The sequence below is a fragment of the Pipistrellus hanaki genome (genome assembly GCF_964339955.1).
Source record: "Pipistrellus hanaki genome assembly, chromosome: 4".
In the NCBI taxonomy this organism is placed as follows: Eukaryota; Metazoa; Chordata; class Mammalia; order Chiroptera; family Vespertilionidae; genus Pipistrellus; species Pipistrellus hanaki.
In genome coordinates this window covers 24,755,115-24,826,854 of record NC_140506.1, presented here as the reverse complement: position 1 = coordinate 24,826,854, position 71,740 = coordinate 24,755,115, and the positions used below count along the sequence as shown (strand labels likewise).

The 71,740-nt window shown below is 45.5% G+C and overlaps 1 protein-coding gene and 1 long non-coding RNA gene across 4 annotated transcripts; one reads left to right on the top strand and one right to left on the bottom strand.

The window, feature by feature from the left end:
• Nucleotides 1–38,309: 38,309 nt before the first annotated feature.
• On the bottom strand, nt 38,310–43,227 carry IRX2 (iroquois homeobox 2). Its single transcript, XM_084880783.1, has 5 exons — nt 42,675–43,227; nt 40,875–41,277; nt 39,845–40,576; nt 39,000–39,079; nt 38,310–38,380 (listed from the first exon to the last, which is right to left on the bottom strand). Exons 1-4 carry the CDS (start codon nt 42,918–42,920, stop codon nt 39,027–39,029), a joined length of 1,434 nt encoding a protein of 477 aa, XP_084736909.1. The 5' UTR covers nt 42,921–43,227; the 3' UTR covers nt 38,310–38,380; nt 39,000–39,026.
• A 200-nt stretch (nt 43,228–43,427) lies between these two features.
• Nucleotides 43,428–47,156, top strand: LOC311620993. 3 transcript variants are annotated; one of them, XR_014794784.1, is made up of 4 exons: nt 43,428–44,027; nt 44,195–44,505; nt 44,619–44,840; nt 46,442–47,156. It is a non-coding gene; the product is annotated as an uncharacterized lncRNA (long non-coding RNA). The 3 variants fall into 3 exon arrangements; XR_014794785.1 differs by having other exon boundaries at nt 44,195–44,840; XR_014794783.1 differs by lacking the exons at nt 44,195–44,505; nt 44,619–44,840.
• Nucleotides 47,157–71,740: the final 24,584 nt, after the last annotated feature.

Here is a 71,740-nt window from a genome sequence, read left to right as displayed (position 1 = left end):
TGGTGAGGGGCTGCCCTGGGGGCAGAGCCAAGGGCTTGGCCTGGGTCATCCGGGGTCTAGCGAGAGCAGCTTCTGCTCAGCTCCCAGGTGGAGCCAAGGTTTACGCACCTGACGCTAACTGTCTGCAGCTGGCACTGCTGCAGCTCAGCCTGCTTCTCATATGGTCTTTGTGTCAATCGCCCCTAGGGGAATTCTAGCCCTCGTGCACTAATGCTGCATTCATCCAGCGCCCCTGACATCATTATGGCGAACAGAGAGATTCCGTTTTTATTAATTCCCACTTTAAATGAGAGGAAACCGAAACACAGAAAGACTGAGGTCAAAACCCCAGCACTCTTGAGATATCTGGAATGAAGCTGGGCCAGTTTTCCTCACGAAGAAAGCTTTATTCTGGTGGGGACGATAATTTTTCAGAGCAGCGGCTCCTGATCTAAAATTCATCCATTATCTCAAAGGATTTTCAGATAGTCTCAAATTCCCAAGACAGAATGCAAAATAAAGCCCAAAGGAAAAAAATGAAGAAAATATGCACACAATAAATTTTTTTTTTCAAAATCCCTTTGACATGGGGTTTTAAATAGGTGACTTGAATTTTTGCCCTAGCCATAGAAACTATGTTGATTGGTTTATTATGAAATGCTTAACAAATGGACAAGATAAACATACCAGAAGAAAAACAAGAGAGCTGCTGAGGTCACAGCATTCTGATACCTCAGTAAGTCACCATTTCAGGCAACCTCACAAACTGTTCCTCCAAAAGATGCATTCACCTAGAATCTCAAAAGGTGACTGCTTAGTCTATTTCAGCTGCCATAACAAATTGCCACCAACTGGTGAGCCTAGAAGCAGCAGAAATGTATGGCTCGCAGCTCTGGAGGCTGGCTGTTCAAGAAGCTGCCAAGGTGGCTGGGTGTGACAGAGGCCTTCTTGCAGGGTCAGACAGCTTCTTTCCTGCTGTCCTCACCTGGCAGGAGGGGAGAGGGAGTTCCCTAGGGTCTCTCCCATATGGGCACTAACCCATCCTGGCAGCTCCACCCTCATGATCTAGTCACCTCCCAGAGGCCCACCTCCTTACACAATCACCTTGGGCTTTAGGATTTCAATGGGTGAATTTGAGAGGGCAGTTACCTGATTCACAATAAGGGACTTTGTAGATGTAAACATGGTAGGGATCTCCATATGAAACCTTCCTGAATTAGAGTGGGCCCTACATCTAGAGGTGGGTGTCCTTGTAAGACATGGAAAAGGAGAAGGCACAGAGGAGAAGGCGACGTGAGGGCCGAGGGCGAGATTGCAGTGATGTCTCACTGTTTCCATCTGCAAGGGCTGCTGGGTGGAGGAGAAAGACATCATGCCTGGCACTCTAGGCAGTGAGTCTATCTGTGCAGGAAGAGGCTGGGCCCTTGTGCCTCCCTGGGATACCTGGCAGAGGCCACTGAGCCACCAGGATTGGGTCATTGAGGGTGCAGAGAGTAGGGACAAAGGCGGGAGCTCCTTGCTGTCTCCTTCCACACTGTGGCTCCAAGCTGTCCTGGGTTTGAGCTGACCCCCTCTTTCTCACCCCCATGAGGGAATTAGGAAAAACTCGGGAGCAAACGTCTCAGAAAAATAGAGCAGAGACAGGAAAAGCCATGGGTGGGAATTCGAGGCCTTCGAGGAGACTGAGCAAGACACTGAAAGGGGCGTGGTCAGATTCAGAGTTGCCTCCGTGGGGGAAGGCCATCCCCAGGACAGCCGGTGCTGAGTGCCCTCTGCCCACCACACCTGTGGCCCATCTGGGGTCTGAGGTCGGGTCTGTAGGGCAGCTGGGGTTCTCACCCAAACGGGAGCTTCTCCTTCAACTTGGGACAGAAATTTGTTTTCAGAGTCGCCCCTGCACAAGCCTGTTCCTCATTGACCCATGTGTTTCGTGTCTATTCATGTCCTGACACACACGACATCTCACCCAAGAGGAAGACAGGGGACTGATTGGGAAGCGGCAGCACAGGTTGCACAGTGAGCAAGGGCCTAGCGCTGCGACCACACATACAGAGACCTCAGCACCCTCCAAAAAGCGTGCAGCCAGCTCACCAAGAGGGTGCTCCTGTGCACTTCATGTTATAGGTCAGGAGCCTGTCACCCCCACAGAGAAACCCATGGTTGATGCCTAACCAGGGTTCCACATAAAGCCAAGGAGCCCCCAACCCATCCCCAGAGAGCCCCTTGGGAAGGCGTTCTGGTCTGCTCCCCATCCTGGCCCAGGCCTGCGCTAACTCAGATCAAGCCTTCCAAGACTGCTGGTATTCTTGCTTCCCCTTATCTCCCAACCACGTGGTCCCCTCAGCTCCACACATCCAGGTACAAAGTCAGAATCAATGGGACACACGAGCCTGCCATACCTGCATTTTAGCTGGAATAAAACCCTTCTTAGTAATGACTTGATGCATCTGGCCCTACAGAGGTGGAAGCCGATCCAGCGAGAGCCCAGCAGCGAGTGGGCAGGTTGAAAACCCACAGCTCTAAATTGGACCCATTTCCAGCTCTCACATTCAGTGCTCCTTATCTCTCCCGCCTTTCCCCCTTCATCCTCACCCCATCTGAGTACTCTCCTGGGCTGTGATGGTTTTCAATCAGCACGAGCTGGGAACCGTGCCTGTGACAGCACTGGAGGGGAGTTTGTCCTCCCCTCTGTAGTTAAACCTGCCTCCTACGCCAGCCCTGCCCAGTGCCAAGAGGCAGTCCTCCTCCTGACTTTTCTTCAGGAGCTCATTCTGCCCTCCCTGTGCAGAGAGGTGCCTGGTAGGGACACTGCCATATTCACACTACAAAGCCTCTGCAATACCTGCTGAGGCAAGAAATGGGATTCCTTTTCCATTCCCCCTCCACCAGTAAGGCTTCCTGCCTCTTCATGCCTGGCAGACCCAAACAATCCTTTCTCCTGTCCACAGCACTGCCCCTGGATGTACACTAGCCCCTGGAATAGCACTATTTTCTCATTAGCCCACCAGCTCCTTGAGAGAAAGAACACAGGTTGTCTGTGTTTGACTCTAGGCAGTAGCTCCTAACTCTGTCATTCATTCTCTCATTCATTCATTCACTCATTCACGCATCCATTCACTCATCCATTCATTTATTCACTCACTCTTTCATTCACTTGGTCATTCATTCATTCACTTGGATGGGCTTCAGTGCACCAGCTCCTGCCCTGACATGAGAAGGAGCAGTGAGGAGATAGGTGAGGCACTGTCTCTGGATCTCAGCCATGTTGGGAAAGCTGACACCTAGGTATGTGCAGCGATGAAATTCATGCACACGTTAATGGAAAATGCCAGCTCCAACAATAAGATGACTAGATCTTAACAACATACCTTTGAGAGAAAGATAATCAGGTTTTACATACACTTTGACCTCATGGGCATTAAACAAGGAATACAAGAGTCTTTTCCATTGGCAACATGCATAAGCAGTGTGTGCCTACCATACGATTACACACATGCACACATTCCATCCTTTTATACCTCTAAACTGTTCACCCACCTTCCCAAATGATCACAACCACATCAGCTAACGTTTTCTGAGGGCCTTCTCCACCAGGCCGTGTCCCAAGAAATGATCCTCTGCACCTTCTCTTTCTGTGGCTACCTGAGGTGGCCCCAAGTACCTGACAACTGCCCTGTCTCCTCAGGACCTGGACCAGGGCAGCCTGGCTCATAGGAAGAGAATCCAGCTCCTTTGACCAGCACCCTCCCTGGTCTCCTCTTGTCTCTGAGACTCAAGGAGGCAGGCTGGAATCACAGCCCAAAGAGCAGGACTGAGTTGGCCACACTGCTGGATGCCCTCCTAACTTTGTGTTTTGTCCACCCTATAAATCACTGTGCTATAGGAGTTTATGTGTGACACATACAGGACCCTGGGAAGGCAGAATGGCATCATCTTCACAGTCTCCCTGGAACCTGACCTCAGAAAGAAGAAGCCCCAATGCAAGAGGAGGCCCAGCCCCCCCGGCCCTTGCAGCTGGGGGTCTTTCCAGACAAGACAGGCCGGAGCCACAGCAGAGACCACACTTGGCACGTGGCCCCCAGCGCCGTTCTGCCCCATTGCCTCGTGGTGAAACGAAAATAATAATAATTCCTAAGACTTTCAGATTCTGGCCCCAAAGTACTTTTCCAGGAATGTACTCTGAAAGAATGCCATAGAAAATATGGTCCCTGTGACACTAGACTTCAGACATCCTTGTGATTTAGGGGCTGAGATCGCTGAGGGGCTTCTGGAAGAATTTTTTTGTTGTTGTTCCTGACATTTCAGAAGAAAAAACACACCTTTGAGCTGAGCCCGTTCCGTCAGCATTCAAAATTTCACGTGAGCGTTGCTTGGCCGGCGCTTGTTACAAGTATAAAGGAAGTATTGGCTGTGAGCGACTGTCTGGCTCTCTGCAGTTGCTCCCCTCCTAAGGGGAAGTTGGATCTCAAGGTGGTGTCTAAAGTACAAAGTATTGTAAGATTTCTGTAAAGCACAGAAGAAAATATTCCAGCACAATCCATGGGTGTAAGTGAATCACAAAGCACTTCTTTGGGGTATATGAGATGGCTCCAGAATGCGTGTACAGACTCTAGGTAGAGTGTAGATTCACCAAACATGCCCCCATGCATGGAGCAGTTACTGTGTGCCAGGTACATGCTAGGCTCCAGGGAAGGAAAGAGGAAAGTGGAAGCTGTGCCCTGCAGCCACTTGTCCATTCAGTGGAGACCCCTACAGTTGCCTGTACAGGGACCATGTGGAGTCAGCGCCCAGAGGGCCACACCTTCATCCTGACACCAGCTGGCACTCAGTGACACTTGAATTCTCAGATGAGAAGAGTTTTGCTTTGTCTGAGGGAGGAATTAAAGCTGCTCTTTTCTCACAGATTGACCACAAAGCTACAAAATGTAGGAGGAAGAACTGGCACCTCAGCCTCCCTGAGCACAGCAGCATTTCTGAAAATTCAATTCAAAACCCCTCATCAGCTGGCAGGGTTTCCCACGGCTGCTGATCTAAATTCTCATTTCTACCCACACATCCTTTGCAGCACAATGTTGAAGAGAATGATATCTTTAGCACTGCCCTCATCCTTCCTTGGGAGACAACCTCAAACAATGAAGAAAAATACTTAATTCTCTCAAGAAAATATCCCCTGTGTTGTGGACTGTAGCCACACCTCCTCTTCCCCATATCCTGCCACACAGGGAGCAATGGGGTCCCAGTCAGTGGGCACGTCCCTGGGAAGCTAGCTCTCGGCCGGCTGACGCCTCATTGAAGACCTGCCACAGCCGCATGACAGTGATACTGTATCTTATAGGTAAGGAGACAGGACGATGGGCTAGGTTAATACTTTGCCTTTTTAATCTATTAATCTTCCACCTTTGGGACATGATTTTAAATCCACTCCAGAGCAAAGTGACTGAAAATCATTCTGGTCTGACAGCTTTAAAAGATCACAAGTGAAATATGTTAAGAAGGTCTCAACCCGCTGGTGCCGTACACCAATGGCTTCTGGAAGTTTCCCTTGCCCTGGCAATGGTTCTACACCCTCCCATTGGGAGTCTGAAGCAGACAGTCATACACCAACACAAGAAAATGTTCCTTTTAAACAGGGTTAACAGGAGGCGTGCCTATTTTGTCAGAATAATCTGGGTTCTGTGCGCTCATCACTGTGAGTGTAAAGATGCTCAGAGTTCCTGGGAACATTTGCTTCCTCCTTCCCCTGCTGATTTCTGGTGTCACATGATGCAGTTGGCAGAGGTTGGGGGAGGGGGGTGCAGGTCTTCCTTTGTAGACAGTCATGCTGTGTGACAACATGTAAAAGATTTTTAAAGCTTAAATTTTGATGACACGGAAGCAAATGTGTCTTCATTGTTTAAAATACTTTTTTATTGTTTTTTCCTAGAGAGAATGGGAGGAGAGAGAGAGAGAAATGCCAATGTGAGAGTGAAACATCAATCAGCTGCTTCCTGGATTTTGGCTGATTTACCAGGGATCAAACTGAAACCCATGCATGTGCCCTGACTGGAATCAAACAAGCAACCTTTCAGTGTATGAGACAATGCCAAAACCACTGAGCAACACAGGCTAGGGCTGTGTCTGCATATATATATATATATATATATATATATATATATATATATATATATATATATATTTCAGAGAGGAAGAGAGAGATAGAAACATCAATGATGAGAGAGAATCATGGATCAGCTACATACTTCATATATCACCCCCCTCCCCCCAACTAGGGATTGAGCCCACAACCCAGGCATATGCCCTGACCTAGAATCATACCGTGACTTCCTGGTTCATAGGTCAATGCTCAACCACTGAGCCACGCCAGATGGGCAGCATCTGCATTTTTAAAACAAAAGACTGGGTTCTGCTTCCCTGTTCATCCTTATGTTCAACATTCCAGATGTCCCCATGGCCATGGATGATGTCCCTGAACAAGTTCTACAGCCTGCTCCTCTACCAGGTAGTCCCCACACCACAGACATCTCCAGCCAGCCCTTAGCCAGCACAGGGGTAGGGGTGGAGATCCGTGAATAAATATTCCAGCTTGCTCACCTGCTGTGGACCCCCTGAGGTATGTCTCCAGGAGAACAATCTTCTATACCTGGTCAGGCCTCCTGGGTCACACCCCAGACAAACTCCCGACCCTAAACCCTTCCCTCAAGCTGCTTTGGGGAAGCCCAGTATAAGAGATTTTAAAGCATGGAGGAGATATAGCAGAACTTTTATTAAAATGCCTCTTAGGAAAAAAAAAAATCCAAAAGGGTTAGTACTGACAGTGTAGATGGAGAGTAGGTTGATGTGGGGTCTTCCTTTGAGGAATTCAGGGGATGCCCAGGGGGCGAGGGGTCAGAGCAAAGATACAGAAAATGCCCATTTTGTGACATTTCAAAAATTATAATGATGATAATGAGAAATGCAATTACTGCAGTAGTCAAGATTACCAAAACGTGACATTATTAATAATAAGAAGGAAGAAGTTTGGATTAGACCCAAATTTAGGACACCCAGCCCTTCTGCACTCTTTGATTCTGGAGTTTATGTGGATTTGCACACCTGAGTGACACACCTTTTCTTCCAACCCATTGCCCTGCGTGTTGAGAACAATTGCTGTTTTCCCTTCTCTCTGGATGTATTCCTAATTAGTTTTCTTTTTTTTAATTAGAAGACACTCTCTCAACCTTCGCATCTTCCCCCAACTTAATGAGCTCCTCCAGATGTTGAATGAGAAACAAAAAACCGCAGGGAGAAAAAGAAAACAAACAAACAAAAACAGCTGGACATTAAATACAGTGAGAATTACCAACAGCTTATTTTGGAAACCAGGCCACATTCTCACATATTCTAAGTAACCACTGGTGTGACATTCTCCCCCTAGAAGTGATCCCCAAGTGGTGTGGGCACGTGGCGAAGATGCGCTCCTCAGTCCTGTGGCAGCTGTCCCCAGCGTGTGTGAGACCTGCCTGCGAGGCTCTGCTGATGACGTCGCCCAGATTGCTCACTTTCCATCACAAACACTGACCTCCTCCACCCGGCATAAAGGACTTTGCCATATTTTTTTTTTCTTAGAAAACCAACTCTTTTGGGTGACAAGGGGTGGGGGGTAGCATGTGTGGTCACTACTACTGACCGGCTTGCATTGTTGTGGAAGTCTGTAGTGAAGAGCCCCTGCAGGACAGGGCACACTGCAGCCACTGCAGCTTCCCCCAGGTGCTCAATGAACGATGAGTGACTCTGTGAGCCCGGGACCCGCCCCCTTCCTCGCTGTCAGATGGAGACCAGCTGGGATCCACAGTGGAAGCCCAGCACCTCTAAGGCCGTTGTCATTGGTCACACAGAGCTTTCTTTATCAGGGGATCCACTCGTGCAAGAAGACGAGGAATGATCTGGTGGTCACTGTTAGTATGGCCTCCTCAGAGCCTGAGACACTGCAGTGCGTGGGATGGTACAATAGGTGGACACAGGATGGCTAAGAAGCTAGGCCAGAGGCAAACTCCATTATTCGTGAAATAAAACCAAAGATATGCTTCCATAGTTTTCATAAGTGTATAATAAACATGTATAAGTAATTATGTAGTAAATAAGTAAATATATATCAATACATATTCAAGTTTGGCTAAGTTCATAGCTATGAATGAACTCATCCATTTAAAAAAAAATTGGAAAAAAAATGTAAAATCACCTATGTGATTTGACTAGCTCTTAAGTTTAATCATATGGCACACATAAGCTAATTACTAAAATTCTTTGGTATACGACACAATATGTTATATTTTTGCCAATGTGACAAAAAAAAATAGGTATAGTTTTGATTTATTAACACCAGAAAGCTATTGTTCCATTGATTGTTGTCATTTTTTATTTAACTATCTAAGGGAAAAGAGGTCAGTGCCTCTAAACAGTCAGGCACTGTATGTTTTAAAATTCTAGAGACACACCTGTTGCAAGTCATTGGCTTAGATCTTCCACTTCAGTGTCTCTTCTATATATGTACATGTTTCATAAAATTAAACATGATGGTTTGCATGATTTCATGAACCATTGCTTTTACTTACTATTATTAAAAAATTATATATTAGGCTTTTGGCCAATTATTTTTTACTTAAAAATGTCTTTGATGTTTCCTATCTTTAGCTATCTGATTTATTTTTAGTTTATCTACTCTGGGAATCTGCAGGACATATTTATCCTGCCTTTAGTTCTTCACATGACTACTTTAAGTTTAGAAATTTCTCAGTTCAGATTTTTATTATTAAAGTCAAAATCATTTTATCTCTTCACAAAAGATAAAATTTTATTTTTAGAAACAAAGGAACCTTATTTACAGCCATGAGAGGGTCCCACAGGAGTACACGAAATACACATAAAGTGTACAGACAAGTGAACCTTTGAAGTCTATTCCTTGCCATGTTCCTGGGTGACAGTGCCCTCATTGCCCTACCGGCATTATCATTACTGTGACTTTGCCCCCAAACCCAGCTGCATTACCTTGTGGGCCAGACTGTTGCAGGCTGCTTCATAGCAAGCATGAATGATGGGTTTCCCTTCCTGGCTCTGGGCCTTCTCATCCTCAAGGCAGACAAGATAAAGTTCACAGCTTCTTTTGGGGTAACACCTTGAAGAAATAACATTTTAGTCCATGTTTACCATCTCCCAATATCCCAGCTTTTCCTGATGAAACTTGAGAGCCAAGACACACACCACCCTCCTTTGAGGAACCAGGTCCTCCATCTTGCTCCTGTTGGCCACCACCTCTCCTGCAGCATTTTGCATTTACTCAGTGTTCCTTTCCAATGCCCTCTGCTGAGTCTTGGCCTGTGCTCCCCAATCTTGTTTGCTTCAACACCTACTCTTCCTTGACATAGTTATATCAAAAAGTTCTGTTTTTCAAAAAAAAAGTGACATGCTGTGTGAACCATGTGATCCAGGTGGCATGCCTGTGTTAACAGGAAGTTTTTGGCTATAGTAACAAAGGCCCTACACCAAGCAAGTCAAATTCTCAGCCCGAGGGCCGCATTCAGCCCACAACAAATATTTTTGCGGCCCAGCCAATATAACTGTTGGTAAGAAATGTTTTAATAAAAATTTCATAACTTGACTTTTATAATATCCTGTTATATATAATTATTAATAATGAACTAAAATGTTTACTAATGGCTGATTACTATAATCATGTTGCATTCATTTTTCTTATGTGCCTTACACACACAGGCACACTATTTCTCTCCACTAATACTAGCAACGAATATTTTAGTAGCCAACTGCTACTTGGACTGACTTGTTTGTTGTACACAATAGGAAATATTTCTCTTTCAGAGAACAAGAAAAATAGGTTTATTTGTGTTATGCTTATTAATTTGTGCAGTTATTCAGTGTCTGGTAAGTTAATGTTCAAGAAAAAAATATTAATTTTATTAAAATGTTCTAATATTTTATATTATCGGTTTCTAATTTATTTCAGCCCTTTGTATTCAGCATGTCTCTATCAAAATAAACCTATGAAAATTGAAAGAGTTTTGTTTTTTTGGCAGCCCACATAAACTTATACCGTGTTTATTTCACCCGTGTTAGCCTTTGAGTTTGACATGCTTGCCCTACACCAACAGGCTGGAACAAAGGGGACCAACTAGCTGTGCACTGAGGTCTGATCTTCCTCTTGTGCTAAGACATGGAGCATTAGCGTTGTCCCAGGCTGGAAGCCCTCATGGTCACAATGGAGTGGCCAGTGCCCCGCAGCACTGCAGGTTTCCTCCGTAATCCTGCCCTCTGTGCCACAATCAGAATGTTTTCTCAGCAGCCTCCACAGATCTCGCCTATGATCTCTCTGTCTGAATTGGGTAAACTCTCATACCTCCTAGGGGTCAGGCAGGGAATGGAGTCAGTCCTACAAAAAATAAACATGATTATATTTTTGACCATGTAAATCATTTTCTTCTTGCAAAAAAAAAAATAAAAAACCCTTGTTCTATGCAGAGTTCTCCCTCCCTCTCCATCCCCTCTCCCATCCCCACTCATCTCCTGAGTGACTGTTTCATCATCTGTATTTCATATTATTTTGCTAGAGAGTGCCCAATCCCCTCCACAGGGTAATAGTTCTTTTGCTACAAATGGCATTAAATATATACCCATGTTTTAAAAAGAAATTTGCATGTTTTTTCAATAAAGTGTCTCTTCTTGATGTTTGCACATTTTTCCATTGACTGGTTAACTTTTTTGTTCCTTGATTGCTTAAAGCATATTATCAATTAGGGTTTTTATTAGTACCATGCTCAAATGAGGGTTTTGAGCCCTTACAGGAGGGTAAGAGCTGTTACTACTTTCCTCAGTGTGCCATTGCTTTTCATCGTACTGTTCTGGGGTAGGAGAAGGAGGGCAAACATTTATATACTGTTGACTTTATTAAATTTTCTTCATTAAATATTTATTTGAGTCCTAGTTGGAAGGTTTTCACTACGCAGGTTTAAAAAACGTCCATGTGTTCTTCTAATAGGCTTGTGGTCTCATTTTAATTTTTATAATTCTCTGACCATTTGTACTTTATTCTCTTGTCTGGAGTGAAATGTGGGTCCAATGTTGCCATTTTTAAAATTTCTATTTAGTTCCCTTGATGTTATTTATTTTTGCCTTGATAATATGAGATTCCACCTTTATCAGAAACTAAAGTCCTTTGTTTCCTTGATCTGTTTCCTCCTCTGTCCCCCTGGCCTATTTGTCCAGCCATACTCTAGAACCATATCTGGTAGGCCTGGCAATCCCCTTCCTCATCTTTTATAGAGATTTTCTAGAAATTCTTGCACAATTACTTGTCCATAAAACTTTAGAATTAATTGCACAGCTGTGACAAATACTGGCATGTGTATTGGATTGGTGCTAATTCATATGCTAACTCACATGGAATTGAGTCTTCCTATCCAAGACCAAGGGACACCTTCCCATTTGTTCAAGTCTACTTCATAGGCTTTTGAAAGTTTCTCACATAGATTTTGCAATTGCTTATCAAGTTTATGCATAAGAATTTCACGTTCTTAGTTGTCATTTTAACTGAGTCTTTCTCTTTTCTTATGTCTAAGTGGTTGTTACAATTCCATAGAAAGACTATTGATTTGTGTGTGTGTCACTTTTATATCCTCCTAAATATTCCCAAGGCAATTTTTAATTTTTTCAATAGCTTACTCATATCTCAAGGTCATGTTAATGAATGGAGCTCTCTTTGGAGGCAGTAGACACACAAGATCCAGGCACCAAATACCAAAATAATCTCTACAACTTACACTTTAGACTATTAGTGAGCCAATCCCCCAGAAATGAAGGAGACTCCTCCTTCTGAAAAGTAGACTTTACCAGCTGTTGTTCTGAACAACAAAACAAAGGAAAGAAAATATCATACCAAAAAATAGAAGCACTGGCCTCTCCCACTGTGTGTGTGGAAAATAGTTACAGAAGACCTGTGCATGGAAGGCAGTGCATTAGCATATTTAAAATATGCTTTTTCCAATGTGGCAACTCAGCCAGGGGCCTTCTTTCCTCCACAGGCACTAAAAGACCGATGACAGGACTCACTTGGCAATTGCTCACGGACCCTATTCAAGAGCATGATATTAAAGTTGAGAGTCTACCTCTGCCCTCGGTGTTATTTGCAGATTTAAAATAACAAAGTGCTAAGGATATATATTATAACAAGTTACTCCCTACCATAAATGCATCAAGGCAGCTGGAACTGACTATATTTAAGGTATTAAAATTGAAGTTGATGGTGACCCCACATTATTCATTACATCAAATGGAGATGGCTTTAAATTTATATTAAATTCAATTTAAATGCCATCAAAACCATGGTTGACAAAGTCCTGACAGATGAATATTTTAGTATGATTCAATAGCAGTAAACTTTATTTTCTTACCTTGAGGCAAGGTGATGCCGTTTTATATGCAGTAGGGTGAACTGGGTTTGTAGTAACATGGCTTATGATTTCCATAAAATAAAATTTTATCTTTAAAATGATTTTAAAGGGTTTAAGTCATGAACTCTGAAAACATCTCTTCAGGGTGTTTCTTGCTTTGCTCATTACTTTATACTATGAAATCCATTAACTCCCTAAGACCACTTTTCAAAATATCTTCTGGTTTAGCATTAACAATTAGTCATTTTAAAGGTTTTATGTTTGATGTTGACATTCAATAATATTTCACTTTGACTTTTCCACTTACAGCTCTTGGTCATAGGAGGAAAATTGCTTGCCCAGAAATTCACTTGTCCTTCGTTTTGAATGCTTAGGTATTTAGTGAATAAATGAAATGATTAATTAATTGATTAGTTCGCTAGTCTTTGTAACTGTTTCTAAGAAACAGTCTCCTGTCTGCCCACTAGAATTGTTTTTGGCATAATAGTTTTCAGGCCATAACCATTCTCCCTAAAGTGATTATTAGTGAGATACATTGATTCTATATTAATAGAGAGAAATAGCTGAACATCTCTATACTCATGGAAGCATGGAGACTTCAGGGAACGATTTTCTCTTACTATTTGGTTCCTAGAACTGAGAGTTCTGACTTCCCAGTCTGTAGCCTTTACTGGAGATTTACAGAGGCTCCCTGGGTGGGATCACATCCTATAAAATATCCTTACTGTACTGGAATTGTCTGTAGACAAGTGCATTTTTAATTTCTCCCTAAACCGTAACAGAGGCAGTGCAGTTTTAGAGTCAGAATAGATGAAATTAAAAGTCTAGAAGCCATTGCTCAGCTGTGACTTTCAAAACAGCCTTTAAAAAGCAAACAAACAAAACAAAACAAAACAAAAATTACCTACTGGATTTGGGAGCCAGAAGGTCAACTGCAAAATCCAAGTATTTGAGAAAGAAAAGGATTTCTTGAACTTCAAAAATTCCCATGAAACACCAAGAATCCAAGTCCGGTGGGCAGAGGACAGAAAGGACATCCCAGAGAGGTAGACACAATACAAATCTTTGCCATCAACAGAGGGAAGAAAGGTCTGGAGTTAGGGTACTGCTCAGCCCCTGCCCCAGCCACCAGAGATCTCCCCAACCCTGCAGACAGGAGTACTGGCTCTGCAGTTGCATGGACCCAGAGTGCCCTGGAGGGAGCTGAGACTCCTGGCCACCCAGCTCACCAGTGCTGGGATGGTCTCCTGAAGTCAGAAATCCTGTGTGCTCAGAACTCAACCAAACAGAGCAGCAACCTGGGCCAATAGGGGCCGAGTCTTGGGTTGGGTACAGGAGCCAAGGTGTGAAGTCACACATGCCAGCTGCAGAGGCTGCCAGGGCAGAAGCAGAGAGGAAGGAGAGAAAAGAAGAGGCAGACACTGAGAGTCTCTTATGCCCTAGAAGAGTATGGAGTCTGGGTCAACCTGGTAATGACTGAATACAGCTCAAGCTAAGAAGTTACCCTCCCACCCACCCATGCACATGTGGCCACCAGCAACAGAACCAGCTTCTAAGGAAGTTGATCTGATACAGAGAATGGAGCTCCTTATCTATGTGTTAGGACAGTGACTGCCAATTTTAACTCCAACACTAAAATCTGAAAAGAAGTTGCCCCCTTGTTTTTTTGTCTCATTTCTGTCATGAACGAAATGAGACAAAAAAAAGCCCTGGCTGCTGGAATGTCAGGGTGCGGTTGGGAGACCAAAGAAACAGAGGGTAATTAGGTACCTTCAGACCCAACATTCCTTTGCATTTGAATGATGGTGCCCAGTGGGCCATCTTCACATGGCACACTGGTGTTGGTGTGCACACATCCCTGTGCCCAAATGTCCTGGTGTCATCTTTGAGGTAAATATTTCTCCTCTGGGAGCCTCATCATGAACTTCAACTAAAGCTATTTCAGAAACAGCAGGGAAGAAGATGCAGAACTAAGTGTATTCCTTTGCACAAAAGTATTTCCTGAACAACCCGGGCAAAGGAAATGTGGGAAGGTGACATACACAGCTGCAAACCATGTTTCAATAACCATATGTTGAATGTGCGGTGTCTTCTGCCTGTTCTCCTCAATGCTCTTTCGACATTGACATGGGACTCAGATTTCACAGACTCCATAGAAAGAAGGAAGTAAGGGCTGAGGATGAAATCTGATGACATCAGCCACAATCCTCTTGCAAGCTGTGATTGGCCTGTAAATGTGCCAGACCAAGCAGTGACTCCAAGTGCATTCCTAGGGTATAGCTAGCGCCCACTTGGCCCACCACTGCCTCTCTCCCAGGGTCGCAGGTATGGCATCCCTGGTAATGAAAGCTTGACCATTTTATGGAGATACTATGCAGACTAGCTTTCATTTTACTCCTTGTCCTCCAAACTCCTTAGAAATGCCTTCTGCCAATAAATAACCATGATCATTGTTGCAATTAACGTCATCCATGATTTCATCTCCAGAACAGGAGGGATGGGTCCTGTGGCCTAAGGCAGGTTTTTGGTTCTGGAGTTCCACACTGTTTTCAAGGCTAATCTGATGGGCTGCTCAGTTGAAAGAGCAGCTGTTGATCCAACATAGTTTTTCGTGGTGACCATTTCAAGTGCTTCATTTTGATTGTCCCATTATTTTTATAAATGCTTGGAAATTTTACTTCAAAAATATTTTAAAATTAATCCAAAATGGGCCATTTTTTAAATTATAGTAGGGGAGAAAGAATCCATGTGGAAAGATGTTCAATTTCTGCACAAGATCAGTCACTGCTGGGTGGAAAATAAAGATTTGTGACCCCTACAAAGCAGGTTTCACCTCCTTTCAGCTCTATAGTACCCAACTTGGACTCAGAAGTAAAAATAACTTCATGATGTGATGGTTTGCCTACAGTATTGCATTTTGCTGGCTTTTCACATGATTAATTTAAAAATTATTATGTGATCATGCATATTTACACATTATTTGTCAATTCAAAACTATATTTTTAAAGGAATGTTTATTTTTTTCTATGTCAGAATCCAAATATACACATTTATGAAATTAATTACCAAGTCCATTTGATATTTTTGAATTATCCTAGTACCCAAAGGCTATAGAGAGACACTGGTACCCTTAATGATTTTGGGTATAATATCCCTGCACACGCATTTAAAAATAGAAGCCATTACATTTTCTATCTTTTGCCAAATTGCAAATAAGTGAGCAGAGTGAAGGATAACTGTGATGAGTCAGTGCTGACTCAGCGCCTAGAATATCCTCAACCCAAACAAGCGTCAGAGTTATCCTGCGGCCATCACCCCAAGTCATGCACAGTGCAGGGGAGCACCCTCTCCTCCGATCTGGCACCAGCACCCCTCCCCTGGTGGGCACAGAAGTCTCAGACCTCACTCAGGGAGGCAGGCACTAGGGTCAGGCTCATCCATACTTCTTGAGTATCTTTGAGAAAAGCCAGCAATGCCCAGCTCCTAAAGATGCCTGGATGTTCGTTAAAACAAACAAAACCTCAGTTTTCTGTCGGTTTCCTACCATGTCTCCCTGCCCAGGCCGGAAGGAGGCAGCCTTTGGGTGACCCAGCACTGGGAAGAATTGCTTTACACATTCACACTCTCACACAGAGTGAGAGACAGGGCATCTTTCTCCAGGCAGAATCTCAGGGAAACTGAAGGCTCCATAGCCAGGAATAAAATTTCATGAATTACTCTGATATCAAAAACTCCTAACTCAGAAAGTCACATGCTCGTACTGGTCTGTATTATTTGGGGGGGAAAGATAAAGGCTTATTATTATGTCATTAATCACATTATTAATTATATCATTAATCACATCAATCAGATTCGTCTGTTAGTGAGACTCCTGTGGTCACAGTAGTCGCAGAACCCTGGCATTGCCTTTGGGAATGTGACTATGAGTCATCTGTGACTGCATCTGTGGCTTTGGAATTGCGGGAAGTGGGCGTTGGGGACAAGTGAGGGAAGTAGCAGGTAAGATGGGCTGGACATAGGTTGGCCCTGCCTTTCTGGACACTGAATTGCTGCCCCAACCCATACACATGCTCTATCGGTCCTACCAGTGGGGCTGATCCCATTGCAGGCATGAAACATGCGATTGGTCTATGTTCAGGGGCTGGTCTGGGACAGGGAAGGTGGCACAGGTCAGGTGATCAGCACAACCCCTGCTCTCAATGGCCACAGTGATGGTCCAGAGATGAGCGTCTCCACTAGCAGCCCAGTTAGTGGCCACAGCTGGGATGGTTGTTTCATCCTTCCTTTAGTCCACCTCTCCCTAAAATATCAAGGACACTGCTTCCATGTGCAGACAAACAGGGAGCCAAGGTCTCCTGCATGTTTTGTGGTCATGCGTAGTGACCATTGATAGTCTGAACACGAGGAAAGAGTAAATGGAATTTACCTGTGGGAAATAAAATGGGTTTCTGTAGGCAATGAGTCCTATCATTCTGGGATGGTCCCTGCCCTGGGGGATAGGCCTCTCTTACACTCTGGTCTCCCCTGGGCTCACAGACACCCCATGACACCACACTCCAGTGCATGTGAACTGCCATGCACTGGTTTAGACAATCGGGCACATCCTATTCATCCCTCCTGTAATGGTAGCCAGAGAATATGTGTCAAGATAAAGTCCCATTGCAAAGTGAGCATCAGAGACACACTTTTTGAAGGAAAGCATTTTTCATATTCTAGAATGAAAGAGAAGATTATACAGTATCTCACTGGGCATGGGAGTGAGCCATCCACTACACATTACTTGGCATGCTGGTCTCCAACCATCCCGGGACTTCAAGTCCAATGGATTTTAAGAGTAGATATGTACTTGACAAAACAAAGACTTAGCTGGAAACCATTTGCACATCTCCAGAAATTTAGTGTGTGTGATATGCATTAAAGCGTGTCAAAGTTAAGCCTGTACGTCACAGACTGGCTCCTGGATTCAGGGACTGGTTTCAGAATGAAATGATAAAAGTGGAATTACATCGCAGAGCTGCAGTGAGACCACAAGAGTCCCAAGAGTGGCTGGCTTCTCCCTCTCTGCCTTGTCCTCCTCCAAGTGGCAGGAAACAGCTGGCCAGAATTTCTGAGTGCCCTTAATGAAGAGGGCTCTTTGTTGCTCAGATCTGCTGATTAAATGGAATAAGACTAATATTCCTTGGTGGTTCCCAGAAAGAAGCTTGCCTGGGAGGACAGTTGAGTTTCCACATCCGTTCTGGGTTCCTGAGGGGGAAGAAATCGCACTTGGAAATTAAGCTTCAAATGGCTTGGTCTTTGTCGGTGTGCTTTTTTCTTTCCACATATTTTGAGCAAGTTTCTTAGATTCAATTCAGAGGTCTGGGCTGCTTTACCTGTTGAGACCTCTGTCCTCAGAACTAGAACCCAGGGATTTGTAGAAAGGTCTCCACGTGGCGTCCGTGGAATGATGGAGTGAACCCACAGGGTGCTTAAGATAGAAACAGGCAGTCTGGAAGCTTCCAGAAGCGAGGGCTTCCACAAGGGCACCACAAAAATGTTTCTGAGCCCTGCTAAACACAGTTTGGGCACCAGGAGCCCTCTCTCCCTAGCAAGAGAAGACATGACAATAATGGGTCATTCTTAGTAGTTTGTACCCTTAACTGTTTACTGAGACAGGGACCAATCACCACAGCCCCAGTTTTTCCCCCTGATTAGGTAGTTTCACTCTTGTGTTGGGGGCTATTTAGTCATTTTATTGATAGGTGTGCACTATCCCCAATCTCCTGTTAGTAAAGGATGCTCACCACATGCAGGAAATGGCAGAGGGCGGACTCAGCTTTAGGCTTGCTGAGTGCACTGGCTTTGCCCCACTGAGTCCCACAGAAGGGAGGATTTCAGGTAGGTTACAACAACAAGCACCAATAATCAGCTACTGACAGATCTACCAGTCGCTTCCGAACCATTCACCACACCCTCAGAAAGAAACTTACTGTAGAGCTACACACACACACACACACACACACACACACACACACACAACTGACATACAAGTTCACAAACCTATCCAATTATATTTTCTATTATATCCCATTTCATCTAAGAAAAACTGCTAATTGAGCTTATAACCCACTATGGGTCTCAACCCAGAGTTTGAAAATAAAACAGTTACTGAGTCCATCTCACATACCCATGGACATTTCAGTCCATGGTCAGCATGTGTTCATGTGACAGTTTCTACATGAGTGAGATACTTCTGTTCCTATAGCCACGCCCTGTCCTATGCCAGGAAGACACACACTATCATATGCCAGGAAGACTGAATAACTATGTAATGAAAGTTATGACTTGGCCTTTTATCCAAGGTAATTTTAACAACTTAAAGGACAAATAAATGTTATTGGTGAACTTCATATGGGACTTGCTTTGTTCAAAGAGCTCTTAATAGCACATCAACCCAGAGAACCTTGGGATTAAAAATTCTTAGATCTAGAGCAATTACATTGATGCTCCTTCCCTGTTCTTGTTTAATAGATTAAAGGTACAGTACCTATAAATGGCTAAATTGGAATCCAGCATCAGGAATACAATTAAGTGCAGTAATATGAGTTGAATTAATTAACACGCTGATGTGGGCAAGGCCATGGCCACATAGATTGAGGCATGACATTGAGGTCCATACTTTTGATCCGAGGCTGTGCATGTGGAAAGTTCTGTTTTATACTCTGGGTTCCACGGTCTGAGGTGGTCCTCCCTCCCAGAGAGGAGCTGCTCACCCACAGTCAAAGGCACTCCCACTTGGGTAGACAGAATTACAGACACTTCGAACTACCTGAAGATTCTTGAGTAGTCTCCAGCCCTCTCAGTTTAGAGGTAAGATGGGGATTGTGGCTCTTGAAATGATTTTATCTTGCTCTAAACTCAGAGAAGCCAACCTTCAAGTCTAATCTCATTAGCTCTACGTTTTGGAAAAAACAAGAAGGTTGTTTTTTTTTCACCCAAATTCACACCCATGAAATGGTGTCCCCAAAGGAAGTTAAAATGAGACTTTGAAATGAAAATTGTCTAGCCGAGACCGGTTTGGCTCAATGGATAGAGCGTCGGCTTGGGGACTGAAGGGTCCCAGGTTCGATTCCGGTCAAGGGCATGTACCTTGGTTGCGGGCATATCCCCAGTGGGGGGTGTGCAGGAGGCAGCTGATCAATGACTCTCTCTCATCGATGTTTCTAACTCTCTATCTCTCTCCCTTCCTCTCTGTACAAAAATCAATAAAATATATTTAAAAAAAAAAAAAAAAGAAAAGAAATGAAAATTGTCTAACAAGGGCCATGCAAATTATATAAAAGGGTTGGGACCCACTGGGACCCTTCTGCCTACTTTTTACTCACCCCTGGATGTGGTTGGGACAACTTTTCATTTGTAAAATCCAAGGTCATTTTAGTCACTGGTGACATGCTTGTGAAGAATTATTAATAGAATTTGGAACAACACTGCTCAAACAGAATCATGATCTATATGCCTATGACAAGTGCCATGTTAAGGATTCCGAGACGTTTGGATAACAATAGCTGGGGTTTCTCATATAAATGGAGCACCTGTCAACTTTTCCAATAAAGAACTTTCACTCTGAGCATACTAAACTCTTCCTTACCCATCTGCCATCACCCTGCCAGCCAGGGAAAGGTATTTTTAAATGTCTTTCAATCTGTTTCATTACTTCTAAGTGCAGCAGGAACAGTCTGTCCACGGGTAAAACACTTCCTCCTGCAGCCTGACTCGGAGCCAGAGAGCATTTAAGAGGTGGCAAGCCATCACCTGATCACTTTTGCCGTTTTTATTCAAAACCTCTTCATGAACATGCTGCAATCTGGAAAAAGGGATTCTTCTCAAGGGGAAAAAGCCGGATTCTGGTTCCAAGTGCAGTGTATCCTGTGACCCGTGTGCTATTAGGGACTGTGGTCACAGCTCCTCCCCAGCTCTGGGACAGGTGCCTGTGTACTCAGGGAAATCACATCCTCTCTGGAATGCAGTTTCTGAGGGAGCCTCCCATGGCTAATGGAGCATTAATGAATTAATATTTTAAAGTACTATGAGAGTCTTGAAGATCAGGAATCCCATTCCTCCTCTCCCAGACTACAAATACATGGAAAGAAGACACACAGACCAGACAAGAACCTGGCTTTCATGTCATTGCTATGTTTTAAGTTACAAACCCCCGCTGAGTCACTCTGTCCCTTGAGCCCTGCATTCCCAAGCATCCTGCCTAAAACAGGGACTCAGAAGTTCCTGGGCCCACCTGGGACATCAAAGCAAACAATTTGCCAATACTACCCTTCTACTGTTCTAGCAGCAAAAGCTCTAAGTCAGTGGAGTGAACTCACACAGGCTTTCTTTTCAATGTTATTCACCTTCTGCAAATCTCTCTCCTGTCCACTGTCAAGAAAACATACCACCATTGGAGGGTTGCATTGCTTTCTTTTTTAAACATTTCCTTTTAAGTTTGGAATCATATTCATAAACAGTATACCCAACATCCATTTGTAGTTTACAAGTTTTGTGAGCCATTCTAAGTTATTCCTCTAGTAAAAATTTCTGTAAATAATGTGATAGAGTTAATAATATTCAATGTATTGAATAAGATACTAAATAATTATTAAAGTATTATAAGATCATCTGATTTCTGTGTGCTTCACATGTATTTTGTTTTAAATATAACCTTTTCTAAAGAAAATAATTCCAAATTTGTTACTACAATGTTCACTTCTCAACCAAGAAAATTTGTAATGAAAACATTTCATTCGGATAATAAATTAATTGCTCTGTCATCTGATAATTGTTAAAATTGTTAAGTTTTGTAGAACTGTCTAACAGCCTACAAACTGAAAAAGAAATGGAGTCACGGAGTTTCTTAGGAGTGGTTCTGCGGGACCCTCTCTGGTCACAGGTGAGGTGGTGAGACTGGAGAAGTTGAAGGATGTGGCTGCTGGAGCTGCAAGGTGGGCTGTGACTGTACAGCCAATCTGCCCTTCCTACAGCTTCTCAGATTATGAGACACCAACGAATATACATTTAAAACACAGTGTACAACATATTCACTCTAACAGTCACTCTTTTGAAACACATGCCTCGCACTGTGTAGAGAAGGGACCCACTGCTGTGTGGTGGGCAGTCCCTCCTGGACACTTACAGAGAAGCCTATAAGGAAGCTCACTATGACCCACAGGCCTCCAAGGGAGGCCAGGCATGCAGCAAGGGTCCCCTTGGTGAGGATGGCTCCCATGAGAGGCCAGTTGGGGGGATGTTGAAGTCACACAGCCAGTGGTGGGTGCACATCTGCAGGAGGATGTGCTCAAGAACTGTCCCACTGCTCCTTACTCTTTCAGAAGCAACTTGCTTATTGACCCTCAAGCAGTGCCTTCACGATTCAACTTAAACTTAAAATGTTTACTTCTCAAAACCTGGAGATGAGCGCCCACTGAAACTCGGCATGCGGGCACCTCTTGCCCAGCTCTAAATATATGTGAGAGAGACAGCCTAACGAAAGGAAGAGGGGCTCCACTGTGCCTTGCAATTTCTCCAGGCAGCTGGTGCTAGACAGAATGTGCCAACTTGCTGACTGGTGATGAGTGACAGTCCCAAAATATTCCTGAAATACGCGGTCAACTTAATACGTCTTGCTTAAGGGTTGTTAATCCATGAGAAATAACGTAGACATAACTCCTGCTCCAAAATTAGATTGTGCAGGCGAAGCAGGAATCACAGGAGATGAGACTCAGTGTGCAATTAGGGGAGCAATGCAGTCTCCTCCAGGAACTCTGTGTGTGTGTGCGTGTGTGTGTGTATGAGAGAGAGAGAGAGAGAGAGAGAGAGAGAGAGAGAGAGAGAGAGAGAGAGAGAGAGCGAGCGCAAAAGGCAAAGATATTGTGCATGATGTTTAAAACTTAAGTGACTTCAACTAATGTTTGAGCCAAGCAAGCTCAGTTGGGGGGAAAAAAGGGAAAGAGTTTAATGGAAAGTGCGAGAGATGGGACATGCTTATGTGGGTTATTCCCTCAGTTCAGTATAAGTATACCTGGCTGGTGTCCCATGGAATCGAGTCAGCAAGAAGCCAACAGTGCACTCATTACAAGAGAGAAAATTAAAAGAATGGTTGGCATAAGCCACAGCTCTATATAGCTCATCTTGCTTTCAGATTTTGAGTTATTCTTAGAAATTTAAACTCTATGGACAAGGGGAAAGATAGGTAGAAGGAGGGTAGAAATAGAGATAAAGTTTATAAAATGAAAAAAGTAAAAATCTCAGAAAAGAAAAAGAGGGCTGAGTTTTTAGTTTCAGGTTCCAGAAGAACAGAGGCCAGAGTACTTTCTTAATCTTCATTTGCTGAGCTCTGGATGAGCCTGAGGTCAGTCCCAGAAGTGTCCCTGCCCCAACCAGCACCCATATATGACAGAAGGTGGCTGCCACCTGGGCCTGACAGCTGAGAACAGTGATCATTGCTACCTTTTTGCTTAGCAATGGTTTTGGATTACACAGTTTGCTTGTTTTTGTTTTTGTTTTTTGTTTTTTGTTTTCCAAATGCTAAAGCCCTTTTTGTAAACTTACTGTGGAGTCATTTAAGAAGGACTGATGCTAGCAGCTAGCTACTCTAATCTACTGAAATTAGAAGGGACATTCTGCCATTCCCTATCTGTTGCATGTAGGATGGAGTTTGTGTTCATTTTCCTTTGCTATATGTTCACAAACAATTATAGGTGGACACTTACTGAGAAGATTGCCATTGATGATGATGAGAGCTTGGGAAATCCTCACCCACACAACCCTGGGCTGGTCCTGGCCCATTGTCTTCATTTTATCCATGGCATTCATTTACCCAAAGGCTAGTTAGCTAGTTAGCTAGTTAGCTAGTTAGCTGATGGCCTTGTGGGGTGTGGCACAGGGAAGGAGAAATCCTTGGAGGAGCAGACTTTGGGTGAAGGTTTATCTGGGCTGTGTAGGAAATCTAGAGCCTGCCTAACCTGCAGCGGAATCCAGAGCAAATGCTTTGCCCTGGATTAATCTGGGCAACTTTTGAGCCTCAGTTTTTTCACCTGTAAAATGGGGATTATAGTCATCACTGTGCCGTAGCACTGCTGTGAGTATTAGATGAGATCATCCATGCTAACTGCACACAGGAAGCACTAAGTGAATGCTGGCAGTGACTGCCTTGATAATTAGCTGTGTGTCCTTAATCACTCACAGCCTCAGTACTTTCCTGTGTGAAAGTGAAGTAACATCAACCCAGATACCTCAGGGATTTGTAAGAAGTTTATATGAGACATAGACGTGATAGCTAAAATAATCTACTGCTAAGTCTTGGCTGATCCCACAACTTGCATCAACTCTCGGTCTGAATCAATACTGTTGTGAAGCATCTCAAGCCAAAAGCCCCCTCCCCATGCAAGTTACATGAGAGAGACCCTGATCACTCTTCCAAAGTGCCGAACAATGCCCAAGCTTCTTATCTTTACCCTGACCACTGGAGTTAACTCAGGTTTCCACATTAACCATAAACCATATGTGTGTTTTTTAAATGAGTAGTCCTGTCCAGCCAGTGTGTCTCAGTGGCTGAGCATTATCCCTGAATCAGGAGGCCACAGTTTGATTCCTTGTCAGGGCACATGCCTGGGTTGTGAGCTCAATCCCCAGTAGATGAAGCACAGAAAGCAGCAGATTTATGATTCTCTCTTATCATTGCTGTTTCTATCTCTTTCTCCTTCTCTGTTCCTCTCTCTGAAATCAATAAAAATATATATATTTTTTTAAAAAATGAGTGGTCCCATATGGGACAAAGAAACCATGACATAACAAATGCTGGAATGGCCCACCTGTGATGTGACCATGGATCCTGAATGAACAGTCTCTCTCATCATTGGCTGCTGTCAATCTACCCAATCTCTGTCATCAAAGATTCCTCCCTCCACACCTGCTAAGTCAAATAAGCCCAGAGCAGACCCATTAGCGGAAGTACAACTTAGTTCTATCATAATTATGTCTTCCCACATTCCCAATAGAACCACCCCAAAACAAAATGTCCTTGAAAACCAAAACAAAAACATGAGTATAATCTACTTGTTCCCCAGCCCACAGAATGCTGGCTCAGTTATGATACAAATGATGTTTGTAGCCACTAATTAAACAAATAAAATGCTAGGCTGAGAGGAAATTTTTCAAATGCATTTATCTATTGAACTACTCTTTCAAGGCCATTCCTTAAAATTAATAGCATTTAATATTCATAAAAATGGTTTTGAATTTCACAAGTTTCTTTTTCATCTTTGAGTTTCCTACCCAATCAAAAGGTCTCTGCGCTAAGTCTTGAGAGCAGGGAAGAAGGTCTGGAAAATGATACCATTCTTCCAGGGGAGGGGACCTGGCAGAATATGCACAGGCAGACATGCTCATGCTTGCACACATACGCGCACACAGAGACATACACAGTGTTCCTGCCCACTTTAAATTTTTGGCTATAACATATACATAATGTATTTATAAGCATATTTTCCAACTTAATTGATGTCATTGCTAAAATGCCATCCCTTATTCTGTGGCAGTTAAAAGCCCATAAGTTCCATGAAATAGTAATTAAACTTGTTCTACCAACCCAAGTTCCCTTTGCATATGTACCTAACAGGGATTCAGCACTTCTCACAGAGAGTTTTACTAGAAGACATCTCAGTTAAGGAAGCGTGTTTTTGCTCACTTTCTGCATAACGAAGAGCTGGAGGCACCACCGAGGTGGCAAGTTAATTAACTGTGAGGAGCTGTCAGCAAGTGGAGGGGCTGGGAATCGAACCCCAGCTGCTGTTTCTCCCCTCCCACTGCTCTCTACTCCTGTCCTCTTCTGCTTCTCACCCCACACATATTTTAACCAGTGCATGGCATTTCAAGAATCCTTGATTATTTAACAAGTATTTAATAAGAACATATACCTAGAATAAACTAATTGTCTGCAGCTAATTTAAATTGCACTTAAGAGCAGGTGAGCCAATTTCATATGAACAGTTCCAATCCCATTAAAAATATTGCACAGATTTTTTTTGAGAAGATGAGGAGGACAAAGAATGTGAGTCTGAGGGTCTAGCCTCCTGCACCTGACTGTCTACACAGCCCCCTACAAGTTGTCATCTACACAAATCTCTTGAAGTTATCTACACAAGCTTCCTGCAGTTGACCTTCTAGACAAGGAGGCCTCAGAAGGCGGCTGTCTATACTGGGTGCCTGCTGCTAGCAGTCTGCACAGTGTCCCAGCACAAAGATGTGTTTTCCAAAAAGAACCAGCCAGAGAAGATGAGGACAATTATGCAAGAGGTTGGCAAGACCCATGACCTGCTGCTGAGGGCTGAGAGTCTCTGAGTCTGCAGGCAGGGGTCCTCTTGAGCCCCTCGATCAGGCTGGTGTCAGGCCTGCAATCTGCTTGAGGAAGATGTTTTGGAATCCGGGTGTGGAATGGCTTGGTGAGGGAAAGGTTTTGAGGCAGGAGACCAGCATTTGTAGGCTGTAGTGGGCAGGTAACAGAATGAAGGCCAAAGGGAGGGTTATATTGGGAGACTGAACAGGCAGGGAAAGGAGAGGAGGCAAATATCTAGGCATTGCCTTTTCAACTATCACATGTCTTCCCTTCAAAACAGCTAAAATGAAAATGTTCCATTTCATGTGGGTTCATGGCTCAGTGTATCTCTTATTTTTCCTCAGTGTAAGTTTTCTGCTTAGGACATACTACTTGAAAGTCACATTTTCTATGAACAAACTTGTCTTTCCACAGACCACAGAGCAGGCACAGTAAATGAGGAGCAAGTAGAGCACTGTGCTGGGTGGGGGACCAAAACCAAAGTTCAGTGGTCTTTCAAATACATAATCTCAAGGACACAGAGTACTTCCAATCCACTGAAGCTGACAGGAATCTCTTAAGAATGCTATGTCCCCTGTAGGATGTGAAGAAGCTCATTGATAACACTTCTGGCTTCATGAGTGGCATTGCACAGCATCACAATGAAACAAACAAAAATTACTGAAAGCCCCAGTTAGCATCACTGGCCTTTTGTTATTGTTGAACTGAAAAGTGGGCACTCTAGCCCAACCAGTATGACTCAGTGTTTGAGCATCCACCTATGAACTAGGAGATAAAAGTACAATTCCTGGTCAGGGCAAATGCCCAGGTTTCTGGCTCTATCCCCAGTGGGGGGCATGCAGGAGGCAGCCAATCAATGGTTCTCTCTCATCATTGATGTTTCTATCTCCCTCTCCCTTTCTCTCTGAAATCAATAAAAATATATTTAAAGACAACCTGTGCACATGACTAAACATCAAAACTGCACAATTCTAAGAATACCGCATGACCAAAGCCATGGCTTTGATTGCATAGTATTGCTTCTTGCCTTCTCCATCTGCAAACACTTGAGCTCACACATATTCCCTATGTGATTTCAGGTCACTGCACACCCAGCAGTGTCCCTGCCACTGGGACACACAGTCTGATAAATCAATCCAGCTCCAGAAAACAAGCCAGGTTCCAGATTTGGATGCTATCATTCCTTCTTCCTGCTGAGTGTGGGGAAAGGTGGCTCTGAGCCCACAGCTGAGTCAGGGCTTAAGGAGGTTTCCAGTACCAGGAATCACAGCCTGAAATAGATGTCTTCTATTTTATTTGGCAACTATGTTATTTAGCATATTTATATATTTATGTGTTCATTGTATTATATTTTTATTGTACATATTTGTTGATTGGATCAATTATTTCTCTAGATGTCTAAGAGACACCTCTGAGGTCAGGAAGAGATCTAGTTCTGTGCTGTATAAAATAAAACGTCAGGACATTATGCATTTGTCAAACCATAGAATTTGCAACAAAAGAATGAGCCTTACTGAAAACCTAAGGACTTGGGTTAATAGTAATGGGTCAATGTTGGATTGTCAGTTGTAAAAAATGCACCACACTAATGCAAGAGGTAAATGAGAGAGGAAACTGGTGGTGGGCGGGGGGGGGGGGGGGTTGTCTCTGCACTTGCTGTGTTGTGTTTTGTAATCCAAATATTACTTAAAATATAGAATCTATTTTTAAAATTAAACATATAATATGTACACATGCTAATATTTGATTTTTTTATATGATATGAGCAGTACAATGTGAGAGGCGAGAGCAGGGTCCAGCTTCCTATGTGTGAAGTTAATAGCAAACTGACAATTCATCTAAGGGAGGCTGCCTTTGGAATCACACCTCTGATGAGCTGGTGACAAGTGCTCCTACAAAGGCAGTGGTCCTTGGTCACCGCCAGAGAGGGGATTCCAAAGGCAGCCTTGACTGTTCCATAAGGCACTCCTGAGTGTGGCTGTATTCCACCCAGGCCAACAGTTGTTCACCTCCAAGGAAAAGAGTGAATTCCAGGCCCTCTCCATGTGACCCTGTCTCCTTTTAGGGCATCATTGGCCTCTGCTCCTTGGCCTCAGACTATCTGAAATCACCTTGTTGCCCACCCAGCTCACCCCCATTGATGTCCAACAACTGGTGTCTTTGAAACCACATTCCCAGTCTTACTCCCAATTTCCCCACAACACCTTGGCATTTAATGTTCCTTACAGCACTGGTGACGTGGCTTCCCATATGCAGAAGGGCAGAAGGAGGCTCAGCAGGGATGACCATGAACTTGCTCTCTACTGGGCCCTAGTGGAACACTGCCACAGAACTTGAGAGCCAGACCCAGGTCCTTCTATCCATGTCATCTCCACTACCTCCCGTCCGTCTGTGGGGTTCCTCAGACCTTTCCCTATTGGGGATCAAATGCATTATTAATTTTAAAGTTTTTATTTAAATTTTTGATATTTATAAATTATAATCCACACTTTGCCTTTAAATTTTAATAGATAGGTTAGGATATTTTAGAAGAAATTTGATTTGGAAGGAAAAAACAGAAGTTTATTTTTATTCTTACATCTATCTGGTTTATTGTACAGCTGCTGTTGAAAATATGCAGTGTGTCCCTCAAAAATGTACACACACTTTGAATTATTATAAAGTTGGTGTTTATAAACACAGTTCATTTTCAAAATTTAAAAGAATCTGCAGAAATGAATAACTTTTTTGTCAATTCCTGTTTTCAAACTGATGACCCTTCTGGTCCAAGCACTGCTGATAATGCAGAGCAAACATCAAGAATCATTTAAATCCATATTTATGCGCCCTTAATTTGTCAGTTGTTGAGGTGCTGTACTGTAAACTTTATCTTTTATGTATCTCCATAAAAAAGAAGTCTAGTGGCAATTTAGGTTAAATGTTCTTTGTTCAAAGCTTAGTCTGGCTTCACCCATTATTTCAAATTAGTTAAACCCAAAAAGAAGTGAAAATTAAGTGAGTTAAAGCATGGATACATTTATTGGGACACCCTATATTTAATGTACACTTTCAATGAAATTGCTTTTGAATTTTTGAATAATTATTTCAGTGGAGCACAAATTATATGAACATCTTGATTATTATAAGATAAGGAATGATTCTACTGACAAGAAGACAAGAAAAAAATCAATGCAATAAATACGTAATTTATGAATTATTCTGTCTTCATTTTATTACAAATTCAAACACTGCCCCCTCTCAGAACAGAATGCTCAGGCATGCACAGCGATCATTACAGTCCATCCTCTTCCATATGTCAATGACTTCCATGCAAATCATATTTTGTAATGTTGTCATTAGAAGGTATATTTTCCCAAGTAAGAGGACAAAGCACATCCTATTGAGCAGTTTATAAGCCTGAGTACCAGATGTTCACTATTCAGACTCTCGGTTTGAGATTCATTTGTTCTCTAGGCCTGGATTCACATCCTTGGGCCTCGGTAGGGTGAGGTCTGTGACTGGGACAACAGGGCCAGTGGGTGATGATGCCTGGGCTGTGTGGGAGGAGGTGGGCTTTGGGAAGAGGGCCACTTGGTCCACTCAGAGAACCACACAATGAGAGTCTTGAGTGTTGCCGTCTCCATTTCCAAGGTCATGGACAGGGGTCTCCAAACTACGGCCCGCAGGCCACATGCGGCCTGCAGAGGAGTCTGATCCTGCCCGCCAGGTTTTTTGGGCAGTGAGCGCAGCCGAGGTGTTACAGTGGGAATTAGTAGTTCATATAGTCCGGCCCTCCAGCTCTCTGAGGGACCGTGATCTGGCCCCCACTTTAAAAAGTTTGAGGACCCCTGGTCATGGAGGTCACCATCATGCATAGCATTGTCTGGGGCACCTTTGCCCAGCAGCACCCACCTTCAGAATGCATGTACTACCCCTTCTGCCAGACCACTGCCCAGAGCTAGGGGTGAGGCCAAGCCAAGGCATCACCTGGCCTGTACAGAGCTCACACTCCCTCTCGCTTGGAACGCACTCCAGGTGATGGCCCCACCATAGTAGTCAGCACCTGCCCCCAAACATCCTGACCCAGGTTGCCAGTGCCAGGAGCACAAGCTTCTCTGGGCCTCTCACACCAGATGGTTTAGGACCATCACTGGGTGTCTGTTAGGACCATTCTCAACCTCAGAGTCACGGGCTGAGTGTCCTGGCCTGGGGGTGCCAGCCCTGCAGCCCCAGCCCTAGGAGCCAGCCTTCCTGTTCACTGTGCACTGTGCACCTGAACACTTGACGACTGTACAGTCAGTAGAAATTGTTTACAGCATTACTACCGTGAAGGTCTGTCTCCAGCTTTATCTTCTTTAAAAACACAGCGTTAACCCAGCCCCTTTCTTTAGCAAGCATCCACCCCACCAAAATGTTAAACTGTCTCTCTCATCCTGGCTTGGGCTCAAATTCACACCCCACACCCATCCCCATCCCCAGCCAGCCATCCTTCTGGAGGAGGTATATACACAGGGCTGGGCCCTTCAGTAACCCTGTTTATATCTGGGCCCATTACCACCAAGGGCACTTTTATTTGAGGGCTGAATATCACATAATTATGGAACAAATGGTTTTTTCACTGCTTGAGAGGCAGGAAGAATAAACCTGGAATCCGCCTGGGCCTCCTGTTTAAATAAACTAATGTCATCGCTTGGTAGGCAAGGAACCTGATCTTGCCCCCATATTTGGGTTGAGCTCCCTACTCTGCCTGCCAGTGTTGGGGAGCCGGTCCCAGGCACTCATCTGCCCCCCATTCCTCAATCTTGGCTCTGTGGACCCCCAGGGATCGGTTACCCCCAGGTGTAGTTAAGGGTAGGATAGGGCTGAGTTACCTCAGGGCCACAACTTCCCGCAGATCAACATCAGGGCTCCCCCAAAGGTTACAAATCACACCTCCACCCCAGGCCCTATCCTCACCTGCCCTCAGCCCCAACCCAGGGCCTCCCCTGTGGCCTCCTGTAGGTCCTGCAATCAAGGATACTTCCCAAACTGTGAGAGATGTAACTCCTAGGGTCCTGCACCTGACCTACCAGCGCTGGCCTCCCAGTTCAAAACCACCAGTGGCCATCCGAAGAAATGGCCACTGAGTTTGCCTATCCTGGTCCCATAAAGGAAAGGTTGGGGAAGGGGCTGGGTTGGAGAAAAGAATCTGATGTTAAAATAACATTTCCCCCGTGGTTCTGTAGCCTGCCCTTAGGGGCCTGTCGCAGGCCCAAACCCAGGCGATCTAGATCTAGAGTGCTCGCGGGTGCCCCCATCTGGGCCGAGGACTGCGCTGCGTCCTCCTTGGCTCAGTCACCACCTCCAGGAAGCCCTCCAGCCAGTTTTTTGAGGAGGAGCGCAGAGAGTGAAGGAGTGTGTGGAAGTGACTACAGTTGTGTTGTTAAGCCCTGACATGTCTGAAAATTTTCCTTAAAAAGAGAAACTTCCCTGGCCACTTGCCTGCGGGAGTCCTACGGAGACGCCAGAGGCTTACTCAGGGCTCTCGCTCCGTTTGTCCAAGGGCGTCCCCTCCCCGGCTCCGCGCGGGTCCCCGGGAGGAGGCCAAGGGTGCGGGTCCCCGTGGTCACTGCAGCGTTGGACCGTCGGGGCCTTTCGGGAAGGCCTGTGCGAACCGAACCGCAGCTACAGAGTGTGTGTGTCGCAGCTACCCCGCTGGACGAAATGGGGTGCACGCAGGGGGGGATTAGGAAAGGAAGGGGACGAAGGGAAGGCGGGAGGAAGGTGCCGGTCCTGGACGCTTGGAGGACTGCAGAGGAGAGCTGCGCCCCCCCCCCCCCCCACCACCACCACCACCACCACCACCTGCGTGATTGCCTCCATGGCAAACTAGGGAGCCTCTGGGCTTTCGATTCGCGGCGACCCGCCGGGCCCCTCCACCACACACCCCCGCTTCCTCGCGCAGTGGGGCCCGGTATCCAACCAGCACTCCCCTGGAGGGGTCTGGACACCCCGAGCCTGCCCCCAGAGACTGGAGGGCAGGAAACGGTGAAAGAAGGGAAGCAGGGGAGCTGCTGAGGGGATAGCTCCAGAGAAGGGCCTGGGAGATGCGAGCACCGAAAAGACTGGGGGGGCAGGAGCTGAACTGGGGGAGCCCGCCAGGTTGGGAGTCACTTGAATGAGCCTGGGGCGAAGTGGGGCCTCCTCCAGGAGCTCGGTTGTCAGTGGCGGGAGCTCGGACCCCAGACGCCCTCTCCCTTCAAAGGGCAGGAGCCTGACGGTGGCGGGAGAACATGAGAAGGCGCTGGACCTGGGCCTCAGGTCCCGGGCCCTGGGGCGCAGCCTCCTGCAGGGAGTTTCCTGGTGTCCGGCTCTGCCCTCTCCTGCCCCCCCCCCCACCCATCCCCCGGGCCAAGCGTTCCCAGCTGCGACCCTCCCGGCGATGCGAACCGGATTGTCCACTTCCCTTGTCCTGCTGCTGCTGGGTCACCGCCTAAGTCCAGCCGCTGCCTTAGGACCAATGAAGCGCACACGTGGCGGCGCTGCGCTGGCGGGCGCAGGACAACATGGGGGGGGGGGGGTACGCTGAAGGATGTCTCCAGCTCGGCCGCTCCAGGGCACTGGAGAGCATGGGGCGGGGGGCGGGGACAGTTCCCCGTGGAAATGATTGCAGTTATGTGGGAACAAAATACGCGCTCGGAGCCCAGCCTGGCGGGGCTGTACGTGCATTAAGGAGGCTGGGGCGCCAGGGCTCCCCTGGAGAAGGTGGGCAGGGAGCAGGCCCGCCGTGTTCAGCGGGCTCCTCGGGCGCCGGTACCTTTGCCCAAGACCGCCGGCGTTTGGAAGGAGGCGTAAGGGTACCGCGGTGACAACCTCGGTCTTCCTTCCCTGCAGCGGAGCAACTCCCTGGGCTGACACTGCCTCTCTCTTCCATGCCTCTCCGGCACCGAGCGGCTGCTCCGCCTCCCGGGCCACCTACCGGTCCCGGGCTCAACTCCTAACTCACCCCCTAATCTTCCAAGGAACCCCTTCTCCGCGGCCCCGGGGGCGGTAGGTGTGGTGGGAGCGGAGTGCACTCAGGACCTGCACCCGCGCTGGGCGAAAGCCTTCCCATTCATCCCCAGGCCAGACCGCCGCCCTGCCCGGAGTTAGGAAGGCCTGAACACCGGAGTTTGCAGGGTCCTCCCTCCCCCGGACCACCCCTCCCCTATTAGAATAAGTCAGGGGTTAAATGTCCGCTTTGCCTTTTCTCTTGATCTTGGAGGGAAGGCAAGAACTGCTGGCACCTTTCTGGGCCTCAGACCTGCGCTGCTGCAAGCAGTCCCAGCCCCGCTAACTTTGATCAGCCTTATTAATTCCAGCTGCGCCCTATTTGTTTGTCATTTTCCCCTTTTCCTCTAGAATCATTATTTATGGCAGGAGGGAGGGGGGGGTGCCTTGTGGTAGAATGAAGACAGGCAAGGGATGTCTGAGAACAGGAGGATGAATGCGAGTGTTTTCCCTAAAGGTCATCAAAAAAGGAGGGGGGTGGCCAGAAGGCCTGGTCTCCAGGTTCATTACTCAAAGGCATTAACTAATTACCGGATCAGAGAAAAGAAAAAAATAAATATGAAAATAACCAAAGGTAATTATAGCCCTGTTGTTGACACTAAAGATTAATAATTGATCAGGAGTTACACTGGATAAATTGTCAATTTATCTCCCCACAAGGATGCACGTGCTTGGGTAGCATTGTTTTGTTTCTTCCCTGTGGGCATTTCCAACAGAGATCAACTCCGTTCACATCGGGAGTCAGCCCCAAACCTCACAGCGGCTTCTTTAAGAATATTACATTTCATTTGTCTTCAGTTTCTTATAGAACGAAGTTACTCTGGGACACCTTAAAAACAAACAACTTTTCCTTTTTACCTTGGGGCCAAACTTAAACAAAAACATTCTTCCTCTTTCCTTGTTCCTGGGATTGCACAGAACAGAGGACAGTGATTTCATAACTCATTTCATTTTTATTACGTTAGCAGGGTAGTCTTCCTTTATAACATCTTAAATTTCTATCTTTCTTAGAAAGAGGGAGACGGCTCTGTCCTCAGGAGAGGGAACACAGGCCTACTCTGTGTGTGTGTGTGTGGGGGGGGGGGGGGTGTTAGTGGAGACTTTCTTTGTAGGAGTAGCAGGTGAAGCATGCAAATGGGGAGGGGGGTTGCAGGTAAAACTGGGGTTATAGGTTTCTTCTCCCTCTCCCACCAAGCGCATATCATTGGATACCATTTCCCTAGAGTTCCAGCCAAGCCAAAGGGAGGGCTGGCCTGGCGTGTGCTTTTATTATGACCAATAGAAAGTAATTTTCAGCAACTGGAAAATTATATTGTCATAGATTACTTCTCCTTATAGTAAGCCTTTAAAATATCTGCAGGGATTTGTCACATAAAGGTTTGAAAAAAATACATCAAAGAGACATGTCTCTTTTGCGATATGTAGAAATTCAAATGGTGTTCATTATAATAGCCACCTATCACAAACGTGCATTGTTCCCGAGATTGCCTCTTGGGTTAACACATTTTAGAAATGTTTGAGATGTTATATTTTGTAAAAGCAGTTAAAAACACATATTTAAAGATCTATTTAAATCCTCAATTTGTATGGGGGGGGGAGACGTTTTCCTTGGGATTTCAATGCACTGGATAACTAAAGAAAACCTACACGGTTGATAATCATTGTATATTGCTTTGCTACTCGGTTGATAATCATTGTATATTGCTTTGCTACTCGGGAGAACTTTCTAAAAAAAAAAAAATCACTATTTAAATTTGAAAAGCGTTGACTCTGAAAAGAGAAATTGGCTTGGAATGGTTTTTAAACTTATGTCTGTTTACCTCAACTCTAGCAGTGGAAGTTTAGGGCACATTTATAACGAAACATTAAAAAATGAAAGGTCCACTTTACTCTTAGCCTTTTTAATAAATAATTTAGTGCAATTTTAAATGACCCTAAAACTCAGGCGGGTTTTGCGCGCGGCTGCTGCATTCCTGTGTTTTGTGAGATTTTTTTTTTTCCAAGTGGTTTGCACCGCGCCGAGTCCCCAGATACCTGATAAACGCGTGCAGAGCGCAGCCCGCAGGAGCTCCGCGGCCCGCGACGGGGTGCAGGCAGGCGCCCCCTGGACTCCAGGCAGCACGGACAGGCTCCAGTCCTCGCCCTCCACTCCGCCCCTCCCCTCCTGCCTCGCTTCAGACAAAGGTGGATGAAGTTCTTTTCAAGTTTCAAAGGCAGTGGCTGGGCAGCTTTGCAGAAACAATAACTCTTTTATTGGGAACAAATGTTGACATTTGACGGGCGCGGGAGGCAGCGGCCGCCGGGCATGCGCTCCCGGTGCTCTCGGCAGCGCAGGGCCTCCTGGCCCACCTGAGATTAAAGCGTGAATTCCGATAAATCAGCTCTAATGAACCCCGGACTGCAGAGGGCAGAGGGGCCACGGAGCCGGGAGTGTGACCAGGCCAGCACCCAGCGGCTTGCGTGGCACCGGGTCCCCCGTGTGCCCGCCTCCGGGAACAACTGCACGGTGTGGCTGGCGACTGTATTTTTAATTAACTACATTTTAAAGCAAAAATAAAATTAGACCCCATTAATCCTTCCCCAATGAAAGATGTCTCCTCACCCCCACCTCCCTTCATCTTAACTAAAGATCTGTATGGCGAAGAGCTCATAAATCACTCTGCATTTCTTTAAAAAAAGATCCCTCTAAACACCTGGAGGTTTTATGTTCTTAGCGTACATTTTTAAAAATCAAGTTCTCCAGGAAGAAATCCAGGTCAGGAGGCAGGGTGGGTAAGTTATGGAAATCTCTGATAATTTGTTGGGCATATAAACATCAAAGAAGATTCGTTAGTCTGGGCTAATCTCCTGAGCTGCTCTGAGTTTTCACCAATTGAAAGGTGCAGTTGTCCCTGAGAATGGGGTCTGTCTGGGGTGTGTGCCTGTGTGGGGGGATGTATCACATGTCCAGGTAACACAATCTTCTTTTCCAAAGGGAGGCAGCTTTTATCCAGGCTACAATTTCTGAACATATGCACGGAGATCAATTTTTGCTGGGGTTTTCTACTCGCACTCGCCACCCTTTAGGAGATGGAGTGTCTCCAGTATCTTAATGAGGCTGTATGGTCTTTCAGTGTTTAATTTGTTAAATATCATTAACTTTCATTCTTTTCACTGCCGTCTTCAAAATGTTCAACTTAGAATATTACGTAAAGCAGGGATATTGCCGCCATGTGTGTTGTATTCCCCGCTGATTTAGGAAAAGATGGCTAATATTAATAAAAGCCAACGATTTATCAGCTCCATATTGTAATCTAAAAATGCTATCTGGGGGGAGGGGGATCATTATCTTCACAGAAATTCTATGGGGTTTTCTGTCTCAAACAAAAACAAGCAAAGAAGCCCCAGCAGCTCCCTGTAACTTCCACAGATAGGCATTTGTTTTCCGCCAGACACACTGCCCCAGTGGCCAGGCGCCCACGTGAACAACCTTCCTGTCCCTGAGGCTCAGCTCCAAACCTCTCCTCATCTGTTATTGGGGAGGCAGAAAGGAGAGAAAGAGTTCTGGATCCCAAATAGTCCCGTTAAGTCTAACCTCCAAAGGGTTATGCATCCAAAGCCAACAAAATGCCTAAGAAGTCACAGAAAATCGAAAACTAAATATGCTCCTCTCCCCCACAAACCACAACTGCTCCTCCCACGGCCCAGTCAGTGTCCATCCAGTTCACAGCCTCCTAGCTTTGCCTCAAGTACCTAAGATTACTTTCAAATACCCTTCCTAACAAGACCCCAGCAAGAGGCCACTAATTTCTACAGCACAAAAAGCCACTGGAGAGAGATCCGTTTGTCAATATCAACCGGTCCAGCAATTTCCCATCCTCAGACACACGGGCCTATCTGAGCTGGCAGATGTTTAGACAAGATTTTATAAATTGTTCAATATCAGCCCATAATGAACCCCAACTGACCATTCCAAAGCAGCTAAAAGCACCCGGGACGTCCCCCGCTGGGATGCAATAATGTGCTCATGCTGCAGCATTATTAATCACGGAATAAAATAGATGAACCTCTTGAAAAATAAGTGTATGATTGATTAAAGGGCAATCTGAGGAGCTATTATTCTTGTTTTATAACCGTAAGTTATATTCACTCAATTTATCTTTGCAGGGGAAATAAATGATTGTTCATTTCTTTTCTGAAATTATATTATATGGATATCCATATAATGTTGCTGAAAATTAAAGTGACAGGTTTCCTGCTTTTATGATACTAATCAAAGGAAATATGTTACTTGCCTACAAATTCTAGACTTGTCCTATAATTAGATAGTGAGTAACACAATAATGAGGCAATAGTCTAAGGGTGTTTAAGCTTTTCTTTTCCCCCAGGGCAAGGGTGAGAGCCACTGAGAGTAAAATAAACCTCTCCTCCCAGTTTTCACCTTGTGTTTAATGTGAGTTATACAAAAAGGAGAGTAAAGAAATCATTCAGTAAATCTGAATAATCTATGCCAATTTGAATAATGTAAGCTTTAAAGATATTTAGAATAAATAGTCATTTCCATCAGTAATTTATGGTGGGGGTGTAACTCTTTATTACCCATGTTACCACAATTTTCCAGTTTACTGAGGAGGTAATAAATAAATATTAAATGGATCCTAAGGTTCAGGGATGTCACGTCATTGTATTTTGCCAAGCTTAAAAAAAAAAAAAATTTACACTAACAAGTATTTTGCATATTCAGAGAACAAAATTTTAATTTTCTTGCAATACATGTGTATATAAATAATCTAAAAATCACAGGTATCTCCCTACTGCTTATTTCTCTCCCATCTGCCTTTTTATTTTTTATTTTTTTTTATGAGCAGAAAGTGGAGGTTATTTTACACATTATCTTTAAAAAGCCTGAACTCAGATCACCTGGGGTGGGGACTGCTGTCACCACTATCACTGGGGCTCTCTACCCAGAGCACTCTTTTAAGAAAAAGGAGCCCCAAACACCATATTGCTGTAGTCTAGTCTGTTTTTATTTACAATTTAAGATATAAATTAGTAAAGAATTATTGTTAAACAACCAACAAAGATTGTATAACCAGCAATGTTCAAATAAAAACCAGGCAGAATTTATTTACAAAAAGTTTAGATTCCATTGCAATACAACTTGCATAAATTACTAGAAGCTTTATATCATTATAAAAATAAATATCAAATTTGTTTCCACTTTTTAAGTACTCAAGTTCTTCAATCACGTTTTATTTCTACTGTGTACATCTTTTACAAATAAATTTTACAGTAAATCCTATCACACCTATAGCATATATACCGTGGCAATGAAGTGATCAATTCAAGATATCCTGAGAAAAAAGATTGTTTTCAAAAAGTCACACATACATTGGGGAAGCTATACTAATGCCAACAAATTCACGTCTATCCAACAAAAGTCTGTTCGTTCGGTTAGTCTGAGTTGACAGTGCTCTGTGGCTCCTTCCTTTACAGTGGCACGAGATGCGGTCCGGGTGAGCGAGGCTTTTTACGTCTGTGTATTTATGAACTTGGGAAGAAAGAATGGCCTGCTGACTTTTTTTTTTTTTTCCAAAGCAATTGTGACACCTACCTGTGGACCAAGGAAAAAACCAAATCATCCCAAATCCTTCAATTCCACACCAACATCATCCCATTATAAAAAAGGAGTTATTTGAAAGGGTTCGGCCTCTTTCCCACGTTTAAGAAGTGAAATAAGTAATTTTGCCTATTTGTAAAATAGGCATTTCCATCTGGACTGGGGGGGGGGGGGGGGGGCGGGGCAGGGGAGCAGGATGGGCCTGATAACAGAGGAGTGCTTCTTGTCTCTCAGTTTTACTATGCAAACATCATCTAGAAAAGGTTTCTGAAACAAAGTCTCAGTAACACTTGCTCATCAAAGCAAGTGTCTAGTCTGTGTCTAGTAGAGCAAAAGCACTCCGTATTGCACACAATTCCCAGACTGAGAAAACAGCATACATATATATATAGAGAGAGTGATTCTTCAAAGCAGAACTTGAGCAGAAAAAGGGGACTTGATAAAAGAAAACTACTCCTCTCCCACTTAAAGGGGAAAAAAGACCAAGAAGATTGCAATGCTGTCTTCAGACCCCATGACAAGAAGCAAGAAATGGACATTAAGGAAGTTTTCAGAGCAATTGGTGCAGGGAGGATCTCCCAGCGTGGGCAGAAACACCAGGGGGCCCACTTACTTGTATTGCTGTACACACACGGCCCTTCTATAGGTAGGACTGGATGCCCCCACCAACCACGGTGCAGCCCTCACTGGCATCTGTCAGGGGAGGGGGCAGTTAGTCAGAACCAACCCCATAGCCCATTTATCTCCCAGACACCACAAAGCCACCAGCCAGCACACCCAGGAAGCCTGCTCCCTGTTTGGGGCAAACAGTGATAGGAGCCTGAGTGTCCACCACCAGTGTCAGAGGTAGATTTTGGTCACATTTCTGAGTTCTCATTTTTTACCCCCTTGAGCTCCTTTTACAGGTCTTATCAGCTCAAGTCTGAATTATGAGCAACAGAGGATATAAAGGGAGAGGAAGGAATAAAGCTCTGGTTTTCCATTTTGAAGAACTAAGGCCCCTGGGAATAAACTGGAACGTTTTGTTTCCTTCCAGCCAAAGGCAAAAGAGAGACTGTTAACAACAGAACACAGCAAAGCCGAAGCCCAGACAAACTACAATTCGAATTTCGTGGCAGTCTGTGTTTGGCAAAAACTAAAACTCACTGCCCTGGCCATCATAAGAAATAAATACTAAGTAAATAGTAAATAATAATGAGGTGGGTCTCATTGCAAGGCAGGGATCCCTTGGTCCTTCCCATCTCCTTTTGGAATCGTCACCCCTGCCTGCCTTCACTTCTCCTAACTTTTAGTCAAAGGGTGGTGAATTCTGTGTTTTTCCTCTCTCTTCTAAGTGACAAAGGTTCCCCCTGCACATCCACTGGTCTCCCAGCCCCTTCCCCCGGTCGCTTGGGAGTGCTGACAACCCGGGCCCTGCTGGCTGTCCCTCCCAGAGGACCCGGGGCCCCAGCAGCCTACCTTTCTTGGGCTCATAGCTGCCGCCGGGGGGCCGGTAATGGGGCTCCAGCGGGTGCGCGCCTGCCTTGCCCGCATCGCTGGCCGCCTTGGGCGCCGCGTGCAGAGCCTCTCCGGGGCCCGAGGCCGCCGCGTTGTACCGCAGGAGCCCCTGGCCCTGCAGCGCAGCGTTCAAGTTCCCGTAGTTTGTGTAGTTGCCATAGAAGGGCGACGTGTAGTAGAGGTGGCGGCCGAGCAGTGGGGACGCGGGGTAGGGAGAGCCTCCGGGCGGCGCCCCCGACGAGGCCGGCGCTGCGGCCGTGGGCAGCCCTGGCGGCGCGCAGCCCGGGCCCGCGCTCGGCTGCTTGAGGTCCGACGTGGCGATCTCGGCCAGAGACCACAGCTTGGGCTTGCTGGCGGGCGGCGGCGCGCCCGGCGACGTCCGGTTGCCCAGGGGGGTCTTGCCACCACCGCCGCTGCCGCCGCCACCTCGGGGCGCGGCCTCGGGCGGGGGGCTCAGCAACGGCGCCTCCACACCGGTGAGCGGCGACGAGGTCACGGCTTTGGACGGCGCCAGGTCCCGCTCTCCTTCCTCCTCCTCCTCCTCATCCTCGTCGTCCTCCAGGTCGTCGTACTTGTCCTTGCACTCTGAGCCCGATTCGCACAAGGGGTCCCCGGCGCGGCAAGGCAGCTTCTCCCCGTCCGACTCCGCAGAGCAGGAGTGATCCGTTAGCGAGTCCACGTGCAGGCTGATCCCTGCAGGGACGCGGGCAACGTCTGGGGCGTGTGGGGCAGCCCAGGCCACCGGGGACCCCTCTGCCCCACGACCCAGTGTACCAGGCTCTCCCTATAATATTCCTCACCTCCACCCAGAACCCACCAAGGCCTATGGTGTGAGCATGGCCTCCCTGAAAAGCACCCGAGGAACCTCTGGGCCCTCTAGCTGGCAGGCTCCCTCCTGCTAGGCCTGCAGCCTCCTCCCTTCTCCCTCCGCTCTGCGCCCGCCTGGGAAGAAAAACTCCCCGGGACTCCCAGCCCGCCAGCCCTTGCTCACCTTCGTCCTCCGCGGAGGTCTCGGTGCCCTCCTGCGCTTTCTCCAGGCTCTCCTTGCCCCTGGCCGCGTCCCCCTCCTCCTCGTCCTCATCCTCGCTTTTGTTCCTTGGGGCCCACGTCATCTTGTTCTCCTTCTTGAGGCGCCGGCGCGCGTTGGCGAACCAGGTGGAGACCTGCGTGAGGGTCATCTTGGTGATGATGGCCAGCATGATCTTCTCGCCCTTGGTGGGGTAGGGGTTCTTGCGGTGCTCGTTGAGCCAGGCCTTGAGCGTGGCCGTGGCGTCCCGCGTGGCGTTCTTGCGGTACGCGGGGTCGTTGAGCTGGTACGGGTAGGCCGCGCTGCCATACGGGTGGTAGCCGATGGCGCCCGTCATCCCGGTCGTGTGCGCGTCGTAGGGCGCGCCCTGGAACCGACAAGAGCCTGGGTGAGTGGGGTGTGCGGGGACCTGGCAGGGCAACCCCCAAAGGCAACCAAGCCACCCCTCGGCCCGCCGTGGCTGCCTTTCCCACGGTGAGTCTCCCGCGGGGGAGCCTCGCTTCCCGCAGCAGCAGAGCAAGAAACAAAACGAAACAAAACAAAAACAAAAGCAAAAAAATCGCAGCGGGTTATGAAGGCCAGCTGTTGATCACAAAAAGCGCCGCAGTTTTATTCCCAAATTTTTTAACGATTTCACTTTCCTAAAATGGTCTATCTCCCTCTGCAATTCCCTGGGCCGCGAGTATAGACGCACGCAAGCACGCAGGGCCGAAGGTAGTTTCTTGATATCTAAATTTTTTTCTGGATTCTCAAGCACCGAAACCTCACCCATTATCCCGCCCTTATATGGTTAAAAAATCACCCCAGCCCCTGCTCCGCCATTCACCAGTCCAAAGCTCCGCAAATCCAATTTGCAACTCAGAAGCCAGTAACCGTTTCGAATGCTTCAAATACGCGGCAATTAGCATTTTAATTCAGACTTTAACGTTTACATTGGAGGCTTTTTTTTTTTTTTTCAGCCTTCACCAAGGTCCCTGCTCCTCGGGGCGCTGCCCTGGAATTCCACCGAGGGCGGGCGGCGTCGACCTAAAAGCTACCATCGCCCGAAACGCACTCCGCCTCCGGGCCCAGGAGCAGACCCGAAGCGCGCGGACCAACCCTGGGTGCGCGGGCAGGAGCTGCTTTCGGTGCCCGGGGAACCGAGAGGTACTTGGCGGGCCATAGGCCCGCGGACACGTTTATTCCGAACGCACAGCCTTCGAGATAGTTTAAGAAACAGACCACGTCGGGCTGGGCCGGGCCCCAGAGACCCTGGCGGATGCTTCGCCCCTCCCCCAACCCAGTGACCCCCCTCCCCCTCCCCTCCAAGCCCCGCAAGTAACTACTAAGCGCCCGCAACCGCTCCGGAGGTGCTAGTGGCACTGACCCTCCCTCCCCGCGCCCACAGAAGCCAGCCCCGAGCCCGCTCTGGACCCCTCGCCAAGCTTCGGTGCCCGAGCTAAGGACAAATCACAACAGATCCCGACACCGGCCGGCGTGCTCGCACTTCCTTCCAGGCTCTTTGGGAAGTAGCCTAAGGAAGGCGGCGCGGGACGCGGGTCCCAGCCGGGCTCAGGCACGTCGCCTGCCGGCCGCGTCGCCTCTGCCCCTGGACTTTTGTCCCGCCGGCGGCAGAGCAGCCCGAGCAGGCGACGCCGGAGCCACCGCCCACGGCACGTTCCCCGCGCCCCCGTTCGTTCGCGGACCCCCAGGCCCGCTCGACTGCGCTCCGATCGGGGGTCCCCACGCCCGGTGTCCCGCGTCCCCGCCCGCCCGAGCGGTTACCATGTAGGACGGGAAGCCGGCGGCGGCGGCGGCGTCGGCCGAGTACTGCAGCGGGCTGCCGAAGCCGGTGGCCGCCTGCGCCGTGAAGGCCGCCGAGCCCGGGTAAGGGCTGAACGCGGAGCCCGACGCCGAGCGCGCCAGCTCCTCGCTCCGCGGCGCCGCCAGGGCCGACGCGCCGTACGCCGGGCACGAGTACAGCGCCAGCGAGCCGGGCGCCTGGTACAGGTAGCCCTGCGGGTAGGACATGGTGGGCGCGGGGCCCGCGTCACGCCGAGCAGCGGGCAGGGCTCACGGAGCCCTCCATCCACGCCCGGCCGGGGCGCGGCGCGGCGGCGGGCGCGGGGGCCGCGGGGGCCGCGGGGGCCGCGGGCCGAGGTCGGTCGGCCCGGGCACTAGCCGGGGCCCACAGGCCGGGGGAGCTGCGGGGCGGCGGCGGAGTCGGTGGAGGCGGCGGCGGCAGCGCGGAGCCGGTGGGCGCAGCCGCGCGCCAGGCCGGCGGTCGGGGTTTGGGGGAATCTGAAGTCGGGAGTGAGGAGTTGAGGAAGGAGCGCTCGAGTTTCCGAGGGACATTGGAACGCTGAGCTGTCCGTCACGCGCTCATCTGCATATTCGGGCGCCCGCCCCCTCCCCGGCTCCGCCTGCTAGGCCTCCTCCAGCGGCCCGGCCGCAGCTGGGGGAGGAGCTGGGAGCCGGGTGGGGAGGAGAGGGGAGGGGAGAAGGGGGAGGAGGGGGGAGGCGGAGAGGGAGGCGGGAGCGGGGAGAAAGGAGGAGGAGGGAGAGACACGAAGGCTTTTGTGGCATAGTCGCCTCTCGCGCAGCCCCAGCCCGCGGCCGGCAGCCCGCAACCTGGCAGGACCGAGCGCACCCACTCCTACCCGCACGTACTCCCAGCTCCCCTCCCCACGCCCGCCCTAGCCCCCCTTCTTACCCCACCCCTGCCATCCTGTCCCAATCCAGCCACTGGCCCGTCCCCCCAGATCAGCTCGAAATGATTAGGCTAGAGGCCGCCTGCATTCTGGCCAGGCTGGTCCGCTTGCAGGGACGAAGGGCCCGAGCCCCTCTCTTCACCGGGAATAGGCCCACCCAGGTGACTTCCCTCAGGACCCCAGTGTCCCAGCGGACAGCTTACGGGGCGATGGGGGGCGCTAGATGGTGGCACCGGCGGCCCGAATCTTCCTGGGGGTGGCGTGCGCGGCTCTCACTTGCACCTTGCTGGGTCTACTGTGCCTCACTGTGGGAGGCGCCCCGCGTGGCCTCGAGTCTGGTCGCCTACCCCGCGCCGACCAACGTGTCCCCGTGGGACCCGGATCCGGGGCGCCTTCATTGCGAGTTGCCAGCCAGGAGAGACTAGAGGTGAGCTTTCTGCCCCTGAAGTCCTTGATGAAGACTAGGTCCCTGGGTGTTAGCACTTTGGGATGGGAACGTTTTGTCACTGGATGCCAGTGCTTCACCATCGAAAGGGGTTTATTTTGTCTTAATAACTTGAGTTCTCTTTCGGCCTTGTGTTGTAAAACACGCAGGGGGATGACTGTCACTGAATAGACGGCCTTCTCTGAGAGGACAGGAAGCCTCGTGTCACTTGGGCAGGAAGGAGCGGTCCGAAGCACAGGTAGATCAGGTAACACAGGGCTCCAGAAGAGCCTCGTGGAGCCCGGAGAGAGGCTTAGCGAGGGACCGCAGCCTCCGAAAAACCCCACTTCCCATCCCTCTTCTACCCTTTTCCCACCGCGGTTCCTCAGAAGAGGAGGCCAGGAATCACCGAAGGGCACTTCCAGGTGCTCCACACGGAACCCGGTGTGTGCAGGCCTGAAGGTCGGCGCCCACCCAACAGGTGCCTCTTCCTCGGGGCCATCTCCGGTGGGTGACTGGGAGGGGGGAGCACCTTAGGCGGGAGCTCAGGCCTACAGCTCCCCTCCTCCCACACCGCTTTCGCCCCCACCCCAGCCCTGTTGGCTCTGCAGCTCTCGCAAGGGCCTCTTTTATCGGATCCGAGTATCCCTGGGACTCAGAGTCGCTAGGGTGCAGAGCGAGTCTGCTGTGCAGCATGGATAGGCTCCAGTGGCCACCAGAACCTTCAAGGCACAGGCAGAGTTGGATCGCCATCGGATGAGAGGGAACCAGTTGTAGATTGTCCTCCTTGGCCCGCAGGCTTGTGGCTCCTGTTAGGTACGGTCCAGGCAGTTATACCAGCTCCTTCCTCTGCTAACCCCCAGCCCATTGGTCCTTCTTCAGCCCCCCATTGCTCCCCAAGCCAGTACTCCTACAAACCACAGCCCTGCCCCCTTTACCCATCAATCTTCACTTTACCCTCTAGCACAGCACCCCCACCTCCCTTCCCACTTCTCCACACACACCACTTCCCACGCACTTCAGGCCACTGCAAGAACCCAGCAGGGGCGCGGTCCAACAATGCTTCCACCCCAAGTAGGACCTCCGAGTCCAGTGCAGGGCCAATATTTTATATCAATTATTGTAGAGTGAAAAAGGAAAGAGAAAGAGAGTCTGAGAGAGGCCCCAGCCACCCTGTGGAGCATGCCTGCGACTGGATCTATGACATTTTTGGTCTTTCTAAAGGGAATTCAGCCAGGGAGGAGCCTTAAATGAGTCGCACACACTTGGATGACAAGCACTGGCAGCAACAGATCAGATTGCAGCCATTCAATTTGCTTCCAATTAAACAGTTTAAGTGTAGAAAATCAGGTCTAACTTTTTATCTTCTCAAAAGACAGGTCTTGAGAGAATTTCCATTTCTAAAGACCAATTCCTGCTGTGGTTTCATTAGCATTTGGGGCTGCCTCCCCCCCACCCATCCCCTTTCCCCCACTCCGTCTCTGCCTCCGGGCGGAAAAGAAAACAGCGAATTATTACAAAAACACCCCCAGTTTGGAGCGGGAGCTTAAGCTGGGAATACAGTTGATTTTGACATCAATTAAATACCTAACCAGACAAGTGCACGTGGCTTTGGAGGGTCTCTCCGTCACCCAGGCTGAGTCTCCAGAAAACATTGCCTGCTCCTGCTCTGCTCAGTGCTGCTGATTCTAAAGACAGCCTCTTCCTGAGTGTATTTTCCCCCCAGCAATTACACTCCTCCACCGAAATCTAAATTTTCCATACTGCTGCCTGCTACTAATAAAAACCGTCTACCTTGCACTATTAAACAGTCGAATCGCACTACATGCCGTTTTTATTGGTAGTGACTGTAGCAAATTAAAATGCCTACGCAGAGACATTAAAACTCACGGTCTGCATTGTTACTGGAATGTAACTCGGTTTCGATTTAAAGCTCCCTGATTTTGTAAAATCACTTTTCCGTTTCTTAGATTAAAGTTGGCTTGGCTTTCTCTTTTTTGAAAAATCAATCGAAAAGACATGCTGCGGCAAGTGTCCAGGCCAGACTCAGTGGCTCCTAGCATGCCCACCTGCGACGGTGGCCTGGACTCGCTCGAACTGCGTGTCCAGTCACTGCGGGGAGCGCTGCTCCCGGCGAGCGGGGGCCTGGACGCGTCGCTTGTGGGCGCAGAGGGATTTGAGAGCAAAGGACGGTCTGGTACTCAGCTACTGCTTCTTTCCAGTTGCCTTTCGAGCTGGAATGGGAGAAATCGGGCGGCCAAGAGGGGCAAACCCAGGAACTCCCTTGACAGCTCCAGCTTTTACAGTTGCGTGGGTCATGTGCACCTCCAGGTTTAGGATGGGCCCTCCGCTCCCCCGTGAATGCATTTTAAAGCAAGAGTTTAACTTGGTCACGTTTTTGTTTCTTGTCCCCACAGTGGTCGCTGCACTTAGGACAAGGCGGCATGGACGTGCGCGTTTCAAGAAGCCGACTTCCCCACGGAGTCCCAGTGCTGAGAAACGCCAGAAACGCGGCCAGGGCTTCAGGGGCAACCGGCAGAGTGGCAGTCGCGGGCCCAGGCTCTCTGCAGACGCGGACCTTCCCGGCTTGTCTGGCCGCGGGGAGGCCGGCGGCGCGGACCCGAAGTCGTGCGCGCGGGCGGCGAGGGGGCGCTGTGGCCCGCGGCTGAGGCCTCGTCCCTGCTGTGGTGGCCCCAGCAACGTTCCAGGCTACCGACGGGCGGTGGGCGCCCCTGCCCTGGCGAGCGACCTACCCCTTTCCACTTAGGTTTAATTCGGGGAGGAACAATTATATCAGGCATTGCAATAAAACTTACTGCGCATATGATCTTTGTCTTATTGCCCTAATCTTCGCTGGACTTTTTGTAAGTTTGGTGAATATTTGAGAGCGTATAATTTTCGTTTTTTGTTTTTCTTGTCAATTAAGATGAATTCATAGCTCAGCCGATGTGGCTTAGTGGTTGAGTGTAGATCCACGCACCAAGAGGTCACCGGTGGGATTCCAGGTCAGGGCACATGTCTGGCTTGTAGGAGGGCTCCTTCCCCAGTACCTGGCTTGCAGGAGGCAGCCCATCAATGTTTCTATCTCTTTCTTCCTCTCCCTTTCTCTCTCTCTCTCTTTCTTTCTCTCTCTCCCTCTCTCAAAAAATCAATAAAAGCATTTTTTTTTTGTTTAAAACATTAAATGTGTCTCCTTTCCCCCCAGTTGTCTCCTTTTCCACTACTAATAAAAGCATTTTTTAAAAAGATGAATGCATAGATTTCACATGGGTTACCCTTCATGAGTAACATTTAAGAGTAATTTCAATGTATCAAATTGACTGCATTCCCAATGAAGGCCCCTTTGGTCCAGAGATCCTCCTAGCTGTTTGTAGAGGGCATGACAGCAAGAAAGAAAAGGCAAGGAGAGTGAAAAGTGTGGTTCTGCAATTTCCTTTCTCTCTCTCTCTCTCCAAAGTTTGTGGTTATAAATTGTACAAAATTTAAGTCCAAATGAAAAGTTTCTTTCAAGCATGACATTCCTCACTCTTGGCATCCCCTGAGCATATTTTTTAGGGGTTCCAACACAGTGATATTCCCAGAGTCATGCTGCAGCGAGCGCCTGGAAAACTTGTTCAGAGGGGACACCCTCCCTCCTCCCCACCAACAGGCTGTGAGCCCCCCCCCCTCGCCGCTCCTTCCTGGAACCCCAAAGGGGGGCCTAGCTGAAAGGTTTTAAAAGGGCCCCAAGGCCTGAGTCCTTCAGGGAGTGCCTAGGGCCTTTCGAGGGGACCCAGAGCTGCGGAGGCTGGAGAAGTGTCGGGGCGCCGGGACCCTGGACACCGGGCGCGCTCCTTTAGGTTATAAGACCAGCATCCTCACTTCCAGGGCTCCTCCCCATTTAACTGACTCTGTAGCTCGTAATTACTGTGATTTCTCTTCCTCGCTGATTCGTCCCTACCGGTTTCTTTAGTGGGCAGCACCCTCCCAGTCTCTCCTCCGACGATTGCCTCAGACTTGTATCCTGAAGGTTCTCTCCCTGCTGTGCCCAGAGAATCCTCATCTCGCCTTTTCTCTGCATCTCCAGGACTGTCTCCCTGTCCTCTCACTTCGCCCTTCTCCTCCTCCTGTCGCTCCTCTCCTCGCCCCTTAACCGAGTTTCCCGACCCCGAGCTCCTGGTCCTCGTGGGAGCCCCGGGAGAGGGAGAAAGGGGTACCGGCGGGCCGGGTCTGGACAGGCCAGACTTCTTTTACGGGATCGGAGTCTTAGGAGACACGTTTCCCCAGCGGCGAAGACCTGAGCGCCCTGTTCTTGGTCTGCGGCTGTTTGGAAGGAGAAAAGTTAGAGGTGCTCAGCCTCTTAGGCAGACCCGGACCCCCGACAGAGCGACAGACACAGGCGCGCGCCGCTTCCAGAAGAGGTCCGCGCGGCGCCGCTGCAGCTATTCCGGGCGAGTGGAAACAGATGAAGAGTTGTGAGGTTCTTTCTTTTTCTTTTTTTAAAAAGTGTTTCTGCAAGACAGTCTTTGGAAGAACTTAGCTCACCTCCGTGTCCCCCGCCTCTCTGGCAGCTGCTGCTCCGAGGTGGCCAAGGCGACTTTCGGGTGTGAGCGCCCAGGAGGCCCCGGGGGCCGCGGGAGGCCGCTCTGCCCCGGCGGCGGGAGCAGGTAGGACTCCTCGCTCGCAAGAAAACATTGGAGAAGGAAGATTTCCTCCAGTCTTTCGACAATTGCGATCATCAAACAAGCGAGCGTTTGTCTGAGGCCATGTTTCCCATCCTTCGGCAAAGACTGGTTCGGTTTGAGCCCCGCAGACCGCCAATTCTAACGCGTGTGGTCGCGCGTGCTTGCCCCCTTCCCCTTCCCTAAGCCGCTGGCACATTCCGGTCACACCAGGGATTGTGTAGATAAGGAAAGGGTATGGTGTGGTGTCCCCCCCCCCCCTTTATTTTAAATAGAAAGGGAGGCAGAAAGAAAACTTTGACAAATTTGATCGTATTTAAAGTAAAAACTCAAGTTAAACAGAAAATAAGTTACAGAAACCGACTCTGAGAGAAGACATATGCAGCACTTATAAATGCCAAAGACTGCCGGGCAGAGTCTCGGAGAATTCTAACAGTCTGTGAAGACAAGACCCCAGATGGAAAATGGGCCAGGGACAGGCACAGACCCTCTGCCTTAGCTGCACACACTCACTAGTGGTGGGGAAATTTCCAGACAGTATGCAAGATGCCACTCTACACCCGCTCGCTCGCTCTCAACCTGGTCCTGGTCCCGGTCCCGTGTGCAGAGCCAGGCAGCTCTCTCCAGGACTACACTAGTTTGAATGGCCATAAAGAAGTTGGGAAGACGTGTGGCAACAAATGAAAGATCAGGAGATGCCCGCATCCTGTCACCCTGCAACTCCTGGGCTCATTGTCCACCGCGGAGGAAATGCCAGGCACAGCGCCTACAGCATTGTGTGCAAAGTGCAAGACTGGACACCTCCTGAATGGCAATCAGGAGAGGCCTGAGAGAAGAATGGGGCCCATTGCATGCAGCAGAATGTTCCCCGGGGCGGAGAGTGAGGGAAGTAGCTCCACTTGTATCAACACGAATAAGTCCTGAGAGTGTAAATTTGGGTGGGAAAAATAATAAAGAAAAAGAAGGACGCAGAGAGGATTGGTGCTGATGATGGAGGTACACAAACAATGCTGTGCAATTTGCAGGTGCGGGGGAGGGGGCTGTCCTAAGAAGTAGAAGGACCTTCTCCCCCTTTGGGCACACTGAGGGCCCTTGAGGAGGGTTGTGGGGAGGGGGGTTGTCAGTTTCATTAGTAAAACTTTATTTCTGAGAAATAGACCTGAAATAAATGACAAAAATGGTAATGATTATTAAACGTGTTTGATGATTACTTGGGCTTATGCCATTCTAAATATTTCTAGTGTGTGAAATATTTTGTCTTGGAGATTAAAACAAAAAATAAGTATTGGCATTTGAAAAGAGTGTCCTAGGACAGAAGTCTAATCAAATTTAGGAGTTCTTTCTTTAAAACAAAAAAAATCTTAAAAGTTTGCATTCTTCATCTCTTTCTTCCTCTCTCTGTTACCCCACTCTTCAAAAAACATAAACAGTATCCTGGATCTGCAGTCTAGACCTTTACACTCATAGTCTCATGTCTGCATGTCCTTGTGACATGATTCAAAGCATGGCAGGAAGAGACAAGTGTCCTGGGCAGAGTGCAGGGGCTGCTCACTCCACTCTTTTCATGGAGGACACACAGAGGCTCCTGGAAGAGAAGGACAGTGCTGGATGCAGCCAGGCCTCCCGTGGGCCACCTGCACCCCTCTGGGCTGGGGGGTGACCTGCTTTTATTCTGTTAGAATTCCACACCTTCTCTTTATATCACAGTAAACGTTTTATGCATGTAAGTCAAGATTAGAAAGAGGGGCTGTGAAAAGACAGGAAAGGAAAAAGGCTGAGAAGAGGGGCAGAACACAGTCTGGGAAGGGAAAGAAAATGGAGGCAGGGGTGAAGGAGGAGGACTCCAGGTTTGTGGTAGATCCTCCCCACACACCTCCTCTCTCTCAGAATAAAAGGCCAAGCCTTTTGACCCCTTAGCACTTTCTAGAACAATTCACTCTCTGCCCTCATCCTCCCACTGCAGCTGGAGAAATCCTGAACTTTAAATACAATTCTATTTGAAGGCCTTGCACAGAGGAAGAGGCCTCAAGGCCCAGTCCTGCAGCCAGGCCTCATTACATGGTTACATGGTCCCTGTGGGCCATTCTGTTCCTTAACCTGTTCAGAGCCAGGCTAAAAGAAGAGCACTATTGCTTCTGCCAGTGGCTAAGGAATTTTTCTACCCTATTTCAAGACATTATGTGGCTCCAGGAGTTAAGAGAGTGTAGTGCGATATTGGTGGAGGGACAGATATGTAGAGCATTGGAACAGAAGCCAGTCCAGGAAGTTAGTTTTCTTGACAGTTAAACTTCCATAAGAAAAAAAAATCCCACAAAAATATCTCAATCCAAATTTTATATCTTAGATGATAATCGACTAAAAATGGGTCACAGACTTAAATGTAAAAATTTAAAACTTTTAGAAAAGCATAGGAGAAAATCTTCAAAATCTAGGCCTAGACAAAGTATTTTTAAGACCAGACACCAAAAGCTTAGTCCCTAAAAGGAAAGCTTGATAAATTGTATTTCATCCAAATTTAAAACTTTTGCTTTGTGAAAGATCCTGTTAAGAGAATGAAAAAAAAAAAAAAAAAAAAAAGAGTAGCAAACAGAGGAAATATTTGCAAACCCTAGATACTAGCAAAGGACTAGTATCTAGAATATATAAAGAATACTCACACCTCAACAAAACAAGACAACCAAAACAGTCTAAGTAGAATTTGGGCAAAAGTCACAAAAAGCAATTTCACCAAAAAGGATATACAGAGGGTAAATAAGCATATAAAATGATTTTTTTTTTAACATCATTAGGCATCAAGGGAATGCAAATTGAAACCACAATACGATATATGCTCCTATCAGATTGGCTAAAATAAAAATACAAAATAGTGACTACATCAAAGGCTGATAAAAATTCAGAGAAACTAGATCATTCATACATTGGTGGTGGGAGTATGAAATGGTACATCTACTTTGGAAAGCTGTTTGGCAATTTCTTATAAAACTTGCAACTACAATCTAGCGATTGCATTCTTGGGCATTGGTCCCAGAGAAATAGAAACACGTTTACACAAAGCCATGCACAGCAGCTTTATCTGCAATAGACAGAGATGGAACCCCTCTCTATGTCTTCTAGTGGGCCAGGGGTCAAACTGCTGCTCAGCTGAGCCAGGAGGGACCTATTGGTCCACACAAAGTAAATGATGCACCAGAGAGGGAGGAGGAGGGACAAAAACCAATCCCAAAGGAATGTGTGTGTGTGTGTGTGTGTGTGTGTGTGTGTGTATCACAATTCTGCTTATAGAATGTTTTCAAAATTACAAACTTTTAGAAATGGAGAATAATTTTGTGCTTGCCAGGGCTTAGAGGCAATGGTGTGGGAGTGGGGGAGTGGGTGGCAAGAGAGAGGTGGGCTTGTTTATAAAAAGCAACAGGAGGGGTCCTTATGCTATTGGGAGTATTCAGTTCCTTGACTTGTGTTTTCAGAGATCTTCAAGGGATAAATAGGGCATGAGGGCTGAAGAAGATGTGAGGTCCATAATATCATATATGATATATGATGCCCCTCTGAGCACAGAAAGAGAAGCATGTGATAAGGAGACAATAGCGATGCATCCTGTGAAGATGCAAATCCAGGACCTACCTCTGTGTCCATGCTTTGAGGGGACTGTGGTACAAACAGGAGGAAGCTGATTAAGTTCAAGTCAGACACAGTGACCCATGGGCAACTCTACTAGGGTACATTTCTGCATTGTTCTTTTATTTTAAGGAAGGCCTAACAAAGAGATGCCCCTCCCAGGGCTGACCAGTTCTTAGGGCAAGAGGTTTGGCCAGAAGCACTCTTGTATGTGCAAACTATCAATCCTGTATGTACCCCCACCTTCTTATCTGAGGCTCACACACCAAACCAATGTTGTCTGGTCTTAAATCACGCCTAAGCAACTAGAGATCACCCCACCAGAATTGTTCAAACTACCAGTCTTAAACTGTTGAGTCTGCCCAGCCCTGCTCTCCCACAGGATTGCCAATAAAAGCTCTGCCCATTCCTACTTCTGCCTGCTGACCAGAAACTGCATGGTGTGCTCTCTTTCTTTCAGGAAAGGTGAGTAATACATTCTTTAAATGACATAACCTCTCCAAGTTGGCACTCAGTCACCTCCATGAATTAAAATCCCACAGGTATGTTTCAGAACAGAGTGGTATTTCATTGTGGCTTAATTAGAATTTTTAAAACAACTAATGATCTTAACCATCTTTTCACATGCTTGTTGCCCATCCATATATCTTTTTTGAAGTGTCTGTTCAGTTCTTGTGGTCATTTAAAAAGCTGTGATTACTACACATTTTATTCTTTGTTCAAGCTACTGGAATTATTTTTTTGCTGTATATTTTCAAGTTGTTCACTGTAAGTATATGGAAGTACATGTAATTTTTGTATATTGACTATGTGTTCTGCAATCCTGCTAACTTCAGTTATTAATTATACTAAAGGCACAGTGCACAAATTCATGCATGGGTGGGGTCCAGCCAGCCAGAGGGAGAGGCACCGGTGGTTGGCAGCTGGCCCCGCCCCTGAACAGGGTATTGGGGGCTGATAGGGGGAGGGTCTGGCCAGAGGTGGTGGGGGGAATGATCAGCACCCAGATTAGGCTGGTTGGCTGCCACAGTGCACATCATAGCCACCATTCCTTCTGATTGTTCTGCCATTTTGGATGCTGGGCTTTTATATATATAGATTGGTTTTTAAAGTCTACATAAATGATTATAACTTTTGTGAATGAACAGTTTTCTTTCTCCCCTTCAAACGTTTGCCTTCTGTTTGATTTCCTATCTCTATTGCACTAGCTAGACCTCCAGTACTATAAATGAAATAGAAATTGGGAAAGCTGTCTTTGCCTTGTCCTGACCCTGGTTAGAAAGTGCAACCTTTCTTCATTAGGTATGATGTTGTTTTAAGTTTTGACAGTGTCCTTAATCAAGGTGAGAAATTTTTCCTCTATTCCTAGGTTGCTAACAGTTTAAAAGTATATAATAATAAAAGCATAATATGCTAATTAGACCAGACATCTGAACAACCTTCTGGACTTCATTTCAGATGTCCTTCTGGATGAAGTTGCCATGGTGAGGGCTGAGGCAGAGTGGTTAGGGGTGATCAGGCAGGAAGACAAATGGTTAGGGGAGATCAAGCAGGCAGGCAAGTGGTTAGGGGTGATCAGGCAGGCAGCAGATGAGTGGTTAGGGGTGATCACACAGGCATGCAGAGTGGCTAGGGGCAATTAGGCAGGCAGGTGGTAATTAGGGGCAATCAGGCAGGCAGGCATAGTGGTTAGGCATGATCAGGCAGGCAGGCAGAGTGGTTAGGGGCAATCAGGCAGGCAGGCAGGTGAGCAGTTAGGAACCAGCAATCCCAGATTGTGAGAGGGATGTCCGACTGCTGCTTTAGGCCCAATCCTGCAGAGATCAGGCCTAAACTGGCAGTCAGACATCCCCCAGGGGGTCCTGGATTGTGAGAGGGTGTAAGCCTGGTTGAGGGACACCCCCTCCCCCTGTGCACGAATTTTGTGCACTGGCCTCTAGTATAAGAATATAAATTCTTTCATTTATCTCTTCTCCTCTGTCCCTGCCCCCCAACTCCCTACCAATTCTGAGATATGTCAGTCTGTTCCGTGCCTCCATGCCTTAGGTCTCATTTTGTTGGTTAATTCATTTTGTTCATTAGAGTCCACAAATAAGTGAGATCATGAGTATCTTTCTCTCATTTAGCATAATAATCTACATGTCCATTCATGCTGTCTCAAAGGGTAAGAGGTCATTTTTTATAGCTGCATAGTATTCCATTGTGTAAATGTACCACATGTTTTTATGCATTCATGGGTGTTTGGGCTCTTTTCAAATCCTAGCTATTGTGAATAACATTACTATGAACATAGGGGTGCATATATTCTTTCTGATTGGTGTTTTGAGGGTTTGGGAATATATTTCCAGAAGTGGGATCACTGGGTCAAATGGCAGTTCCACTTTTAATTTTTTGAAGAAACTCCATACTGTTTTCCATAATGGTTGCACCAGTCTGCATTCCCACCAGCTCATCACTGATAACCCGAGGTTTCCTCTCATCATCTTTCAAGTCTTCAGAAGAACATGTTACTCTATCTAGGATTTATAGTTTTCTATAACTTTTATTTTTGAAAGTGTCACAGTGTCCTCTCTGATGACATAAGCATGGAATGAGTATGCAATTTAACCCAACAAAGATTCTGGGTTAATTTGCATATGCAGGTGCCAAGTGGCCGAGGGCATGGTGGCGGCTACAATGCAGGCATTCTGCACCACCCAGCTGCTCCAGGCCTCTAGGCATCATGGGAAGGTAGAGGGCAGTTCAGGGCAAGAGTGAAAGGTGGTGGCAGCAAACAGGAGAAGGAAGGCCCATTCTTGCATGAATCTTCGTACATTGTGCCTCTAGTAATTCCATATAAGTTTTAGAATCAGCCTATCATTTTCTATAAAAAACACCCTTTGGAATTTTGATTTGTATTGCAATAAATATAGTAATTAATTTGAGGACAATTGCTACTATAACAATATTAATTATTCTAATCAATGAATATGATACATCTTGCCATTTATTTAGGTCTCTTTAGTTTATATTCCTCAGTTTTCCATATATTTTGACATTTTTATTCCTACATAATGTTTTTTAAGTTGTTGATAGTAGGTATTTTAATGGTTTCATTTTTCAATGTCTTATTGCTAGCATAGATAAATAGAATTAATTATTGTGAATATTGACTTTTCATTATATAACCTTACTAATTTCATTTCTTAATTCTAGAAACTTTTGTAGATTCCTAAGGATTTACTGCAAACAATATTATGTTATCCACAAATAAAGATACTTTTATTTCATCTCTTGCAATCTGTATTGAGTTTGTTTCTTTTTCTTGCCTTATTCCCTTAGAACCTATAGAATATTGACTAGGAGTGGTGGGAGCAGGCACTCTAGCCTGTTTCTGATCTCCAGGGAAAAGCATGCAATCTTTCCCTGTTAAATATGATGTAATAGTAGGTTAACCTCAGATGAAATGGTCTTTATTAGTTTGGGAATATTTCCAGCTTCCTTTAGTTTGTTGAGAGTTTTAATCAAGAATGAATATTGAATTTTATCAAATGTTTTTCTCCATCTATTGAGGTGATAGTACTTGGTTTTTCAAATGTTAAGTTAGTCTTGAATTTTTAATATGAATGCCACATGGTCACAATATATTTTCTTTTATTTCTCTTTTTAAATTTAATTTACTAATGTTCTTTCCTTATGATGTCTTTGTCTGGTTTTGGTGTCTTAATAACAAGGTAGTCCTGGTCTCAGAAAATTAATTGCATTTTATTTTCCTCCTCTATTTTCTGAAAGATTTTGTCTATTATTATTGTATTAGTTTATTATTATTATTAATTTTTCAAAATGTTAATGTCATTTATCACTGATGTCATTTGGGCCTGGAATTTTCTTTGTAGGAAGATTTAAAAACATACATTTAATTTTTAAGCCAATACAGACTTACTCAGATTTTTAAATATTTCTTACTAGAGGCCTGATGCATAAAATTCATGCATGAGTAGGCCTTCACCACCGTAGCAGCTGCCTCAGTCCTGTGGCTGCAACCCCACATCATCTGGAAGAGGCTTCCTGACGGTTGTTCTGCTGTTCAGCAGTTCCATCTATTTTCATATTAGGCTGTTATTATTATATATATTTGGTACTTTTCAAGAAAGGTCTTCATGTTTTGTTAATCCTCACCCAATGATATTTTTCCATTAATTTTTAGAGAAAGTAGGAGGGAGTGGGAGACATAGAGAGAGAGAAATATTAATGTCCGAGAGACACATCCATTGCTTGCCTCCAACACACATCCCGACCAGGATGGAGCCTGCCACAGAGGTATGTTACTTTACTCGAATTGAACCTGGGACCCTTCAGTCTGCCAGCCAACACTCTATCCACTGAGCCAAACCAGCTAGGGCAAGAAACGTCTCCATTTTATCTAAGTGGTTGAATGTGTTGGCATAAAGCTCATTATAATACTTCCTTGTCATATTTTCAATGTCTATGGAATCTGTAGTATTGTACCCTCTTTGGTTCTTTTTGTTGTTGCTGTTGTTAATCCTCACTCGAGGATATTTTTCCCATTGTTTTTCAGAGAGAGTAGCAGGAATGGAGGGGACGGGGAGAGAGAAAAAAAAAACACACAAACATAGATGTGAGAGAGACACATTGACTGGTTGCCTCCTACATACTCCCCTACCAGGGATGGGGAGCGAACCCAAAACCCAGGTACATGCCCTTGACCCAGAATCAAACCTGAGATCCTTAGGTGTGCAGGCTTATGCTCTAACCACTGAAAAACACTAGCCAGGGCAACCCTCCTTGATTCTTAATATCGATATTTTATATTTTCTCTTTTTTCATGTTCAAATCAACTAGAGATTCATGGATTTTGTTGATTTTTTTTTTAAATGAGCATCTGGCCCCAGCCTGTTTGGCTCAGTGGATAGAGTGTTAGCCTGGGGACTGAGGGGTCCCTCTGTCAATTCCAATCAAGAGCACATATCCAGGTTGTGGGCTTGATCCCCAGTAGGAAGCATGCAGAAGGCAGGTGATCAATGATTCTCTCTCATCGTTGATATTTCCCTCTCCCTCTCCCTTCTTCTCTGAAAGCAATAAAAAAAAATATATTAAAAAAAAGGACCATCTGGTTTTATTGATTTTCCCTACTGTTAGGCTTTCCCTATCCCATTGATTTCAACTCTGATCTTTATTATTTCCTCCCATCTCTTATTTTGGATTTACTTTGATATTCTATCACTTTTTTTTATGCTTTTAAGAGTGGAGTCTTAAACTATTGATTTTTTAGACTTTTCTTCCTTTCTAACACAAGCATTTAATACTATGAATTTCCTTCTAAGCACTGCTTTTGCTCTAGTCTGTAAAATTTTATATGCTGTGTTTTTATTTTTATTTAGTTAAAAATATTTCTAATTTTTCTTTGTTTTTATTCCCTCTTTCTCAACTCACTGGGTTATTAAAGTATATTTTGCACACTTTCCAAATACTTGGGTCTATAATATATGTATTCTAATTGTTTCTTTCTAAGTTAATACCACTATGTCAGATTTTGGCCTCATATAATTAAACACCTATTATTAGGAGCATATGAATTTAGGGTTGTTATATCTTATTGATAAATAGACAAATTTATCATTGTGAATTCTCTTCTTCTTTATATAGTAATATTTCTAGTCCTAAAGGCAACATTGTCTGATACTAGGATAGTTACCTCAGTTTTCTTATGTTAGCGTTTGCATCAAATATCCCTTTCCATCCTTTTATTTTAACTTAGCTATGTTTTTATATTTGAAGCTTATTTCTTATATATAGTATATAGCTGGGCCTTTTCTATCAAGTGCAGCAACCTCTGCCTTTAACTGGTGATTTTAAATCTTTTATATTTAATGTAACTATATTTATGGTTTGACTAAGTCTATCATAGTTAATTGTCCCATTTTTCCCTTTATTGATCTTTTTCCTGCCTTATTTAGATTAATAATTTAAAAAATGTTTTTCTACTTTATCTTTATTTTATTTTATAATATATTTTATTGATTTTTCACAGAGACGAAGGAAGAGGGATAGAGAGTTAGAAACATCAATGAGAAAGAAAAATCAATCAGCTGCCTCCTGCACACCCCCCACAGGGGACATGCCCCCAACAAAGGTACATGCCCTTGACCAGAATCAAACCCGGCTGACACTCTATCCACTGAGTCAAACCGGTTTTGGCAACTTTATCTTTATTATTGGTTCATCCATTATATCTCTTTTAATTATATATGCTAGTTATTTAATGGTTTTTAGCTTTTACAATATGCAATTCAATAAAGTCTACCTTTAGATATTATATCTCTACATATATATGTAGGACCTATAGAAGAGTGGGCTTCCATTCTTCAATGCCATACATTTTACTTAAACATATGCTATAAACCTCATAATATACTATTACATTTTTGCTTTAAATAACCAATTTTCCTTTAAAAATGTAAAAGTAAGGAAAAGAACCTGATTATATATCTATATATTTACACTTTCTGGGGCTCCTTAGTTCCTTTTGTAGATCCAAGTTCTCACTATTGTTTAACTTTAACATGAAAAAGATTTTTAGCTAGCATTGCTTTTAGTAAATGCCTGTTGATGATAAATTGCATCAGCTTTGATTTGTCTGCAAAAATACTTACTTTGCCTTATTTTTGAAAAATATTTTTCTGTACACAGAAATAGATTGACTCTTTTTCCTATTTGAGCACTTTATGGATTTTTTTCATTGTCTTCTGGATTTCATTAATTGTCAGGAGAAGTCTGTTGTCATTCCTATCTATGTTTCTCTGTATCATGAATTTCCACCCTCAACTTTTGGCTGCCTTGTGTGGTTTTCTTTGCATTTATCCAGATTGGGCTTTGGTGAGTTTCTTCCATCTGTGGGTTCAGCATTTTAAATAATTTTTTAAATGTTTGATTATTATTTATTCAAATATGTTTCTGACACTCTCCCTCTTTTAGTGACTCCAAGCGTACTTATATTAGATTGTTTGACATTTTTTTCATAGGTCACTGAGGCTCTAGTCTTTGCTTATTTATTTAATCTTTTTCTTTCTTCTGTGCTTCTTTTTTATACATCATATTGCTATATCTTTTAAAATATTTTTTTTATTGATTCCAGAGAGGAAAGAAAAAGGAGAGATTGAAACATTGATGATGAAGAGAATCATTGATTGGCTGCATGCCCCATACTGGGGATTGAGTCTGAAACCTAGGCATGTGCCTTGACCAGGAATTGAATCATGATCTCTTGGTTCATAGGTTGCTGTTCAACCATTGAGCAATACCAGCTGGGCTATATTGCTATATCTTTACATTCTCCAGTGTTTCCCTCTGTGGTGTATAGCTTTATTTCATTTGTTTTGAATGATTGCATTATAATCCGTGGCAGGAAAGTAACATCCCATAATTGATTCACCCATTTCCCTAATAAAAGGCATCATAGTGTTTCTAGTTGTTGGCTCTTTACAATGATCCTGAAAGAAACATTCTTGTACATATATTCTTATAATTTTACTAGTGGCCCTGTGCACGAAATTCATGCATGGTTGGGGAGTGGTAGGGGGTGTCCCTCAGCCTGGCCTGCACCCTCTCCAATCTGGAACCTCTCAGGGGATAACCAGCAGTGAGACACCCCTCTCACAATCCAGAACAGCTGGCTCCTAACCACTTGCCTGCCTGCTTAATTGCCCCTAACTGCTCTTTTGCTGGCTTGATTGTCCCTAACCACCTATGCCTCAGCCCTGCATCTGGGACCCAGGATTCCCTCCTCCAGCTTACCATAGGCACCTGGGATCTGGGCTTACCTCCCTCTGGTCAGCCATAGGCACCCAGGCCAACTGCAGCTGCAGTGGATAGTGGGAAGGTGGCTTCACTGGGCTGCAGCTGCAAGTGCTGGTGCCTGGGACCTCAGGGTGGGAGACTTCTCTGTCTCCCAGGCCACAGCCAGCTGCAGGTACTGGTGCCCAGGACTGTGGGGTGGGCAGCTTCTCCATCTACAAGGCTGTAGCCAGCCACAGTTGCTGGTCCCTGGACTACAGGTGGACGGCTTCTCTGTCTTCCCTGGGATGCAGTGGGGGTGACTTCTCTGGCTGGCTATGACCTGAGATCACAGGGCAGGCAGCTTCTTCGTCTCCCGGGCTGCACCCAGCCTCAGGTGCTGGGGCCCAGTTTCTGTCTCCGCCAGGATGTAGGGCAGGTGGACTTGAGGCTTCTGCTGCTGTCTGTAGCCTGGGATCCAGGGCAGGTGGCTTCTTTGTCTCCCAAGCTACAGCCAGCCCCAGCACTGATGCCCGACTTCTCTGACCTCCACAGACCAAGAGCAACAGGGACAGGGCTGCTGCCATATTTTAAGGTTAATTTGAATACTCACTCTGATTGGCTGGTAGTGTAGTGGAGTGATGGTAATTTGCATGTTTCTCTTTATTAGTGTAGATTTCTGTGCCACATTGCCCCAGGTCTGTGATTTCTGGTTCAGAAGGCACATGTATTTTTTAATTATTGCTGTGTTGCTTTTTCAAAAATTATCTCAAATGTTACTATTAGGTCTAGTAATAATTAACGTCGTTTTCTAATACTTTTTAAAATCGAATTTATTTAAACAATACAACAAAATTTAATCAACAATATAGTTGCTGTTGTTTTCTACTACTTGTGCCCAATGCTCAGGAAGCATTTTAATCCCTCTGTTGTAAAATTCTTGTGATTTTGATGCAAAAAATTCGGTCAATGCATTTTTGAGGCATTCTTCATTATTAAATTTTTTTCCAAGAAGAAAGTTTTGCAAAGAACGAAACAAATGGTAATCGGAAGGGGCAATATCAGGAGAATATGCAGGTTGAGGGAGAACTTCCCATTCCAACTAGCGCAGTTTTTCAGCAGTGATTCTTGCAGTATGTGGTCGTGAGTTATCGTGGTGAAAAATTACGCCCTTCCGATTAATCAGCGCGGGTTCTTTTTCTCTTAAAGCTTGGGCTAACCTTTCCAATTGGACACTATACACTGCACTTGTAATGGTTTGGGTAGATGGTAAAAGTTTATAATGAAGAATTCCTTTAAAATTCCACCAAACACACAACATCACTTTTTTCGCATGCAAGTCAGGTTTTGGCGTGGGCTGCGGAGCCTCATTCTTGTCCAACCATTGAGGCCGCCTTTTCAAATGAACATACAGCACCCATTCTTCATCTCTGGTAACAATTTGCTCTAAAAACGGCAAATGGTTTTGACGAGAGAGGAGCGAACTGCAAATTGTGACTCTTTGATTACTGTTGTTGTCGGTCAACTCATGAGGAACCCATTTTCCAAACTTTTGGACTTTGCCAAGTGCACGCAATTGATTGGAAATTGTTTTTTGTGAACAATTTAAAGTTGTCGCAAGCTCTTGTTGGGTAATTTGAGGATTTTGCACCAAAAGAGCTTGAAGAGCTTCTTGATCAAAATTGGACACACGGCCTCGACCACTCTTGTAATCTAACGAAAAATTTCCCTCGCATAATTTCTCAAACCAACGCTGGCATTTTCTGGTGCTAACTGCATCTTGACCAAGAGCACTACAGATGTTTTTTGCAGCCTCACTTGCTTTTCTTTCTAATTGGAACTCGTAAAGCATGCAGTGCCGAATATGCTCTTCATCCGCCATCTTCTTAGCCCTAGTTTTGCAACAAAAACCAAACCAAACACAAACTTTTTCAAGCAAAACTTGTTAATTGCACTTCACACGTTCTGTAGATACCACGTGTTTGAAGGTTATGTCAATACAAGTCAACGCCAAGCAAGATTTTAAACGAATGTTAAAAAACGACATTAATACATTAATTATTACTAGACCCGATATTTGATTACAAAGATATAAAATTTACGCAAAATAATGTGATCATTTATACACTTTATTTTAATACAGTTTTTATTATTTTACTGGTTGCTTGATTCTCCCCTCCAATTTTCCTCTGCCCTTGAAACTATGCATTCCTTTGGCACTTAATCTGCTAAGTCTGTCTGGTGATTTTTCATTTCAGATATTAACTTTTTACTTTAAAAGTTCAGTTTGGGTCTTGAGTAGATCTTACTAGGTACAGAGTGAGAAAAGATCAATGTAGTAAGTTGAAGATAAAATAAATCAATGACCAAAACCTCACAAACATCCAAACCTGCATGCATTTGTATCTAATAATATGTATGTATTTGATATAAAGTATGTAATAGATTGCCTAGGAAGAGGAAAGGCGTAGAACTACCATAATTAATACTAAATTGAACATTCATATATGAGATATATGTGCATACATTTCTCTATAGATTGAATTAAGTGAAAATCCTAGTTTGTAAGCTATAGCTTCTTCAACTCCACCAAATGTACCGTCTGAATTGGGTGATGGTGACGATGACAACGAGGCTGCAGATCAGTATTTGACCATTGGATCACATTTTTAAAAAAGCTTATGGGTTTATTTATAATTGTTAATTCCTTCTAGCCTCAGTTTTAGAAATGGATGTTATTCTTGTAATTTGTCCATTTCATTCAAGTTTTCAAATCTGCTTAACAAATAGCTTAGTCTAACATAAGCAGGGAAGACAGGAAAAGCATCAGTGGGAAATATTATCTTGTACATTGATCTACCCCTGATCAAATATTCAGTTACTAACTATAAGTAGTAATTGTCCAGCATAGCACTTCAAACATAGCCGGGGTACTTATGTTTGATGTGCTATGCTGGAAGTTCACCAATGAATTAGCCTTGCAGAGATTATTTTCTAGGAAAAAAAGGGGGGGTTAATATAGATGAAATTGGGTAATTTCTCTCTATAAAGTCATATTTTAAACCTTTTGGCAGATCTCAAGATCCCATCTTCCATGGGAAAAAGAATACATTTGAACATGAAAATGTTCAGATTTGGTGTATAAAGATTGTACTGTTAAATTTCAGTCTCTTGGAAACCAGATATTCAAAGAGTTCACCTTTTTAATACCCATTGAGAAGTGCGTCCATGATTAAATGTTATCTGAAGGAGAGATACTGAGCATCTTCTGAGGGTCCCTTGGAAGGCTCACATGATTGATGGGCTCATCCCCACAAGGTAACACTTGGTGTCCATCTTGTATGTGCTACCTTCACAGCTGCCTTGTGAGTCAGGGTCTGGGATGGCGTTTGGTAGCTTCCACATGACTTTCTCTAAGTCAGTGTCATGTGTAAACCTATTTGATGATTTGGTATGCAGTGCCATGTGAAAGCTGATATTTCTTCAGTATCTAAAGGTTTGTACTTAGGTTCTGATTCAAGCAGATAACAAGAGCTGTTAGTCATTTCTATAAAAGAAAATTTACAGCCAACAAATGAGCAACTTCACATAATCATTCTACACCCAGCACTAGTACAAATAAGTGCCCACTGTGAGAGATTCCCTGAGTGGGAATTAGAAGGGAAGATGCTTCATGGAGGTATCTAGTGAGTGAAAGAGCAGCCTCAATTGGTTGGCTAATGTGACCACATTGTTGTAGACTTCTGCTGTGATTTGCAACTTGTTTCAAATTCAGATTGGTTCTTGGAATAACAAAGATTCCTTTTGTGATTTTCTGACATTACAGGAGGCAGTTTCTTCATCTGCTCCAGCACTTTTTCTGAGCCTCATCCTGGGCAGCGGTAGGGGTGCACGGCTCTAGATATGCCCCGCAGGAGTGTGTAAGAGGTCCCTGCCTCCTGGTTTAAATTTTCAGGAAACACACGTGCTTCCTGGAGATCTCTGCTCTGTGTGTTTCATCAGCCACTCTCTCTGGAAAAATTTATTCGAGAAGAGTAGGAAATCCACCACCTGACAGTCAGGATCCACATAGAGAATTCCTGGGGGTAGAGCAAAGAGCAGGACCTAAGATCACATCTGCTAGAAACAAAATGTGAGGGCAGGCACCTAGGTTAAACAGAAGCCATTTCACTATGGGAGACAGCTGATGAATCATGAATCTCTAAATAAAAATATGTGTGAAAATGATTTAGGCCTTTTCATTAAATACAACCTCCCAGTAAATCTGTGGTGATCCGATGCTATCTCAGTTCTTAGTCATAGTACCTGGTGGTAACAGGGTTTTAACCTGGGGATGCATATTTAAGGAAGAGAATAAGCGGGGTCCTGGGGACGTTTCAGTGACTGGGACTGAGGAAGAGAAAAACACTACTATAGAATAAAATTGTGAGAATTGACCCACAATTGGACATAATGTGGGATTTATTCTGAGAGAGATTTATTTGGGGGTCTCTTCAAGGGGTTACTTATCCTAGAATATAGGAGCTTCTTTATGAAACAATCTGGTGCATTAAAAAAAAAATGCACTGAGAGAGTTCTGAGGAAGCCTGCATATTGAGCTTTCAGTTTAGGTAACTGTAGGAACACTATATTAGTTTCCTGGGACTACCATAATAAAATGTCAGAGACAGAATTCTATCTTCTCCCAGTTCCGAGGCTGGAAGTCCAAGATGAAGGTGCCAGCAAGATTGGTTTCTGGTGAGGCCTCCCTTTTAGGCTTACAGATGGCATTCTTGGTATCTCTTCCTCTTATTTGGGCCCATCCTGTGACCTCATTTAACTTTAATTACCTCTTTAGAAATCCCCTATTTCCCAATAGTCATTTCATAAGTGTGTGTGTGTGTGTGTGTGTGTGTGTGTGTGTGTGTATGTCTGTGAGACCTCCTCTAAGAACAGCAATGGCATCCCATTTTCCAGAGATAATAACATTCAGGCTAGACTTTAAATCAGGGAGACCTTGTAATGTAGGGAGGGGAGTCCATTTGGAAGGGTTCTTCCAGCCTTTTCTTCCACGCATTCCATGTCAGGCTCAGCGGCCTTATTTCCCAGCTGGTTCCTGCTCACATCTCTGAGTTTGCCACTAGGAAAGCCACCTGCTAGGATGTCCAGGATCAAGCAGCTCTTCCCTCTCCCGGAAAACAGATTTCTTGGGACTTAGCATCCTACTCTTTCTACTTGAGCCATTGTGATCAGAAAGAGCCTGTCAAAATGTAGTGCCCTGGGAGGAGTTTGTGACATGTGACAATAGTGCACCCAGGTGATTTCTTAGCTGAAAACCACTAGGCTACACAAATGAAAGAACAAACGAATAAATAAGTGAATAAATGAATAATCAAATAAATCAATCGAATAATTGGTATAACTTGCAGGGGCCATGGAAAGCTGCGGTTTGCATTTTTATTTTGCAGCGCTGGTAATTGCTTCCTTGTCATGTCCTATGGCTACAATAGATTTTCTCCCCAATAATCATAATTTCAGCAAAATTTTGCAATTGTAAAATGCTGTATGTTTAAAAATTCCAACTGTCATTCCCTGTCGAGCCGAGCTCCGTTTTGTGTTGCTAATTCATTGTCTTCCTCACTCTGGGCACCTTCACAGGGGTGGGTGTATGATGGATGCCATCTGGTCTGATAGAAGGAAACAGATATTGATTTTTAATATTTTCTCCCAACTTGTTTACTCTAGGATAATACAGCAGCTGTGTGGCAGCTTGTCTCAGAGTGGAAAGGATTATTACCACTGCCTTTTGATGAGATAAATTACCTAGGATGACTTGAATGGCTAAAGGGTATACTTTGATGTTATGTCGCTTCATTTACCCTTATGACTAAATGATTATTGATTTTATATTTTTAAGCTCTTGAAACATGAAAATAAGTTGGTGGAGGAGCCTGGCTGTGTTAGTTTTATTAATTTATTTCTGCAGGGCATAATTCACTTTGGACCAGGTTGTGAAGGTTTTGGGTTCATGACCGGCTGTAGATACAGTTGCAAAGAAATGGCTTATTTATATAGTCATTGCAAGTAGTCCCAAAATCAATACAGTCTGGGATTGGATGATTAAACTCAGTCCCTTTGTGGGATTCATTTCTGGAGCCGCTGCTGAAATCATCTTGACCACAGCACATCCATGTGATCAAGTCTACAAATAGCAAGTTTGTTCAAGTTGAAATATTATTATTTTTTTTGCTCATCATTTTTTTTTATCTGCAATGTTCACTCAATGACATTGTAGCAGCCTTGGAAAAAAAAGAAGGGAAGGGCAGTTGATTGACTACTTCAGTGAAATTAGTAATCAGCATGCAAAGAGCCGCCTCCCAGGCTTTCTAGAAAGTCTCTGATTGGAGTCAGTGCAGACTTTGATCAGGGTCTCAGACTGTGTGGAATTTAGTCCTGGGCTCTTCTGAGCATCAGGAATGTGGGGTGCACCTAACAATCTTGGTGGCCTGCGGGGTTTAAGCTTCTGAGTGGCTCCAAGCTTTTTCTATTATTGTTGAACATGTACTACTAGGCATGGTTCAGTGTCTGTCCAAGGCACCACTGTGTCATGTCATTCCTTATCTGTTTCTCCTGGTCAAAGGCAGACATACTTTATAGACAAACTGGATTCCTTTTGTTTTTATTTTTCATAATTTTCTCTCTACTTCCATAGATTTTTTAAAAACACAATTCATGATGTCACATTTATTCCTCATTGGTAATAAATTTTGTTTTGATTACTGAGCATCCTGGGTATCTATGGAATTGAGTTTAATGCTTGCAGTTTGGAGTTTTAGTTTTTTTGTAAACCTCTGATTGTCTGGTATTCCATGACAAGAGTGGCTCAGACATTGTGGCGAAATGTAAGCAAGAAAGACTAGTTTTCTAGGAAGATTTTGGACTTATTTACTCAGACTGCCCCAAACTGGAGTGATCCAAAGCTGGCAATGTATGTTAGTAATGGCTTTATTTCATTTCAGCAAGATCCCCAGTATAGCGATTTCCCTTTCCTATCCTCATCCTCACCCCAATTGCTGCTTTAAGTGATGGGTCCCCAAAGTTTACTAATGTCTTTTGTCCTAGGATGATATTTTTAAAAGCCAATACTTTATGTACCAATTAAATTGGGTAATATCATTTTTTTGCCTTGGAGATTTATTTCACATGGAGCCACATGTTTATAGAAATTAAAACCCCCACTAATAAAGGTCCCTGCACTGTACACAGGCAGGAAGTACAGGGTTAGACATTTCACTCCAATCGGGGACTTCTCAGTGCTGTGAGTAACAGTGGCACGTGTTACAGAGTTAAAAAAGGTGTAAAACACTTCTTCTTACTTTAGTCAGGATGTATGTATAATTAATATGTAGTAAATTATATGGCTCCATTTTAAAGCTTGTTTAAATGCATAGAATCTGAAGTCGAATGAAGAAATAAAATAACTTTTGGAGCAGTGTAATGTAATATGTTGATCAATTTTATAGGGGAGTGGTGAATATTTAATTAATCACCTTTTGACAATTATTCACAGTGGTCGGAATCAAGGTCTCCATTAAAGCCAAAGAATAGCTTCATTACAAATGACCCATAAAAGTGTCAAGTGCTGGCTGCGAGGACAAGTAATTTCCTTTGCCTTTAAAACCATTAGATGGAATGATGGGGGTGGGGAAGGTGATGAAGTGCATAATTGTGTGATTACAAAGAAAAGCTTAAACAGTAAATTTGACAGCTGGGCTGGAGAGGGGAGAGGATAAGGGTTATAAAGTGATGGCTGTGTTCTTTCCAAGAGCTTTTAATTTTCTAAGAGAACGAGAATGGCGTCATTCTATTTTTTTGCTGGACTTTTCTCTTCATCCTGTAGTATTTGCTTAGGATTTAGCGTGCCGAGCTGTTGGTACAAGTGGATGTAAATGGAGAAATAATGCTGACATTGTCAACCTCTCTCCCTCTCTCTCTCTCTCTCTCTCTCTCTCTCTCTCTCTCTCTCTCTCTCTCTCTCTCTCTCTCTCTGTCAATGGCTCTCAGCAGAGGGAGAATACATTGGCTGCCATCTTGATTAATGCCCATGAAGGTTGGCCTATTGGAATGGCATCTGGACAGCAAAGAGGGACCAATATGTCAGCAGAATCAGCACATGTCTTTCCAGGCTTGCTTTCAGGACTCAGAAGAGATTGATCATTGTGGCTCCTCTTCCGCCTGAGAACAATCTGGGAAGTTGATAACAGCTTGCATTTTACTGCATCCATTGCTTACGTCTTTGATGTTGGCCAAGAATCCATACCATTCATGACCTTCCAGGTGCCACAATAGGTTTCTGGGCTTCAGGAACTCTTGCAGATACTTTTATGAGTGAAAAGTATTTTCTTTCCCAAATGACTCAGTGGTAAACATTCACTTATGAGAATGTCAGGACCCCACCCCCTTGGAGAAAATGATTCAGAAGAGATAGGTTCCTATGATTTTCTCCCCTCACCTAGTTGAGAGAAACAGATGGAGTTGGGACCAAAATCCAGCTTTCAGGGGTATTACTAGATGCCAATGCATGCAGGTTGAGCTCTCTGTGTTGTGATGAGTGTTTGGGACACTGGAATTTAATTATAACTGTGCATTGTCTCTTTAGCTGTTAGAATTTTCTTGAAAATTGACCAAAATGCAAAGGGCTTTTTATGGCTTTCACAGAAATGGAACCCAATGATACTTCACTTTTCAAAAGTTCAGCAATTCTTCAGAAGACAGGGGGGGCTTCTCTTTACTTCTTTGAACCTCATCTATTTTAAGACGCTCCAGCCATGGGTGACCTGGCTCCAGTGCACACACCCACACACACAAGTTCAAGTGGCCACTCTTAAAAACTAATGGCTATTGACTCTGGTTGGGATTTCTGTGATGTTATCTCGCCCAGTAAAGACTTTGCGGTATGCCGTTTACATTGTATCTGGCGATTGTATAATCATTATTGATTTTCCTGCGTGTAGTACCTATGTCAAACAACCTAATATATTTAAATGGTGATTATTTCAGTTCTATATCTGCTGTGTGATAAGATCAAAGGTAGTTAAATGTGCAGTAGATGGGAGATAGCATAAGGCACTGCGCCTGGGCCCTTGCTATCATACAACTCAACAACAATGGGTAGGATTTAATAATTAACTTCCCTAAACACTTGGCATTGTTGGCCTGCAAGAGAATGAGGCTGGCAGATGCAGAGAAAGTGCCCCAACTTGCCACCGAAGGTGGCATGGCCCATGAATGCCAGCGTAACACGGATTGCTTTTCAAAGGTCCTGGGAAATCATTCTGCTTCTTAATTTAGTCCTTGTTTTTGTGCAAATGCTCCTGAAGAAATGAGAACCAAATGGAGGCCGATGTGTGATTTCCCCCTGGATGTAGTCACAGTGAAGCCCCGGACTAGGGTGCTCTGGGGCCCCGCCTGATGGTCCTCGGAATCCCAGGCCAGTCTGTGGGTGCCTTTGTCACTGTACCTTATTACCTGTCATGGGGCACCCTGTTCGCACCCTGGGTAAGCATGTCCACTTGGGAATATTTATTTGAATGCACGGCGAGCTGGTTTTCTAGTTGCAGAATTTTTTTTTTTTATAATGGCATTTTCTTTTTTCAAAATACATTTTTAGATTACAGTTTTTGGAATTCTTTGTAACATAAATAAACAAATACTTGTTATTTTGAAAGGTACTAACACTACATATAAGAAATTAGAATAATTAAGTATCACAAAAAGTAAACCTTAACATAAGCCTTAACATCCACACACACCAGCAGACATCTTTGAAAACAATTGTTTGCAGCAGTGTCCCTGCACCAGGACTCATGCCGGATGCTAAGCCTTCCTACCCTCCCTCTTTCTTCTCTGGGATGCTGGGTGGTTGGAGCTTCAGACTTATCCTCTTGGGTGTCCCTGCACCAGGACTCATGCCGGATGCTAAGCCTTCCTACCCTCCCTCTTTCTTCTCTGGGATGCTGGGTGGTTGGAGCTTCAGACTTATCCTTTGTGGCTTCACCAGAACATTTATTCAGAGTGTCTCCTTGGACCATGTAACCTCTTCCTTTTCACGATATTCATTAGAGGTTATCCTGCTTAGTCAAGGCAGTGATCAGAACACCTAGAACAAGCACAAAGGCAGAGTGAGGCAATGTTTTTCCAGGAATCCACAGACTCCATTTTAATGGCAGGTTCAGCAGGTGGGAAGATTGTTTCAATGGATAGGTTCACATTTGCAGATGAAATGTTCTTAGAGAGGAATGTGCTGAAACATCTTTTAAGCTCTCCAAGATGCCTTTGAGTCTAGTTTTGCATCATATCAAATAATACCCAAAGAGGAAGGGAACACCAACAACATTGGTCCTGTAGTTCAGGTGAAAACAATGAGGATGAAGCAGATGTCACCTAACCCAGGAGGTTCAATCAGCCAGAGCTAAGCACATTCCTATGGTTTGCAGGGGTCTTCAAACTACGGCCCGCGGGCCACATGCGGCCCGCAGAGGAGTCTGATCTGGCCCGCCAGGTTTTTTGGGCAGTGAGCGCAGCCGAGGTGTTACAGTAGGAATTAGTAGTTCATATAGTCCGGCCCTCCAGCTCTCTGAGGGACCGTGATCTGGCCCCCACTTTAAAAAGTTTGAGGACCCCTGGTTTAGAGTATTCTAAACATCTGTGCCCTGGCCTCCCTCCCAAGTCCGCCTGTCCTGGGGTGTGAAGGGCACAGTCAGACTGTGGCTTCTTGCAATTCCCATCTTAAGATCCTTAACTTAATCATACATGCAAAGTCTTTTCTGCCACATCAGGTCACACTCACAAATTCCAAGGATGAGGACCTGGATGTCTTTGGGAGTCAGTATTCAGCTGCCAGCCCTGCCATTCGGCAATGTGACAGCCATGTGGGAGCGCTGCTCAGATCTCTCTCTAGGAAAGAATCTGCCCATCAGCCTTGGGTCAGTCAGTGACCACGGGCTGCAGACCTCAAACTCATCCATGCTCACCTCTTCCCAGCTATTGAATGGTCATTTCTGTCCAAGCTGGGACCTCTCCAAAGCCTCCTATAGTTAGTTGGCTGCTGGTAGGGGGGGGCGGGGGTTCCTGCTCACAGGATGTGGGGCTGTGGTTGAACAAGTGGGCAGAATCCAGGACAGGCACAGGGCATCATTCAGCACTTTCATTTGCCACTGGAGTGCCCAGGTGTAGCTACCCCAAACTGAGATGGTGTGATGACTAGGCTCTAGCACTCTTACCAGAGAGCCACAGGGATCAACAAGTTGGAGTTGGTCCCAGCCTCCTCCTTCCATGTTCCTGTGGATACAGAGGTCAACTGGGGAGCTGCCCCAGGCTGTGGAGAGCCATGGGCAAGCAGTACAAAAGGGGGTTCAAGGAAAAATTTGCCATTTGGCTCGGAGGAATGCAACTGGCAGTCAGCCTCCAGTTGTGGTGCCTGGGTCTCCACCTGGAACTCCAGCCTAGAGAGAAACCTTCTCAGACAACCACACAGCCCCCTGGGCTGGTGCTGGCCATTTCTTCCAGCCAGTGGTCCTGTAATGGGCCGTTGTCGGGCTGGAAGAAGCATGACTTAGAAAATGTTTCTATCTTTGAGTAATGTTTAGAATACTCTAAACCAGTGGTCGGCAAACTCATTAGTCAACA

Coding starts and splice junctions, on each gene's coding strand:
- IRX2 (XM_084880783.1), bottom strand. CDS start 42,920: ATGTCCTACCCGCAGGGCTACCTGTACCAGGCGCCCGGCTCGCTGGCG. Junction 40,577..40,874: donor GACCTCCGCGGAGGACGAAG/GTGAGCAAGGGC, acceptor GCGTCCCTGCAG/GGATCAGCCTGCACGTGGAC. Junction 39,080..39,844: donor CAGCTATGAGCCCAAGAAAG/GTAGGCTGCTGG, acceptor CTCCCCTGACAG/ATGCCAGTGAGGGCTGCACC.